At 40.1% G+C, this 72,089-nt stretch overlaps 3 protein-coding genes across 4 annotated transcripts; 2 read left to right on the forward strand and 1 right to left on the reverse strand.

Moving 5' to 3' along the window:
• The first annotated feature begins 4,991 nt into the window (after positions 1 to 4,991).
• Positions 4,992 to 9,151, forward strand: clul1 (clusterin-like 1 (retinal)). The gene is made up of 8 exons (XM_085440335.1): positions 4,992 to 5,095; positions 5,278 to 5,426; positions 5,517 to 5,687; positions 6,172 to 6,607; positions 6,937 to 7,059; positions 7,143 to 7,357; positions 7,967 to 8,145; positions 8,354 to 9,151. The coding sequence occupies exons 1-8, from the start codon at positions 4,993 to 4,995 to the stop codon at positions 8,367 to 8,369; spliced, it is 1,392 nt and encodes a 463-aa protein (XP_085296461.1). The 5' UTR covers position 4,992; the 3' UTR covers positions 8,370 to 9,151.
• On the reverse strand, positions 8,607 to 42,075 carry yes1 (YES proto-oncogene 1, Src family tyrosine kinase). Its single transcript, XM_085440334.1, has 12 exons — positions 41,685 to 42,075; positions 28,316 to 28,606; positions 27,258 to 27,357; positions 23,810 to 23,908; positions 21,978 to 22,081; positions 21,215 to 21,364; positions 19,723 to 19,878; positions 15,834 to 16,013; positions 14,083 to 14,159; positions 13,132 to 13,285; positions 12,516 to 12,647; positions 8,607 to 10,533 (listed from the first exon to the last, which is right to left on the reverse strand). The coding sequence occupies exons 2-12, from the start codon at positions 28,596 to 28,598 to the stop codon at positions 10,325 to 10,327; spliced, it is 1,644 nt and encodes a 547-aa protein (XP_085296460.1). The 5' UTR covers positions 28,599 to 28,606; positions 41,685 to 42,075; the 3' UTR covers positions 8,607 to 10,324.
• A 6,115-nt stretch (positions 42,076 to 48,190) lies between these two features.
• Positions 48,191 to 51,392, forward strand: adcyap1b (adenylate cyclase activating polypeptide 1b). 2 transcript variants are annotated; one of them, XM_085438842.1, is made up of 5 exons: positions 48,191 to 48,363; positions 48,616 to 48,720; positions 49,686 to 49,820; positions 50,311 to 50,415; positions 51,049 to 51,392. In XM_085438842.1, exons 1-5 carry the CDS (start codon positions 48,359 to 48,361, stop codon positions 51,230 to 51,232), a joined length of 534 nt encoding a protein of 177 aa, XP_085294968.1. In that variant the 5' UTR covers positions 48,191 to 48,358; the 3' UTR covers positions 51,233 to 51,392. The 2 variants fall into 2 exon arrangements, with proteins under 2 accessions (XP_085294968.1, XP_085294969.1); XM_085438843.1 differs by lacking the exon at positions 50,311 to 50,415 and having other exon boundaries at positions 48,193 to 48,363.
• The last annotated feature ends 20,697 nt before the right edge of the window (positions 51,393 to 72,089 follow it).

Here is a 72,089-nt window from a genome sequence, read left to right on the forward strand (position 1 = left end):
TTTTATGTCCGAAAACACAAAACCGAAGAAGAACTCAGAGTGGACTGAAATGTTTGTCTCATGGCAAACTAACTAAATAAATACATAAATAAATAAAATAAAAGGTAGAAGACTTCTATTTTATTTTCAGATTTTCCATATTATAGTTTTATTTTTACGTCATCATTCTTATTATTATTACTTTTTTAAGAGGAGCTCCAGTTGTTTAAATATGCGCAGTTAAAAATGTGAAGAAATTGGAGAAGATTTTTTTTCTCTTTTGGTCGCTTGGGGAGCTAATTATCACGAGGTGTTAGGGCGTCCAGAATACATGAGGAGCTCTGGTATTCATTTGAGGATCTGAGTACAATAGTGCTCCACACTTCTTTTGATTCTCTTTTGGTCTGTATAAATAACTGCTCAATAAAATGGAAAAAGATGCAAATATTGAATAAAGGGGTTATCAGATGAATAAATACAGTCACACACATTTTATTAGGTGCATGCTGCTAATGCAGGTGTCATGCCAAAAAGTCACTTCCAATGTTTGTATCTGTTTTCATGTCTAATATCCCTGCTCCTCTTTGTAAACAGGCTGTAATCAAGAGAATTTATCAATGGGTTTTACCTGTTTTGCAAGGATCCTTATGAGTTCCTAGTGTGAATTGTAGCCTCAGTTTTCTGTTCTTAGCTGACAGGAGTGGCACAGTTTTTAACAGTTTTTAACAGTTTCATTCATTATAATTCAGTTCTCTGCTTATGTCTTCAACCCAGGACTTCAGACTTTGATCAGTGCCACAATATTAAACATGACACACACACCCAGCACTATTTGTGTAATTGATTATTATCAGGATGTCCAAAAACCTCCCAGAAAAACCTTCAGTTAATCCAAAATGCTGCAGCAAGAATACTGACAGGAACTAGAAAGAGAGAGCATATTTCTCCTGTTTTGGCTTCCCTTCATTGGCTCCCTGTTAAATCCAAAATTGAATTCAAAATCCTGCTCCTCACATACAAGGTCTTAAATAATCAGGTCCCATCTTACCTTAATGACCTTGTAGTACCATATTACCCTATTAAAGCACTTCACTTTCACACTACAGGCCTACTTGTTGTTCCTAGAGTATTTAAAAAATAGAGTGGGAAGCAGAGCCTTCAGTTTTCAGGCCTTCTTTTTCTGTGGAACCAGCTTCCAGTTTGGATTCGGGAGACAGACACTATCTCTACTTTCAAGATTAGGCTTAAAACTTTCCTTTTTGCTAAAGCATATAGTTAGGGCTGGACCAGGTGACCCTGAATCCTCCCTTAGTTATGCTGCAATAGGTGTAGGTTGCTACGTGATTCCCATGATGCATTAAGTATTTCTTCTTCAGCCACCTTTCTCACTCACTATGTGTTAATAGACCTCTCTGCATTGAATCATACCTGTTATTAATCTCTGTCTGTCTTCCACAGCATGTCTTCCTTCTCCCACCCCTCCCTGAGCCTGGTTCTGCCGGAGGTTTCTTCCTGTTAAAAGGGAGTTTTTCCTTCCCACTGTCGCCACAGTGCTTGCTCATAGGGGGTCATATGATTGTTGGGTTTTTATCTGTATGTATTATTGTAAAGTCTACCTTACAATATAAAGAGCCTTGAGGCAACTGTTGTTGTGATTTGGCGCTATATAAATAAAATTGACCTGAATTTCTCAATGAGTAATTGTGTGCTTGAAATCTTACACAGCCAAGTGCCATTTTATACATTCAACTGTTTTATGTTGAGCTGAGCCATGGAAGGACATGGGAGGAACGGGTTTGCCCTGCAGTGTTATAGGAACCAGGTGCAGAAGGTGTCAGTGAGGCTGAAGCACTGGCTGTTTTTGATTATTATCCATAAGGACTCTATTATCTGGGTCACACCATGCAAAGAGGGCACATTTTTGAGAATGATGGGAGCAGCAGTGAGAGAGTCCCTCGCATTTGACCAAGAATGAAAACTTTTAATGGAAACAGCTTTCTGCTGAGAGGAATGTGTCCCTTTACTAAAAAATAGGCTGGACTGGCTTCTATTCATATAATATATAACAGAGTGTACTATTCACCTCTTTCACCTGTGCCAGTATAGGTTATGAGATCAGTCCGGCTCAGGTTAAAAAAAACCCAAAACAAGCTTAACAACAGAAAGAATAACGTGTAAAGCTCAGCTCACTGTGTGTGTGTGTGTGTGTGTGTGTGTGTGTGTGTGTGTGTGTGTGTGTGAGTGAGTGAGTGAGTGAGTGAACAGGACTGAGACAACCATGTGTGCTTGGTTGACTGGTTAATGGTTAATTTAACATTAATATTTGTGTGTGCAGCAAACATTTCCAAAAGCCTTTACACAGATGTACAGCTGCTGGCAGATGTAATCAGAATTTGCTGTTGATTCTGAGACATTTTGACTCTTTTGTGGTTATTTAACTTGAATCCCTTCAGGGACATCTTCTCTACACCTCATATAAAAGCCAGCCACAGAGTAAACCTCGCTCAAACCTTTCAGCCTCTAATGTGCACGTACAAGACTTCTGGCCTCTGATGTCTTGTCTGACATGTGCCGATACCCCATTACAACATTTGAAATAAATACATTTTTCTGGTTGTCAACAGTACGTTTGATGTGACTAAGCAGTCTCTTGTCCAAAACAAACCACTCAGTCAGTGTGACGACTGCTGGATTAACGGGCATCAACCTCAAGCAAGGACAGTAATAGGATAAAGCTGAAGTGGAAAGATTACCAACAGATCTCGTCAGGTCAAGATATCCTGACGAGATCTGTCCACACCGAGCACTTTGTTTATTTCGGTCGACAGAGAAGCACCTTCAGTCTGCTGCTGGTGAGTTGTGCCTCATGTAATCGCTCTGTTGTTGTTATGTTTGTCTTTTAGTTAATCAACACTTCTTCAGCTAACTTTTATCATTAACGCTTTTTCTAAGTGAAGTCGGAAATTTTCCATGAGCTGTGATAGCACAGCAACAGTTGTAGATAGATAGATACTTTAATTATTGCCATAAATAAAATTCAAATATTCAGCAGCTGTATTTAAAAATTAACCTAAATTCATAACCATAACCATAAATAATGAAATCATGTTAAAAAAAATTACACCATTCTTCCCCCTTTTTTTACCCACTCATCCTGGATGTCAGCTGGCAAAGGGCAAAAAGTGAGATACGCCAAGGAAAAGACAGGAGTCTGTTATTGAGTTATAGTTGAATCAGTTTAAACATATTTTAATAAAAACTGGAGACAGTAAAATAGAATAGAGAAGCTGTTTTTAGCACATCCCTAAAAAGTTCATCCCTGTTTACTGTAAATCCCTGCTGCATGCCAAATTGTAACTCACGAGGCTTATAATTGAGGCACAGGCTCTAGAAAATTCAGGCAGATGATTTAATTGTTACCAAACTGGCAACCCAACTCAAAACAATTCAAAAATGTATTTTTAAAGTTTCCTCTTTTGTGTATCCTTGTGATTTTATGGAGCTTAACCTCCTGACACAACAGATGTCCCTGTCGGAAACACAGCTTGCAAAATTTTTGAGCTGAATTTGACCCTACGGTGCCTTTTGCTTGGTGATCACCGCCTGCTGCTGACCTCACACTGGTGCTGCTTAAAGTAAAAACTAAACTCAGTCAGCCAAACGAATAAAAAGATAAGAAAAGAAAAAGGGCAAAGCCTCCTCATAGAGTCATAACAGGCTACACCATTGCTCTAAACAATATAAGTTAAATTTGTTTAAATGCAGTAAAGTATAGTGATCACTATTCTGTGCAGGAAACTATTGGTGAAATGTTAACAAATATGGTAACTGAGAAGTAAGTATGAGAGAGGTGGGATTTTTCGCACGATCTGACCCTGACCCTAACCCCAACCCTTTAATAAACGCTAAGCAGAATTGATATTGTCCTTGCAACACTGGAATTTCATAAATGCACGAATGGCTTGGTGCGCCAAAGAATAAAGTCAGAAGAATGTGATTGGTCACTTGCAATGTTGATCCTGGAACAACATTTACTATGTTGTTCCAGGATCAACACCAACACGACGATATAAGATCATCCGGATTTTTCAGCGCCTAGTGGCTGTGTAGCGCCACCAAGTGGGAGACTTCTATATGACCACGTTAAATCAGGCTCACGCTCACCCTTAAATCCTGTCGCCTTTGTGGCTGACTAGATAGCACTTATTGTTTTCTTGAAAATGGATAAAGATGGATTTGTGTATGCAAGCACAAATAAGTCAAATTGTTAGATTTGAAAGCAAAGAAAAGAAAGCCTAAGAAAAAAACTCCAGAGAGCACAAACCTCCGCCTCGGCAGCTCACTCTCTGGGGAGTAGTTACATTTAAAGGGAAATAAGTATATTCTTTATATATTCATGTTATTTTCATCGTCCTTTTTAGAAGTTTGTAGTGCAGTAAAGCCAAGTGCAAAGTGCAGGTGTTCACCATCTTAATATACTTGACATAATTTTGAGTATAATTGTTATTTTGAGTATTTTTTTATTTTTGTGCATATAGTTCACATGTGGCATTCATTTCATTGACTATTAAAACAATGGAATGTTTAAATGTTTAGGGATAAATATCAAGTTAAAAAGGTTTTAAAATACTCATGAACATGCTATATGTATTAAAGTTGTTATCAATTTAAAGTATTATAACTTGTAATTGTAATGTACATAAAAAATAAGATTTAGCTGTACTCAAAAAGTTCTTGTCAGTCTCAAAACTGACATTTGAAGTAACTATGTGTAGCATTATTTGCATATTAATCTAGTGACCTTAAATGAGAGGTCACCATGATGCCATGATTTGCTTACTCATCTTTGCAAAACGATCTCTTTGATAACAATCTTAAAGTTTATGCACAGATAGGCTCTAATTGTGTTTAAATCTCAGTGTCTAAATGTGAGTCGGTTTCATACGTAACCCCTAAATCACACTTGGTATATCCTGTCAGACTTTTTATTAGTCGCTGTGACAGAGCTCCAAAATGAACTTCCTGCTGGGTTTAACACTTTTGTTGGTGACGCTGGGTCTCCTCGATTCTGTACCTACGGATCAAGGTGAAGGCATCTCAGAGGACACTTTAAAACGTGAGTTTGCAGAACAGACACTTCCAAGTAGATTTGGTTCATCTAATTATTCTTTTGTTCAGAAATATTTGTAAGTGACTTTGAAGGAAATGTGTTTCTTGTTCTTAATATTAAACTTTTAGGGTTTAATAGTGTGTTTATGTGTAGACTAAAATGCACTCAGTTTCCTTTTGTTTTCTCAGAGTTGTCACTGGGTGGTGAGAAGCTTGTGGATGAGGAGGTAAGGAGAGCTTTGTATGGGGTGAAGCAGATGAAGGAGGTGATGTGGAGGAATGAGCAGAAGCATGAACACCTGATGAGGTCTTTGAGAAACAGCAGCGAAAAGAAGAAGGTTGGATCCACGTTTGATTTCCTGCAAAAGAAAATAAAAGATTCAAGTCAATGATGAAAACATATTAAAGAATCCTATTTTGACCACCAGGGGGCAGCAGAACTAGCCAAGGAGGTGACTGAGAAGCTAAAAGAGGCAGAGGAGCAGTGCAAAGACTCCCTGCAGACTGAGTGGGAGGACTGCAGACCCTGTCTGGAGGATGCATGTAAAAACTTCTATACCTCCACCTGCCGCAGGGGCTTTGCTTCTTTCCATACTAAGGTATGCAGACTTTCATGCCCTTCAAATAATGCTGCTAGAAATAAAGTTACATGTTCTCAGTTGAAAAATGACAGTTGTACAGCTGGCGCAATCTTCTCCCACTGACAGACTGTTGTATTTTCATAACAATGCATTGAATAACTTTGTCTGAAGTCGCTTGAATAAATTAGTCAGTAATGGGAGTCATAAAAATTGAGTGCAAATCCATTTTAAAAATAGATACATACTGAGACAAAAACTGAAATATTATTTTATTAATTTATTATCATTAATTAATTTTTTTCATTGTGTATTTGTTATAATAGCGTTTTTGTTTTGTATATTAACAATAAAACAATACCTCAAAATAAATCCTGATGTTTGAGTAGTAGATGCTAAATTCAGCTAAAACGGGATGTTTTTGAATTATCTCCCAATCCTGAAATCACAGTTGTTCTATTCTATTCTGTGAAATGCATCAATTTCCATCACTTCTGTTTTGTAGGTAGAAAACTTTTTTAAAAGAGTTTCCCGGCGCTTTGGTCCCCGTGAGACCAACTTGGAAGCAGGGGACATTCTGGTAAACCAGGATAACAACACAGACACAGAGATCGTCCAGATGGAAGACTCCTTCAACCGACTGGTCAATAAAGTGGGAATGCTGGTGAACCGTAGCGTCACCCTGGTCTCTAAGCTGAGCAGCAGGCTTGACAAAGCTCTTCAGAGAGCCTTTCTGAACAACACCGATATCCTGATGGAAGAAACCACCTCTGATCCCTACGACCCTGCCCGGGACTCGGGCTTCCTGCAGGGTGTGGGACTAGAGGAAGTACTGGAATCCTTCTTTGACTTTGCTAAAAGTGTGGTGGATGAGTTTGGAGCTGTGGTGACCCAGGTGTTTGATGATATCCACAAGACAGTGGAGGAGGAGAAGAAGAAAGGTAATGATTAAGCCGAGCAGTTTGCCTCACGTGTGCCAGTGAGCGTGTGCCAAATATACAAAAAATGATAACAGCTGCAGATTTCTCTGGTTCCATCTGTAAATTTATAGAGCTGCTGCTGGAATTGGTTGGAATTAAAATATGCAGATTCCTTGCTCCCAGTGTCACATGGTTTGGAACTACTGAGTTGAAATCATTTTAAATGTAATTGAACAAATTTCAGTGCATTTTCTTATTTGTAAGTTAACTGTACAGACTGAGTTTTATTATTCTTAGCTGTTCCATAAAGTGTTAGCAAACTAAAAAATAAATAAAAAATTCTGTTGTAGAGAGGGAAAGTCTTCCTCGCTTCCTGCAGAACAGGAAGCTGTGCAGAGCCCTCCGCAGACAGACATCAGAGTGCTGGCAGCTACAGAGCGAGTGTGAGAACTGCCAGGGAGCTCTGCTCACAGGTGAGCAACCACCAGCCTCAACCTGGACGTTTATTCGAGCTGACATTTTGAAACTTAAAACTTTATCTTCTTCTTGGCTCCAGAGTGTCCCAGTGTTCGGGAACTGCACGTGGAGTTGGATGACGTTTCTCAGCTGCTGGAAATCTCCAAAGAGCAGTTTGATGAGATCTTGTCTATTGTCCAGCACCACACTGATGAAACAGTCAGTTGGCTCAGCAACATGTCGGCTGTATACAGCTGGGTGGCTCAGGCTGTGAGCAACAGCAGCGCTTCACAAAATATCTTCCACATCACCAAGGTGAGGAGGGATGGTGGAAGAGGTGGCAAAGCTATGATGAAATATGAAATAAAAACAGCAGATATGTTTTCTTAAAGAGAAATTTAAATGGAGGCATATCCACAGAGCTTTTGTCATGGAACTCTTAAATCTTCAATAAACCGAATTTAAATCGCAAACATTTATAAAATAGTAGAAATACTTGGTGACAATGGGGGAAAAAAAAACCTCCCTTTCAACAGGAAGAGACCTTTGGCACAACCAGACTCAGGGAGGAGCGACCATCTGCTATGCCTGGTTGGGTGAGGGAAGGAAAATAGGACAAAAGATAAAATATAGAAGAGAGCCAGAGTTTAATTGCTAATGATTAAACACAGCAGTGGAGAATAAATGCACAGAGTGAAAAGAGACGAGTGAAGAAGAAATGCTCAGTGCATCACGGGAAGCCCCTCCCCAGCAGCACTCACCTATAGCAGTGTAACATAGGAATGGTTCAGTCATCTGATCCAGCCCGAACTTTAAGCTTTAGCAAAAAGGAAAATTTTAAATCTGATCGTAAAAGTGGAATATTTATTGTATATGCCACTGCAAAGGAGTGCTTGATGTAAAATGACTTCTTCCACTCTCCAGGTGGCGCCAGAGAGCCACAATGAACAGAATGAGGCTGTTCGTGAGACCAAGGTGGAGGTAAGCATCCTAAACTCTCCTCCGCTTACCCTCACCGTTCCCAGCGAGCTGGAGCTGCAGGACCCAGCCTTCATTCAGTATGTGGCTCGAGAGGCTCTGGAGAAGTACAAGGAGATGGTCAGGTGAGAGCCAGAATGACTGAACCCTTCACCCATGCTTTTGTCAGTATCACTTGTCCTTTTTTTTTTTTTTTTTTTTTTTTTTAAAGAAAAAGGCAGAAATGTCATTAGATAGCAAGGCTGAATCTTTCTGAAATATTGATGCAATATTCATCAGTTTTACAACGACGGTGGAGATCATTTAGGTATTGCTTTCTCTGCTTCTTTACAGGTTTGAAGATGAGTAATACTGCAGTGTGCAACAGTGAATACAACTCGAGCATGTTTGTATTGTAGCCATCATCTTGTTGAAATCTACAAATGTCAAATCAAAGTCAGAAAGCATCAGTATTCAGTAAAGTAAAAAGAAGCATAAATTTAAATGAATTTTTAAAAATAGCCACGTTTAAGAAAACATCTGGACGTCTTGGGTCCGACTCTTCAAGAAGATCACTGCAACTCGTCAAGAACACAAGTAGTAAAAGTAACCTTTGAGTAAACCTTTTATTTTTTTTCCTGTACAAAAATCATTATTAGTAACTTTTCTCATTCATTTCATTATTCATGTCCCTACTAGTTCAAGTCCCCATGTCTTTATGTTTAAGAACAATCACACATGTTCTTTGAGTGATGAACAGAAAGAATTACAACAACAACAACAAAAAGTTCACATCTTTGTAGCTTTCATACTCCCAAATTTCCCCATCACACACACCTGGACAGAGAATGGAAGCATTTCTAAGAATTTCTTATTAGATTTTGATCTGTAAAAGCACTAAAGCCCTGTCTGGAACACAGTGTGTGCCAGGTGTTTGTTTTGTCTGTCTGTTTCTATTTAACTCGCACACGAAGTGATATCATCTGTACCGCCGGGAACTGAACTATGAAAATCATAGGAGAGCGGAGCTGCTCACATGCAAATACCACTGGAGATGCTTCATTAAACATCACCACACGCACGGCTTTGCATAGTTGCATTTCAAACCTATGAGAATACTTGATTGAGGTTGTAGCTTTGGATAAAGCTTTTCCCTCCAGCAAAATCTGAAATGAGGACAGTGTCGATCTGCACACAGTCCCACGTATGGCGACTCCTGCACCGTCAGTCACGGCGCTGCAAAATTCGACTGTGTAGATGTGTGCAATAATGAAGAGAAATCTACAAGAATCTTCTGTAGCAATCAGAGCTGTACAACAGGGAAAGAAAGACAAGAAGCAAATCTTATAGAAAGATGAAGACAATCTTAATTAAATTTCACAGCTGAACTGTCTAATCTTTTCTTTTCTTATACAAAACGTTAATCAGGAAAAACTGTTTGCACTTGTAAATTAGCAAAATACCTCTTTATGATTTCAAGTCCCAGATTAAATGACAAAAAAAGAAGAAAATTTCATTTTGAGATTCAAACAACCCTGTTAAAAAACACTTGTTATTCCTGCTTCTTCCACCTCGTCACACCTGCTCAAATACACTTTTTATACATACTGTATGTACATCTGCGGTCATCTCTCAGTACATTCTTGCATCCATACGATACCACCGTTTTTCCTCCTCCATTTATTCCACCTCATAATGCTCCACACTTTACAGTCAGAGCACATACGTAACATCTCACACAGTAATTGGGCGCCCACTACATACATATGGCTGACAAATGAAAGGAAATACTCGAATCCTTTGCTCCTTTTGTGCCCACTGAGTCGCCGTTTGTTTTTCCTTTGATTTGTCAGCAGTCTGTTCTTATCAACCTACATATTCATACCAAACTCATATACATATAAAAGCTCTCACTCGAATATCAAAGACTTTTTGTTGTTAAATTTAATTTAAAAAAAGATGGTGGATTGGAGGAAGGGTAGGGGAACTTCTCATTTAAAAAAACGTTCATTAAAAAAATGCATCCGCGAGTAACCATTCATTTGAAAATTTGGATCACAGTGTTGTGGCCAGCCTATATGGATTATTGTGATATGCACAGTTCTCAGAGTTCAACCCGCTTGGACATTTCCCCACATATTTGGCCCCCCAGGTACATAAGGGACAAACCTCTACTTCCTCTACATCGGGTATGTCAGTTTGGAAAAGTTTGTAAAAAAAAAAAAAAAGTATTTTCTGCAGCTTCAGCAGAAACGTTGGTTTTCCTGGATTTTGATCTCTGCCGATGTACCGCGGTTTGCCAGAGTTAGTCCCAGATCCTCCCGACTAGAGGTTGTCTCCTGGCTGATACTGTGGCTCTGTGGCTGTGAAGTAGTCTTCTAAAAAGGACTGGATGTACTCGAAGGTCGGCCTTTCATCTGGCTCCTTCTTCCAGCACTGCTTCATCATCTCGTGCAGTGAATCGGGGCAGCCCTGTGGGCAGGGCATGCGGTAACCTCGCTCTACCTGCTCGAGTACCTCTCGATTCACCATGCCTTAAAGGAAAAAAAAGGACAAGAAATACAATATAAATGGACAGCCATTATATAGTCAGGTTATCCAAACATTCATTACAAAGGTACTTCATACATCTATTCATTTATTTGATCTAAGTAAGGCAGTGGGATTGTAATCGTGGAAATTTACACTATAGACACACAAAAAGGGAGATTATCGCACCATCTAACCTATGTGCCGAGTGAAGCTGTGCACTCTGATGGATGGGAATAAAATTTCATAAATTGGTGGTTTAATATAACTCTAGACGTTTTTTATATAATTTATTTTATTTATTATGGTCATGAGAAATACATCTTCAGAATTTCTGAAGATCTCTCAAAGTTTTTCTTTGGACATTAGCAGCTTTTCCACTAATTTTCACTCTAGTCCTTGTACGGATGTATTCATTTATTTTTGCCTTTGAAGCATTCAAGCACACACACACACACACACACACACACACACACACACACACACACACACACACACACACACCTAATATAGTTTGACTTCCACATTAATATGACTTCTCTCTGTGGTTATTTGAAAAACCATATAACAGAAGGAGTCTTCCAAAGTTTTCTGGTCAAGAAAACTAGTACAACTTTTGATTAGGAAATAGCTCAGTGTGCAGCCTGACTGTAGAAAGCGCTGCTGTCATACAGCTGACAGCAGGATTAAATGCCCACGCAGACCACTGTGGTACGGGGGGAAAAAAAAACCTCAATGACCCAGTTGGAAGTTCACTCATTATTTCCTGTTAAGACTTTTAGTCAATTTTAAAACACATACAGGGAGATAAGACTGTTAGCAGAAATAAACCGATACAGGTGCTCCAGCGCTCTCACAGAGAAGTCTGCGTAGCTTCCTCCAGTTTACTGGTTTACTCGTAAAACTGAACAACAAGAAAACAAACAGAACTGCTCCAGCTCCGCGTCCCAGTGTCACAGATTTCTTCCCAAGACAGGAAGATCGTGATCATGAACTCTGTGACACAGCACAGAAACAGCTCCGTGGGGAGCTCAACTGCAGCTAAAAGAGGTTATGACACAGAGTCAGCGGCATGGTCACAGCATAGCCGCATCCTCCCCCCTCCATCTCTCTGTGGGAGAGTGGGGATCAGATTATCTCACAGTCGGAGAGGAGAGGAAAAGCCCCGAGCAGCTGCTGAGACCAGGATGTGGTGGCAGCAATATGTCGGCTGCTGAGGTGGTAGAATGATTTACATCTCGCATGTTAAAACCTCAGCTCTAACATCATGTCTGCCTATTTGGGTAACAGTAGATACCTATACACACACACTTGATATAAAATGGAAAAGAAATGACACATCACGGTCCAGACACTTGGTCTAACTGCATCCAAATACATCTGCACTGTCTAGCATCGAATTCAAATAAGAAGAGCAGACCATACATGTACAGTTAGACACTTTATGGTTTAAAAAAATGCAAATAAGTGGGTTCAACCCCCTGAATCTGCAGCTCTGGGGTGAAATAATTAGAGGAATGATTTGCACTGAAACCAAGAAGGCCACTGGAGCCAGATGGACCTCTACAAGACATCGTTAAGTCGTCCATATGGCATGCTCTGTAATCACTGTCAGTTTAACACAGTTCAAGGCACACACTGCAGTACTGATCTCATACAGCAGGGGGCAGAAACGAGGTGGAAGAAAGGGATAAGAAGGGGGATCACACATGCAAGGGTACTTTGCCAGTGACTGACAAGTCACTAAACACCTGAGATGACTCATATCAGATCACATGTGTGGATTTCTATTCTAATTCACAGGGTGAAAAAGCCCCAGATGACTGAGGATGACAATAGCGTGCTGGAAAATAATCATGACGCAAAACTGTCTCCTGGGGCAAACCATCACGAGAACTCCATTCAGCTGAACAAAGGAGGAGGGGCCAAAAGCATCTACAGCAAAAATTAAAAGTGCATTACATGTATCTGCGTGTGCTGTCTTTACCTGGATATGGTACTCTGCCCTTGGTCACAAGTTCAGTCAGCAGGATACCGAACGACCAGACGTCTGATTTAATGGTAAAGCGTCCATACAAGGCAGCTTCAGGTGCCGTCCACTTGATGGGGAATTTAGCACCTGGCAAAAAAGAAAAGGAAACAGCGAGGCGAGTCAAGCATGGGCAAAGAAAACATCAATAAGACTGCTGAATATTCCTCAGTTGGTAAATCAATAATTTAAACTTTTCAAATGTTAGAAATTGTGAAAAAGCAGCACATCCTCACATCAGGATGCCAAATCGGTCAACTGATTAGAAACGTTAACTGATTTTTTGAACCACCCTTCAGCTCAAAAAAATGTAAGCATGTGTAGCCTAAATGAACAAAATCATGGTTCATGTAGCGGGCCTGCAAATTGCATTTTTAATTATAGCTAATATCAAAATCTGCTGTGACATTTTCAGGTTCAACTCAATTTATTTAAGCTCCAAGTCCTGTATTAAGCAGCAGTCATAACTAAATAGATCAGAGCAGGCACTGAGAGGCCCAGTATCAACATGTTCTCTATTTATAGTCAGTGCAGACAAACATGCGTCCAACTGCATCCGCTCCCTGTCACACACCTTGTCTGGCGGTGTACTCGTTGTCCTCGATGAGCCGAGCCAGGCCGAAGTCAGCGATCTTACACACCAGGTTATCAGCGACCAGAATGTTGGCAGCTCTCAGGTCCCTGTGGATGTAGTTCATCCTCTCAATGAAGGCCATGCCGTCTGCAATCTGGGATTAAGTTGGATTGGACAGGACGTAATGGTGTTATTCTAACAGCTTCAGAAAGCAAAAGTGCGAGCATGAAAAAAGGACGTTTTATTTTCAATTATAGATCAAATCAACATAGCTGCATTTAGGTGTCAAGAATACACGAAGACAAAACTCAAACAAGGCACTCTACACCTGTAACAATGACACCAACAGCATCTGGATAAACATCCTGAACACAGCCATTCGACACCATTCTCACACTTGTTGTAAACTCCCTCTGAGGCGTCTCTGTTTCAGTTTTAACTCCCCCCCAAAAAAAGGAAAAGAAAAATTACTACTCTGCAGAGTGGAGAGGGAGCCTGTGAGCGTGAAGAGGCAAATTAAGAGCAGATCACAGTAGGTGACTGAACCAGCGAGCTTAAATGGCCTCTGGTGAGCAGCGTTTAAGTGCTACAGGCAGTTAAGTGGGGGACAACGAGGGGAGGCACACGCAGCGGTGAAGAGCTGTCGGAGGGGGAGAGGAGGCGCACATTGTTGCACAGGAAGCGGCAGAGAGGGGAAGGGTAGATTTTAAATAAATTATGCCAGCCAGATGGAGAACAAACCGAAACCAGTATTCACAGGGCGTGAATATTTGACTCATGCACACCTACACACACGGCTGGAAAGAAGCCCGCGTGGGGCTTTCTCCGCTGCATTGCTGATGTATGATAATCTTTCCCCTCAGTCAGAGTTAAAAGAGCAGCCGGGCAAGGAAGAGACACGGGGAGCTGCTGCACCTGTGTTAGCATTTAAACACTGAGTTTTTATCCTACCTGTGAAGCCATGTCCACTAGCTGGGGAAGCTTCAGATACTTTCCATCTCCCTCCTTCAGAAAGTCCAGTAAACTACCTGCCAGAGTTTAGAAGACTACTGTCAAGAGAATCAATACATCCGTCTGCAACGTGTATAAAGACAACACCAAAATAAACAGAAACAGAAATAACCTGGAGGCACCGCGACTGTTAAAAAGTGAATACAACCCTTCAAATGAACTGTGATGTGTTTTTAAAGGCTGCTGGACTGCGGGGGATCCAGTGGTGCAGGGGTGAGCAAGTTGTTGACTGGAAGGTTTGTGTGTGTTTAATGGGGTCAGATTAAGAATGAAATACTTATTAAATGTTGATGGAACTATCTGGCTGTTCTAATCACAGTTCTGTACCAGTTAATGAGTTCAAATTTTACCTTTTTGCTGCTCTTGTTTAACATCTGCTCAAAAAATAAATCAATCAATCAGAGTGAAAGGAGTGGCTATTGATCGCTTGGCTTAAGTATAATCTGTGTGACAGCTCTAAAAAGAGCTCTGAGGCCAGGGATAACATTATATAAGCTCTGAAATAATTTGCATTTACTTTTCTGAGGTTAAAAGATAAACAGAAGATCTTTTATAGAAACACTCTAATAGAAAAATTGACAGACACAAATTATTATTCCAAGAGGACGTCAGTTTTTTTTTTATTCTTTGAAAGGTCTGTCGATATTTTCACTTCTAAGGTTTACACAAGATATGTCAGACTTCCTGCCTCACTCTTGGAGTGGAAAAAAAATGTATTTATCTCAAAGCTGCACTCAAACAAGCTCTGCATAAACATACATTTTCTTGCCGCTCTGACTCTCTATGCCACCACAGTGGATTTAAATCCAAATAAACAAATCAATTTGTGCTTGAAGGGAAGATTTTTCAGCTTTAATTCAGAGGTTTTACAAAAATGAATGCATGAAGTGTTTGGGTATTATAGCCATTTTTTATACACAGTCTCCATTTTCAGACAACTGACTGAGGAGCAGTTTCGTGGCCAGGTGAGGCGAGCTCTCCTGTTATTTCATGCCAAATGAAGCACACATCTGAAGTTGATTCAAAGTGATTGTCTTTTGATTTTTAGTGTTATTTTAACTACAAGCCCCAAAGAGACGTCACTGCAAACAGTATGGGCACGTTTGGCTGGCTGTTCCTAAACAGTTTATGGATGAAAAAAAAAATGAGTCACAGCACGACTCTTTTATAATATACTTGAATGTTTTAGATCATATTATATTATCACTAACAGAAAATTCATCATCATCTACGGAGATCAACCACTCATGACTTCTATGGCGTTCCACAGGGCAGTTGTCTTGATCCATTATTTTTCTCCTTATACATGCTGCCACTTGGAAACGTCACCAAACAGCAAAACATTTGTTAGCATAGTTGTGCAGTCGATACACAGCTATCTGTAGAGCCAGGCGACACTGATTTAATGAGCTTTTTAGCACTGTGTTTAACATATGAATGACTGCAAATGCTTTAAGACTAAATTTCATTTCTTCATTTCTTGGCTCTAAAACCAAACACGATTTGTGTGTTTATTTCTGATGGACTGTTTGTTTATTTAAATGTCTGTTTTCATATGGGTTCATATGCTTTAGTTCCTGTGAATCTCTTTGGAACCTCTGTGTTATACTGGGCTATACAAATAAATTTAAGATATACATTCTTTGTGTGCATCGTCATAACTTCTGGTTTGGAAACTGAACAGTTCTTACCTTTGCCCATAAACTCAGTAACAATGTATATGGGCTCCTCAGACACCACGGCATAGAGAGGTACCAGTTTGTCATGCCTCAGTTTCTTCATGATCTGAGCCTCCTGCAGGAAAGCCTCTGGAGACATGGTGCCCGGCTTCAGGGTCTTGATCGCCACCTTAGTCGTACCGTTCCATGTGCCTGAATATATATGAAACAAAATGTGAATGATCACTTATTTACTTTGCAAAAGTAAATACTTTGCTTGAAAGATACAGAGGAAATACACTTCCAATTCATTAAAAGACTAAAAGGCCCATTTTCTAACCCTTTGACGTGATTAAAAAGTCAATCCTAAAATCACTTGGACCTCTGGCAGGGCTCCCATGTATGGAGAGAACATGGCAGCTGAAATAATCGGCCACTTCCTGATTGAGAGCCACTTACTCACGCCCTGCTTACATACAATAAGCCAAGGCAGGAGATCTACTGCTTTCGTTAGAGGGCTGAGCTTCATGAATGAATCATAGCGAACAAACTCTGCGTGCACGCACGCACGCTGAAGGACAAAGTAAGACAATGATAATATCTATAAGTAATAACGTGAGGTGGGGAGTGCATAGAGAACATCATCTAAAAAAACAAAAACACACGAGCAGCACGAACTGCAGCTGAGCAGAAAACCATCACGAAACCACGAAACAGTGAGTGACAGAGAGGGATTCCTGGGATTGCTCAGTGGAGGCTTGCAGGTCGAGGCTTGCTGCAGGGCAGGCTTAATTAAAGACTCAACGATGAAAGAAGAGAGTCGTGTTCACTCAGAGGCCCCGTCTCACAAGCAGGCCAGTGAAAAGAAGCGTAGGAAGTGACCTGTGATTACTGGAGCTGTGTGTGTGTGTGTGTGTGTGTGTGTCTATGAAAACCCACAGGAATCTGTAATCAGCTCTGACATCAGTACGTGTGCCGGTGAGGCAGCAAAACAGGCCCACTCCTGACGTTAAAACACTAACATAAATCAGTGTCATTTGTTTTTCACATTAACTCTACATAAGTTTCATATTCATGCGCATATAAATCATGCACATTGGGCATGTTTGTAGGCCCTAATGACTGTGTGTGTTTACGTCCACAAAGTTGTTCCTGTTCTTCACTAATTCATAAGTGTTTGTGTCAAACACCTGGACTACAGCGGGGATTTATGTCTGCAAGTTGTTAACATCGGAAGTACTGCTCGAACGCACGGAGGCCACTGGTTTATCGCAATGTATCCCTTAACATCGCCATCTACAACCCTGTTAATAATTTCATTAATATGAAAGTGCAGAAAACAGAATGCAATGACCCACAAATCAAATCCCATATTTAATTGAAAAGGACACAAAGACAACATATCAAATTTTTAAGACTTTTTCGAAACGCCGCGGCTCATCGTGGTCATGTTTACAGCTCTGCTTCATCACCTCGTCCTCAAACAGCAAATTCTTTGGAAACATGGCTCTGAGTAAAGTTCCTGTTTCTGGCAGCCTTTCCAAGTATTTCTGACATATTTCACACAATAACTATTCAGCTACTAACACATTTACGTAGGCGTTTACTGTGTCGGGAGTACTTTTGCAGGGAAACATCCTCTTTTTCTGTCTCTTTGTGGTTTGAATAAACTGAGTAAATTTGAATCGACAAAAAGGGAGGGGAAAAAAACAGCATCTGTTTTATATTTTCAAATGTTATCTTGCTCTGTTAGAGCAGAAATGGATCCAGACAGATGCAAGACAGCATCTTGTTTATTCAATTTGTACACGCATAATAACAAAACAATAAAACCCCAAACAAACAAAAACAAAGTTGCTCCTCCTTGGCAAGAATTCCCCTTCACAGTCAGGGTGCTTCTATACTACTACTTCCTGTATACAGGGAGTGCAGAATTATTAGGCAAGTTGTATTTTTGAGGAATAATTTTATTATTGAACAACAACCATGTTCTCAATGAACCCAAAAAACTCATTAATATCAAAGCTGAATGTTTTTGGAAGTAGTTTTTAGTTTGTTTTTAGTTTTAGCTATTTTATGGGGATATCTGTGTGTGCAGGTGACTATTACTGTGCATAATTATTAGGCAACTTAACAAAAAACAAATATATACCCATTTCAATTATTTATTTTTACCAGTGAAACCAATATAACATCTCCACATTCACAAATATACATTTCTGACATTCAAAAACAAAACAAAAACAAATCAGCGACCAATATAGCCACCTTTCTTTGCAAGGACACTCAAAAGCCTGCCATCCATGGATTCTGTCAGTGTTTTGATCTGTTCACCATCAACATTGCGTGCAGCAGCAACCACAGCCTCCCAGACACTGTTCAGAGAGGTGTACTGTTTTCCCTCCTTGTAAATCTCACATTTGATGATGGACCACAGGTTCTCAATGGGGTTCAGATCAGGTGAACAAGGAGGCCATGTCATTAGTTTTTCTTCTTTTATACCCCTTCTTGCCAGCCACGCTGTGGAGTACTTGGACGCGTGTGATGGAGCATTGTCCTGCATGAAAATCATGTTTTTCTTGAAGGATGCAGACTTCTTCCTGTACCACTGCTTGAAGAAGGTGTCTTCCAGAAACTGGCTGCAGGACTGGGAGTTGAGCTTGACTCCATCCTCAACCCGAAAAGGCCCCACAAGCTCATCTTTGATGATACCAGCCCAAACCAGTACTCCACCTCCACCTTGTTGAGTCGGACTGGGGCTCTCTGCCCTTTACCAATCCAGCCACAGGCCCATCCATCTGGCCCATCAAGACTCACTCTCATTTCATCAGTCCATAAAACCTTAGAAAAATCAGTCTTGAGATATTTCTTGGCCCAGTCTTGACGTTTCAGCTTGTGTGTCTTGTTCAGTGGTGGTCGTCTTTCAGCCTTTCTTACCTTGGCCATGTCTCTGAGTATTGCACACCTTGTGCTTTTGGGCACTCCAGTGATGTTGCAGCTCTGAAATATGGCCAAACTGGTGGCAAGTGGCATCTTGGCAGCTGCACGCTTGACTTTTCTCAGTTCATGGGCAGTTATTTTGCGCCTTGGTTTTTCCACACGCTTCTTGCGACCCTGTTGACTATTTTGAATGAAACGCTTGATTGTTTGATGATCACGCTTCAGAAGCTTTGCAATTTTGAGACTGCTGCATCCCTCTGCAAGATATCTCACTATTTTTGACTTTTCTGAGCCTGTCAAGTCCTTCTTTTGGCCCATTTTGCCAAAGGAAAGGACGTTGCCTAATAATTATGCACGCCTGATATAGGGTGTTGATGTCATTAGACCACACCCCTTCTCATTACAGAGATGCACATCACCTAATATGCTTAATTGGTAGTAGGCTTTCAAGCCTATACAGCTTGGAGTAAGACAACATGCATGAAGAGGATGATGTGGACAAAATACTCATTTGCCTAATAATTCTGCACTCCCTGTACTGTTTACTGTAGTCCTTCTAGAAGCAAGCGTTGCCACACAGCAGCCATCTTGAAATGCCTCCAGGCACTTATTCAAGCACTTGTGCATCAATAAGGATTATAATAAGGGTTTATACTCCTACCAACAGCTTCCATTCAGGATTCTTTCAGTAGCATGTCTCTTTATTATGAAATCTCTGCTGTTTTCAATCCCCATCTCCATATTTAACAAAGACATAAAAGTAGCGTCCTTGCTGTCAACCAATTGTGCAGGAATCAAAAACTACAGCCATCATTGTCACATAACATCTGGAGGGCATGTAGATGAATTTTGCTTTGTCACTCTTTAGTGTGAGTGAGCACAATGAAAGATTGAAGCATTGGTTTCTGTGCCTGCAGGGCTGATTTCAATAAATAATATCATTCATACTGTGTGCTTGAGTATGGCTCTAGTGGCCTCTTACCCATCCAAACTTCTCCAAAGCAGCCCTGTCCCAGTTTGACCTCCAGCCGGAGTGACTCTCGTGGGATTTCCCAGGCATCCTTAGCTAGTCCCTGAGTTTGCGGCTTTACTGTGGGACACACAGTCGTCAGCCTGTAGCACAGACCATCCGCATGTTCTACACAGGAAGAAGTACATAAAAAAAAAAAAGAAGGGGAATGAGTGAGTGAGTGAGTGAGTGAGTGAATGAGCTTTGATGCGGAGTGCTTTATCCACGTGCAGTCCTGGCCACCAGCAGGTAGCAAACTAGAATCAAATCACAACAGATTTGATCCCCGTCCCCACACCTCACAGAAAAACTTTATTTCCAACATGCACTCCAGAAATAATCTGATTTTCACCATAATAGTATCCCGTGTTTTATTTTGATTTCAACTACACTAAAAGGCAAGAAGATCAAGGTTCTGGGTTTTTGTTTTTTGTTTGGCAGCAGCAGCAATCGCTACATCATGTCCTGCTGGAATTCTGCACACAAAATAGGGGAAAACAGAGGAATGAGTGGAAATCCAGCCTGTATTCAAACACTGAGCAGTTAAGATCCAGTGAAGATTTTCTCACTTGTTCCTGACTTTCTGTCTCCAGATCAAAGGCTACACTGCTGCAGAGCTTTGAGCCGTAACAGTTCTTTAAAAAAAAAAAAAAAAAAAAAAAAAAAAAAAAAAAACACCCCACACAGCAGCGAGTGATTTCTATCAGTTATGTGGAAAAATGCGGTCAACACAACCAGAAACGCAGTCTCTTTTAACAAACACTCGCTTTTAAAATAGATTTTCTTACAAGTTTAACAGGATTTGTGCAGTTCGCAAAAACAGTTTGTACTGAATGTGTTTACACACCATGCGCTGCAGTCGCTTTCTTTTAAGATACCAAAGGAGACCTTTAGAATGACTGTTTATCAATACTGTGCAGATTTCAGCTACATGAGACAGTTTTTTTTAAAAAGTGAAACATTTTTTGTATTCATGGCCTCCTCTGGCTTAAGTCCCAGTGGGTTAAACTTTTTTTTTTTTTAGAACCTCGTTACTGAGTTACTGAGCTGTGACCGCGTCGGTGAAAGCGCTGCTTGTGACTAGTTCAGAATCACCATAGCAAAAAAGCCTCTGTAACACGCATACATATTCAACACATAGATCTGCAGCTGAATAATACATTTCCCACTGTGAGCACTGAATCTGCTGGTCTACACACTGTATGGAGCCAGAGTAGGAGGCAGGGGACTACTTGCAATGCTAAAACCCTTCAAAAGAATAAGTCTCTATGGTCTCAGTGACTTTTACATCACATCTGCCCAAATAACACCACTAGGCTTCATAAAACATGCATCTGAAAAAAGGAAAGAACAAAAAAAATAAATAAATAAATAAATAAATCTGTCCAGTTATAAACAGCACTTTGTCTAAATGCGTTCCACACGTAAATAAGACGCCCGAGTGTGCAGAAGATGGGCAGCGTACCTGTGTAGTGTTTCACCAGCTTCTGTAATGACTCAAACTGCGCTCGTGTCGTGATGTAATAACCGCCGTTGTCCAGCTTGCGGATCTTGTAGTGTTTGACGTTGTCTCCCTTTACATCGTCCCAGTCACGGATGGACAGAGAGTACGCACCTTAACAATCCACAGAAATGAACTTAGATGTGTTGCTCGGGAAAATAAACACTCTAAAATAACTAAACCGATAAGAAATAAAAAAAATATTTAGCCACAGTCACAGATGAGCCTACAAATCTCATGAAGTCGGAAGGTGAACAAAGACATACAGATAGATCTATGGTTCTATTTTACAGTAAACTACACAGTAAAGTGATAATGGTGGGTCAAGTGACAAAGCATTACAGCCATTGGTATAGCTACGCTGCTAGTGTGTCCAGTTAGAGAAGGAAAATGAAACACAAAAGTGCCAAAAATTTCAATCCACCAAATGAGAACTTGAAGCACCGGATCTCAATATCATCCAGTATTTAAAAATGCTACACTCATTCCACGAATCAGCAGGTATCTGTGTTCCTGTGATGCCCCCAGCACTCTATAGAAACATCTTTCTAAATAAATTGTTAGAAAATGTGACGGGGCAAGCTAACACTTTGCTCTTGTGTCCAAATAGAGTCACTTATTGGTCCAAAAGAAGAAAATCGTCATGATGCTAAAGTTCAAGTTTAAAGGGAAAGGGTGACGTCTCTATACCCACGCCCATCTTTATGTCTGTTATAAATCATCCTACCTTTAGTCGTCTCACTCTCTCGTGCCAAGAAAGTTCCCCGCTGGTTTCCTGGAACCAATAAATGGCGTTCTGCATCTTTGCGGCCCATTTTACCAAAGTACCATCTGCCAAAAGAAATAAAGTCAAACAATCAGTCACAAGAGGAGAGCCCACTGTGATGTACTGCACACAATTTACATTTTCTCCTTCATATAGTAGGGATATGTTTTGTAGTGATGTGACAATATATTTGACATCAACCAGTTGACAGGTATTTATATGTGGAGTTAACATTATTGCATTGAAAATAAGACAGGGGAAAAAATATAAAATATAATTTAAGGTAAAATAATAATCACTTGTTTAAAACTTTGCTTCAACAAGCGTTTTGCATGTTTCAATTTATAGTCATGTGAACATAAAGTTATAAAAGATTTTGCAATCCTTTTAAAAACATATACCATGCTTTAATAGGTCAAAAGGTACAACCACCTTTAGCAGCAATAACTCGAAGGACTCATTTTCTGTACGACTTTATCAGCCTCTCACCTCATTGTGGAGGAATTTTGCCCCACTCTTCTTTACAGCGTTCCTTCAGGTTTGCATCTCAATCAGCTTGAAGTCTGGACTTTGACTGGGCCATTACAAACCTGATTCTTTTTTTTTTTCAGACATTCAGTTGTAGATTTGTTACTGTGCTTGGGATCACTGTTCTGTTGCACGACCCAATTTCAGCCAAGCTTTAGCTGTCGGACAGATGGCTTCTGACTCTAGAATATTTAGGTATATAAAGACGAATTCATGGTTGACTCAGTGACCAAAAGATGAACTGAGGGGTCTACTACAGAGGAGGTTCAAGAAAGCGAGGCTTTTTTTGAATTAGCTGGCTCGGCAAAATAAAAGGCTCCAGTCAGAGGACATGCACAGTGTGGTTAATCTTGTGTTATAATAAAACCCTTCAGGTCCTGTGACCGCAAAAAAAGCTCAAATCATCACGCCTCCACCACCGTGCTTGCAGCTGGTATGATGTGTGTTTGTTCTGATATGGTGTGTTTGGTTTTCACCAAACGTGACGCTTTAGCCAAATATCTCTACTTTAGCTCACTGCTCTAAAGAACATTGGTACAGAAGTCATGTGGTTTGTTCAGATGCAACTTTGCAAACCTAAACAGTGCCGCCATTTTTTTCCTTCACCTGGCATCCCTTCTAAACAAGCTATACTTGTTCTGTTTGTGTATACAGTGTCTGGGCTTTGTTTGCAATTTCTCTGAACATCGCACGGTCTGACCCTGGGATGAATTTGCTGGAACAGCCATTCCATGGTATATTTTCTATTTTCCACTTGTCTCCCAGATGTAAATAACAAAAATCTAAATTTTCTTGTTTGTAAGGCTTACTTTGCGAAGTTCAATCAAAGAAATGAGTTTTTTTTTCTTTTTCTTTTTTTTGCTTCATATACTAAAATCCTGCAAACTCAGTCACAGTAAGTTATTTTTCATGCTAAAGGCAAAGTTGGGCAGGTTTACCCAGTTTTTTTTTTATTTAAATGAGCAGTTTAAACCTCAAACATAAGTGAAAATGTGAAAATGGCCAACAGCTAAAAGAGAAACTAGGCCACAACTGTGTAAAAGCAGCACAATGTTTCTGTCACACAAGAAGAACAGAAAAGAGAACGCCATTGGCTCCTGTGACAATACATGGCTTCATTGTTTAGACTCTCTGTTGGGTGAGGAACGGGAAAATAACAAGAAGGGACAAGAAAAAAAAAAAAAGAGACGTGGAAATAAAAGTTGTTGGATGACAGAGAGAGGCAAAGATACTATGTTTGGAAAGGCAATTGTGTGAGTTCTTACTCTTCAGCCTGTATGGAGTCTGCTGGAGCCACATAGTTACTGGGGATATAACCTTTCTGCCCTGTGTTGATGGAGCGCGCCTCCCACCAGTCGCCTTCCCTGAAGAGAGAAGTAAATTAGAAATCAGAACCACATAATACAAACACAAAAGTGTGACTTAAAAAAAACTATCCTATTCCAAAAGAAAGGGAGCTGGTATGAAAGCATACAAAGGGGGAAAAAAGACAGAGAGAGGTAGGATTATACATCATCCAAAGACGTCAGCAGTCTGAGTCATCAAAATGTGGGTGGAGTTCAGATGCTGAATGTTGTTGGTGTTTTTTTAGTTTTTTTTTTTTTTTTTTTTAAATCAACTGAAACTAAATAACTGATATATTATATATAGTATTAAATGAACAGATCAAGAATACAAAATTATTTAATAAATGATGACTAAAATTAGCTTTTTTGTAAAAAAAAGAAAAAAATTACTTGTACAGATGATAAAAACATGTTTAAAATAAATTTCAAGGGTTTGAGTTTCTTTATTTTAATTGCAAACAACTGACAAAGACTTGTGATGTGACACAAAGACCACATATTAAGCATTTAGTCAAAACAGGAAGTCAAGCTCAGCTTGCGATCAGCTGATAACAGCTAACCTCAGCAGGAAGCAATATTTAAATAACTCAAGATCACCTACAGTTACTGCTGTTGATGCAAACCCATTTGGAACCCACCCTTAACCCAGCTCTTCCTTTGCATGCATTACTTAATTAAAACCCCAGTTACACAGACCAGATTGGTCGGCAACCAACTGCTAACCATAAGCTGCAAATGTATTCCTGACCGGCTGATGGCGGCTGGTAGTGTGAAAATGTTCGCAAAGAGATAATGTGGTGCTGCACCAAAAATTTTCTAGCAATTGCTCTGGTCGCTAGTAGTTTTCATGGAAGACTGCAACTTGTCTGCAAACACTCAAACTACTCGGCAAGTGATAGTGAAACTGAAACGTGAGGCATAAAGCAGGAACAGAGGCCGTTTGACTTCAAAGTTTCAGAAGGGAGGCACAGCTTTTACTTTGATGGTGAGCGTTTATCTTTTCCAGTTTGCATTGTTCTTTTTGAAATTGCACTATCACCACAAGTTTCCTTAGCAACCAGAGGTTGCCGTGGGAGGCGATGGACTGGTTTCCAGGTCTGTGTGACCTGTGAGTCCTAACAGAAGTGGTCCTGACTGAACTACTTTTTGAGGGAAGTCACTGGCAGAAAATGGGAAAGTAATTTGTTAAGGAAAAGTTAAATTACGCCTCAATAACATTATAAGGCTTTGGAGCATGACATTGTGGGAGGGGGCGTGGCCAGGATTTTTGGTTGAGGCGCCATATTTGCAGGCCAAACAAAAAGCTAACAATTGAGCGGAGCGAAAGCACACGGATAACATCAGCTATGGGTCGTACTTGCTGTGTGGTCGGTTGTAATGTTAGATTGCATGACCGGCAAGGGAATAAGCTTGAAAATGGTCTACCTTTTCATTCTTTCCCCTCCTGGAAGCAACATGTGGGATCTCAAGTATCGGATGTTACCAAACGAAGGCGTCAAGCCTGGATAGCAGCAGTGAGACAACCTGATATCCAGTTCTCTATTATCCCCAGATATCTGTTGGTGTGCTCCATCATTTCATTCCAGTAAGTTCATATAAGTTCATATTGCTCTTTATAGCCTATTAGTTTTATTTTCAATGTGCTCTGAGGTCATAGCGTAATAGAACAAACATCCTAATGAGTGATTTTGAGGATCTATGTTTTGCTAATTATTTGGCGTTATTGCAGGCAAACCAGCCTATGAAATGGATGAAACAAATCCTGACTTTAAGTGACAATAATTGCACACACACAATATGATATGGAGATTGTGCAGTTCATTAATAAATGTCTAATCTACGGAGGGAGGGGGGAAATCAATCGCGTTTTACTCGCAGTACTCAAGTTGACTTACCTTTGTTTGAATGACAACGTACTCACAACGCGGAGGCTTAAAAACAGCCAAATCTTGAACCCTGAAATCTTGTAAATTGGATGTGTGCCTCCAGAGATTTATAATTCCGAAACTGGTTCGCCATGTATGCACCGACTCCACATACAACAGGGGTGGGCAATTCCAGGCCCCGAGGACCAGTGTCCTGCAGGTTTTAGATCTCACCTTGGGTCAACACACCTGAATCACATGATTAGTTCGTTTCCAGGCCTCTGGAGAACTGCATGAGCTAATTTAGCCATTTAAATCAGCTGTGTTGGTTCAAGGACACATCCAAAGCCTGCAGGGACACCGGCCCTCGAGGCCTGGAGTTGCCCACCCCTGACATACAAGGTACGAGAAGGTATCAGGGTAGGGCAATGGCGGTAGGTCATCAGGGTTTCTACTCCACAGCCATATTTCATACGTGTCCACATTACCAACGCACTCTATTTTTTCCAAGTATCGTCTCTTCGCATCCGGACGCAATCAGTCTCTATCCCATCCCTTTTCTTTTGAGCTGCTTTTAAGCATGGTTCTAGCAATCGTCCACCACAGTGTGCTTGTTTTGATTCGTGACCTGCAAATATGGCGCCGCAGTCCCACAATACATTGGGCCGTTATATCAACTCCAAAGCCCTATATAATGTTATATATGCTTTTTCTATTATTTAAAAAAAAACAAAAAAAAAAAACAAGTAAAACTGATTGGAAAAGAATCAAAATTTTCTAGAACGCTAAAATAAGCAAGTAGCCACAATTACTAGTGTGTTTAACAGCAGATGTGGAGCTTAAATTAAAAGTGAAGGAAGAGAGAATCTGTCTGAAAACCTTTAGCCAATCTGTACTCGTCCCACCTCTTCTCTAGAAGCAGATGGCATTTTCATCACCGCAAAAGCAATGTGGACACACACAGTGGTAGGATGGGACGTGGAACGTGACAAACAAGAAAAGCAGAGCACTTGGCACGCCGCCTATTTTCACACCTGAGCACATGTGGGGTACAAGGTAAAGCTGCTGCGGCAGGTATTGAGTGACATATTTCTCCTTCCAAATCATGATATCCTTACAAAGCACTATGAGAACTAACATGACTGATACTGAATTGTCAAATTCAAGACTTGAGTAATCCACAAAATAAAATCAAAAGAAGTAAATGAGCATTGGTTTACAAAGCTAATTGGTTTGTCAATACTCTAATGAGCTTGACCTTCAGTGATCATCAAAGCGCCAATAATAAGCATCCTTTTTTTGGTATAATGTCATAAATTTAACTGCATGTTTTTCTTTGGCAAGAGAAAAATCAATGGACAGTAAACAGATGGCCCATTAAAGGAACCCATTAACCCAGACAGATCTCGGCCTTAATATCAGACCTGAATACACTGAAGGATTAAACACACACACACAAATCCGCCTAGCATTTTGTCAGTGTAAAAAGCAAATATACTCACGTGTTGTTGATAATCTGAAAGCGATCCCCTTTTTTGAAAGACAGATCGTCTGCCGTCCTCGCTTCGTAGTCGTACAACGCTACAAAAAACGTTACACCACCTGAAAGTGAGAGAAATTTAAACGCCTGATTCCTCTAAACACACACTCATTTTGATCGCTCTTTGTTACAGCCTTAAATTACAGATTAATACAAAGGTAAGATGGAAATATGGCAGAACACGGTGAAATATTGTTTCAGATATTTATTTTCCTTGCTATACCACCAGAGGTGGTCTGCATATACACCTGGCTCTCTCAGCTCTGATTTATTTTTAAGAATTCATCAGGGAAGCAGAATATTCCTCCTAGCGTTCTCAAACTGAGTGGCATCACCTCAAATTAAAGGGAGGTCATTTAATTTTTTTATTCACAATAAAAAGAACTGACAAATGATGGAGTGCAGAGAGACAACGGGACTCAGATATGTTTATCTTGGAGAGAAAATTAAAAGGGCTGTATTAGATGCATAGGAGCCCCTCAGGCCACAGCATCGTGAAAGAGCCATGAAGGGAATGAGGGATGTGTGCGTGCTTTAGGAGGCAACATTATGCTTTGTTGCATACATTTCCTGCATAATTTAAATATAAATCCACTCAGAGTCATTCTATGACCGACACACCCTTAATTCTAAAGTCATTCTAAGTCTAACTAGTGTAGGAAATAAAAACGTTCAATATGCAATTTGCATTTACTAAAGCCACTCAATCCAGTCCATGTTATTGTTTTTCTTGGCTCAGGAGAGGCCATGCCTCTGCATTGCTTCCCATAATACAGACCTATTTTGGGTTTCTGTTCAGCAATGATGTTTTGGCTGACTCGTTTCAAATGTCTCATTTGCATAACATCTGCTGCTTATAACGTCCTCTGCATAACAAATGATCAACTGAGTTTATTCTAAAGTTGTACAACAGTTTGTGCATCACACAATAGAAAGGAAAGCTGTTCAAGTCATTCATTTATAGCTTCTCTAATACATAAATCTATGAATACAGAATATGTTGATTCACCACAAACTAACCTGAGATGACACTGGGAAAGGGACTGTTCACAGCCACTGAAGTAAAGGAGGTGGAGGCACCGCCAAAGGGTGTCATGACTGAAGACGTCCCGCCAAAGGGTGTGAGGCCAGCAGCATGACTGTTGTAGCTGTTGTTGTGAGCATTCATAGCAGGTGAATGACCCATCATTGTAGGCTCGGGCCCATAGTGGCCCAGGAGCGAGCTGGCCGGAGTGGCATTTGAGTTGTCTGGTCGGTACTTCAGAGCCGGGCCCTTGTCCTCTTTACTCCTGACACAACCCATCGTCAAGCCTGCGAGGAAGAGGAAGATTTGACGATCAAATACCAGGATACCAGTAGCCCAAGAAAGATGCTTTGGGTTAAAGATGCTTTTGTCACCCTTGTGGTGTAAATGCAATGCTGTTAACTATAAAATATGAAACACAAATGATATAATTTCCAAAAAATGTGTCCAAATTAGGCAAATTTTAAAAAACAAAAACAAAGTACAAATCTGTGAAAAATATCTGTAACATGAGCCACCATCCTTCTCGCTGGATAAAAGAAATTTATGCTAAACACCATAAATGTTGACTTGATAATAAGCTTTGTCATGAGGGCTGAACTTGAATGACACAAATGAACAGAAACTACTATGTTGTTCATCATTAGCCTAAAGCATTTTGGAGGGTTTCAGCCTGACTCTAGCATACAGAAAACAAGGAGTGACCTCACGTGACTTTACAAGTCCCGACAAAACCTGTCAAGGCTGCACAGCAAGAAACGATTCCAGCCTACGGGCATCTCTTCCCTGTGTTCACACTACACTGACACAGATTTGAAAGGGAGAAAAAGCCCTTTGGCATTCAGAGCTGGTGCTCTTCCCTCCCAGGCTTACTGATACACATGACTCAGTGAGTTAGTAATGTGTGTGTGTGGTCCAGGGATTACTCAAATTGTGAGGCCCTGTATCTGTTTATACAGTCACATTATGGGATATTTGAAAAAAGTAATATTTTGGCTCATATCTTCAGAATAAGTTCCCAATAAGCCCCAAAAAGGAACTTTTAAATGACTGTACTCAGTGCAAGCATACCAACCACACCTGCCCTGGAGCAGTAAACTGGATGCTCGCATTGTGCATGAAATGCATGCTGGGATAAAGATATATAAAAGCATGTACATGGCAGTTTAGCAGTCTAGTCTGCACAGCGTATGATCTGGGCTCAAATTAGGAGAGTGTGTGATCGCAAAGAAACGTATTCGGTGTCTGAGTATGAGAGCTCGTGTGCGTTGTCAAGGGTTGACAGCATCCTCTACAGTGCCTGCTCTGTTTACTCATTTTTCTCACCTTTGACCTCTATGTCAAACTACTTGTGTGTGTGCAGGTCGAGTGCATGTGCGCGCGCACATGCGCGTGGCAGCAGAGTGAAACAAGCTGCCACTACACAGCAGATGGATGCTCAACTCCAAGATTGCTCCAGTTTCAGTGACTCATATCCTGGCATTTGTAAAATGTTACAACATAGTTTCAAGTGCCCGTAAGTGAAGGGTCACATTGGTATTTGTAACAGAATAGCTGAAGTGTGCACTCATCCCTTATGATACCGTTAATGCTGAAAGGATTTGCATACAACTGTTACGGGTTTAATCAATCAGCACTTGGTGGAGATAAAATTACTTGGGGAAAAACTACATTTTCAATCAGTCAAATCTTCAATTCACACATAAATAATATGTGATAACACACAAAAAAAATCATAAATCCATCATATTCACAAAAACATAATCTAATCACTACCCTCTCCAAGTTAATCAATTAATTCCAAATTAATTCCAAACACTATCCATCTCATTTTATATAACTGTTTTGATTATGCAACCTATAATATATTTATATGGTATAAATAAATATGCCAATCTAATACACAGATTCAGCTTCATAAAAAGATGTTATATTTATTTATACATCATTATAAGTTGTTCTAACCACATGTATCCAAAAGTACTGTTTTTTTATAATATGTCATTATAAATGGATAATCGTTTGTAGAATCTACTGTATAATCGCATATACTCTCTGATAATACTAACAATAATTATGTTAGGGATCAGTGGTAAACGGCAGAGCTGTGGCCAAAGTGAGTTGGCATGAATGAAGATATCAGATCATGGTTGTTTTTCCCGTCACACTTTGCGCTCATTACACTCGGTCAGAGAGACTGAGGGAGAAGGGAGGAGGACGCTGGTTCAGTGCACGTCCTAAAAGAATGAGTCACAGTCCCTTCCTCACAGTGAGAACTACAGTTCATCAATTTAAAACCATCACGTCACATTCTCAGATACTAAAAGCCAATGTAACTGGTACTGGGTGGGAAACTGAAAAAAAGCTGGATCGAAGCATCTTTAGCTTTAGTCGCTGATTTTACTTTTAACTTGTCATTCAAATGTCAAAGAAAAAAAGATAATGTGTGTTCAAATGCTGGATTATGGTTGAGTGTTTGCCTTGTTTTCTGTTTTGGTTGGCTTAAATCACATGGGTAAACTTTTTCATTGGTGTGTGACCTACGGCTGCACGGGCTGTAAATGTTTTAATAGTGTGTTTATCAGATCTGTAACATTAACATAATGGGTTCATTGTTTATACCGTATCTGAAGCCAAAAAAATTCACAAAAGTTTTCAGTGTCTCAGATATTAGGATTTCCAGTTGTTCTCTACCACAACGCTATCTTTGTATTCCAGACCACATGACGCGGTTTGAAGACACTTGAAATCTGATAACTATGTGCAAATTGCTGTTCTTTCACTCAACTTCACAAAGTGTTCTTCAGTCATTAAAATGGAACAAAAGTGGTACTTCTGACTAAAGAAACTTTCGCAAGCTTGCAGCGTTTCAGTTAATTAGCTACAGTTGACTACATTTGCGAGGAACATGACTGGTTGACTAAACTTTAAGTGAACTTTTTTTCTCCTCCAGCTTGTTAAGACATTAGCTGTGCGAGTTATCATTAAAAGTGTGAATCTTGTAATTTGGAAATTGCAGACTTTCAAAAGCCTGAATAAACTTCAGTATTTCTGTAAGCGAAAATAATAATAATAACCCTAAACATACCACAATTTAAGCCTAATTAAGGGTTATATAAGTACATCAAATCTCTTTTAATGTTCCAATTTGAATTAGTATCTTTGTTCTGAAGCTAGTTAAGGATTATAGCACTTAATATGTGAGCGGCTGAGTCAGGTGAAGTTATTCTTCTGTGCTAAGAGGTTGGGCTGTAGCTTTGGTGGCTCTGAGCTTTGGCTCCAAGGTTAAGTGGCCTTGAAGCTAAAGAAACACTGTTCAGCAGTCACCTCCCATTAAGTAACAAAACACCCGACAAAGAAACTGCAGCACAAATCCCCTGCTCGGCCCGTTTGTTGTTCTCTATGAATAAATTAGCCCTAACACAACGACTGCACATTTCTCTTTGTGTGTAGCTCAGTGCAGCTCTGCACCACAGAGTAAATAAAAGATTGAAAACATGCCGACTGTTGGGAATAGCGCCAAAGGAGCCCAACACAGCCTGATCGCAATCGCAATGTGCAAGCAGCAAGGCAGCAATTATATCAGCAACAAAATCAAAAGCTACACAGCACTGAGACCTAGAGCGTTACTGCTGTTAACCCTTTGATCCTTTCTACTTAAAATCCAGCTAAAGGTCGACAGCGACAATAAACAACAAAGCAAGCAAAAGACATTAGACGCCCAATTTGTTTCATCAAACTGGGACCAACTGACTTTCTCGGAACAAATAAACAGGACTCACGGAAAGCTAATGCTGAGCCAGAAGAATCAGACCTGAAACAATCAATATTTATATTTATACTGTACTGTACAGTTAAATTCTATTTATGTGTCTGGAGCAACAATGTTAGAAGAAATCAAATGCAAATATGACAATTATAATGACATATATTACTAGAAATCACGAGGATGAGTCAGCTGCTTCTCAGAATCCAGACATCCACTGCAGAAGGAGGTCTAGCTAACAGAAGTTTTAGCACAGACGAGATAACCAGCTGGTGACAGCAGCATGTGAGCTGTGTGGGCACGGCAGCACTACGACTGGCAGTTAGTTAAAGTCGGTTATTATCAAATACAAAAAATAAAAAATAAAAACTAGATTAGAAAACTGTTTTGGAAAACCAAATATGCTGGGATAGAAAATAATATTCTCCAGATTCATTTTTTAAAATTTGTCTACTAAATTACTAGTATAACAAAATACTTACGCAGATATTTCAATGCAGAAACTCTATACTGCTAGCAAGCTGACCAAAAAAAAACAGGTCCAAGTGGATTTTATGGGAACAATGATTTTTATTTTGATGCCACCAAAATGTACATTTGCCGTTTAGGCCTCCCCTTTAATGCTCTTAACGTTCCTAATGTGTGATGGATCTGAGCTGTGTCCAGGTCAGTTCAGCACTCAGCCTGCTCCGCAATGGAGTTGTGTTTTTGTAATGAATGACATCATCTTTCTAGGCCTTTCCTGAAAAAGAAACCACACAATTGGCAGAATAAGCTGCTCGGAAAACCTATATTGTTGAAGTCCTTCAAGTGCAAGCCTCACAGTTTGGCAAATATCTCGAACCAGCTCTGGGCACTTCATTGGTTACCAAGACATATTCACCCAAAATAGACTATAAAAAACAAAACAAAACAAAAAAACCCAAACACTTGATACTTTTACTGACTTTCTACCAACAAAAACATAACTCACATTTAAAGTCACATGCCTCTCTTTTATGATGTCCATGATTTTGTTTAGCAATAATGGAGCCTCCACAGATGTATAAAGATGCCATGTGCACTAATGCACCTCCATAACTTATCAATACTGACTTTTGAACATTGATGACGCGCTTGCATATACTCCCCACTTCTGTGTTTTTTCTCTGGAAGCTCTGGGTTCCTTCTCATTCATAAAACAACACACAACATCAAACTGTTGCACAACTCTTAATCACAAGATCAAGTAAAGAAGTAAAAGTCAGATTTTTACCAGTCAGATTTGCTAAATACTAGGAATCTTATTTTCGTTGGCATTTTGTCACATTTTCATGAGAAACGGGAAGTGTTACTTCTGATTGGATCCATTCCAAACTCGTCCCGCCTTTCTACAACACTTAATTAGTTCTGTTTGGATCTCATCTCTCCAGAACATGTTGGCCTTGACAAGTCTTGATACATTACATTATATTTTTTGTCCTTGTGCATTAGTTTTTATTTAGTTATCCTCTTGTTTGAGTTAGGAAAAAAAATGGTTGTTGACAGAAACTATGACTAACATATCATTATCTAATTTGTTATACTTTTTTCCCCATTGCACAACCTTTTTGGTCTATTGTTTCACTTCCCCACCTTTTTTCAAAACGTGCTGCTTCATCTGTCCGATACACAAAGTGCAGAACCTTAGAGCTGACCTGGAACAAATTTGTGAAAACATTTCTGAAAAAACATCCAAAATTCTGTTTGTTTTGGAAGCAGCACTTTAGCCTGCCGCTAATAGCATAAAAACTGATGAAGAAGAATGCAAGTGGCATGTCTACTTTAAGATGAAGGGTCAATAACTGGAAAGATGAAGACCAAATCAATTTAAATCAGTATGGATCACTGTATCAACATAAAAACAGATTTAAAAAAATCTAGACAAAAACATGGCTTTCTCTTGTGAAGACTACCGTTTTGTTCCCAAAGTCACAGATATGTTTAAACAACCTTTGCTGTTTATACCATTATGATTTCATATTATTTGCTCTCTAAGACAGTAATGGATGGATAACAAGCCTGAGCAAGCCCGAATGTCAAACTGGCTCAACAGCCACAAGTTTCACTTTAGATCTCAAGAATTGGCTTGAAGCAGAATCTAGACATAACACAGCAGCAACTTATCAAATACAAATCTTCAACGATGCCTTAAAAACATGTGGAATGTGATTCCTTTAGAACTGGAACTGGCTTTTCTACTGTCCGTGTCAAAATATGCCCCAACATCATTGGAGTTGTCCATCATATTCTGGTTCAGTTCTTTCTTGGGGGGGTGTCACATAACAAATGAACCACCCAGTTTTTCTTTAAAACTTAAAACTGGGAAATGTGCGCTGAGAAAAGGCAGAAACTTCACCTTTCCCTCTGGCTTTCTCTTTTGTCTGCCCCCACCTTTTGTTATGGACAAAGAGAAAGGATTTTGTGGTGCTCCCCCACAGATCACATCAGAATCCCCCGAACTATACGATCCCATGCATATTCCTACAACACCAACAGCACAAAAGCTTATAAGGGCCCGGAACTGTTCTTACAGTGGCACCCAACAGCCAACTATCAATCAAATGCTCCAATTAAATATTCAAAACAACCAGATGGCCTCATAGACAAACATTTACAAGTACAGCTGGCATGAATAGAAAATGGTATCATTACAACAGCTTAGCCAAATCATTGTACTATACATCAATTGCAGTTTTGTAAAAGGAAAAAAAAAGCCCGATAATGCATGTCACAAAGATAAATATTACTACCAGTGTTTTCTCTAGTGTGACAAATCTGCCAACAGCAATGACAGCTTAAATCGCCTTCACAGCAAATCAAATTACAGGCAGATTACTGTATCTTCTCTCAGATGGCTTCCTAAATGAGGCTGTTACACACACAATGAGTTTAGCTGAAAGAAATGTGCCATTTTTCTGGTGGTTCCAAGGGGCACGGTAAATGGTGCTTCAAGCCCATACAGTGATTTGGGTCATGATCTGATTTAAGATGGATAATGTATAGTGCATGCTACCATTGTGTTATTGCCCTGTGCAAACTATACATTCTAAAAAACTCAATTTTTCGTGAAGCTGAGCTATAATTATTTTTTTTTATTTAAGAAATGGGAGTATTTTGTCAGCTCACAAAGGACGTCTTAGTCCCATAGTTTCTCAAAAACATAACATAACAGCGATTTTGACAAAACTGGGCATGCTGATCTGGCATCGGCCTGATCCTGTCTCAAAAAGTTTTACTAGATAATCAGCAACACTGCAGTGCTTTACAGGCAGAACTATTTGTTCTACAGTTTAACAACAGGAGCAGCTAGCAAAAGAGCTATGCTCAAGTTTTGCTACAGCGTGAAACCTACGTTGTGACCTATGACATAACCACAAAACCCTCTGAACTCTATGCTGTAACCTGACGCGCTCCTATAGAGAACCGTGATTACACGTCAGGTCAGCACAGCCCTCAACTATTGTGATTAGCCTGTTCAGCACCGTCGATTCTTCCTATTCAATTCTGGCTAGTTTTTTGCCAGTTTTTTTTTAATTATCAATAAGAGAATAACAATCATCACCTCAGTATAAAGAACAATAATCGTAGTATCAATATAAGGGCTTACAAATGTTAGCAGATTCCTGCAGGCAGATTACTAAAACTATCGGAATAGAAGAGATCGTAAAAAAAATAAGTACAACAGGAATAGACAAATACAAATAGACACAAGAATGAAAAAACATATTAATCTTGGCATTAAAAAAAAAAGTCTATCGACTGGCACCACTTGGAACATCCACAGTAATTAAACAAGCTGTGCACTACACATCAGCATAGGTGTGGGCAACATCATATCATGTAACGAGCCTATGATCTATGGCATTATGAGTTAGAATATTCAACTGGAACAATCCCCAAAAACTTCCAACTTGAAAATTCAAAGACACCCTACCAACACGGACATCACCATCCAAGATGGAAGCAGTGCTTGCAAACAGCAGTAATACTGCTAAACCTGTAATCTGAACTATATTTTTTATTGTGTACTGATTAGTCGTTAAAGAGAATGCAATCATAGTACAATTAGAATTAAGCATGTCCTATTGAGAAATGTTACAATTACATTAGATTATTTTTAAATTTTCAAATTCAAATGTTCGTGAGTCATTATTTTAATTTGCTGTGGGACGAGACAACAGGGTGACATTCACAGGTGAGCAGACTTGAGGAGGTGAGGTAGTGGAGCCTGGTGCAAGAGGTTTGCCCACAAGAAGTGGAGATAAGAGTTATTGAAACAATCGTTGGCACACTAGTCGACTACCAAAATAATCATTAGTTGCAGTCCTAGTTTGCATTAGCAAAAGCTGTTGTGATTACTTGCCAAACTTCCTGTAGATTTGTAACCTATAAATTCCTTTTAGGTAAGAACTGGAAATAATTCCAGTTGGACCAGGAAGGGCATCAAGCGTAAAGAAAAAAAAAAAAATTGCCAAATCAAACATACAGAGTTGCCTGCTGCGGTGATCCTTTGTGAATAAGCGAGCAGTTAAAAGTAGCTTCTGACAAGTGTCACTTGTTGGCAGATGATAGCTGTGGTGGTCTCGCCTATCATTAAATGTTGTCTGAAATAAACTACCCACTAATGTTGCCAAACAGTGCCACAAAGGGTGGCCCCACATCCGCTGGTGCGTGCCAGGCTTTGTTGTTGTTCCAGCTGGTCGTGTTGTTTTTAAACCACCACCTCAGCGATAGCGCAGAACCTCTGATTTCCAGAGAAGATCAGACTTTCCGGAGAATTCTTTAAAGGAAAAAAAAAAACAAATTCTGATTTTCTTTGCTTGTCTTTTTTGACATTTTCTTCTCCTAGACCAGCACTTATGCTGTATAGAAGTCTGAGTGGCGACACCCATCACTCAGAAGAACACTACAGTGAGTATGGCACACCCTCAGCGGCTGTATACGTGGTGACTGAGCTGTGGTGTCATCACAGCTTGCGTCAAACATGATCAATAAAGTGACCTTAATAATGTTGATGCATTATAAATCATGTTCGAGGATTTTTTGTGAGTTCTTTTGTGGTCTCTTTGATTTCTTTAGTAAAGTACATATATTAAAAAAAACCCAAAAAAACTGAAGCACTGATTTGGACATTGATTACCATGGCAGTGCTTGAAGTTTTGATGCACTTAGGTCAACAACATTAATTGAATGGTATTTTTTTTTAATATTTACCATAACCCTTCACGTTCATTCAATTTTATTGATCTTCCTTCAGATCAAACGGACCATTTACAGGAATGAAAAATATGTTAATTTAGAAAACAAATGGTGCAATAATAAAGAACGACAATACTGATTAGTTGCATTGCACTTCAAACAACCACCACTGTGTGGAATAACAGAAGAAAGGGAAATATACTTATCCAGATACTCCCACGCATATTTATGAATAACTTTACTCCCAGCGACTGGTATGTGTTCAAACAAATGCTGGCAATAGACTGTATCCAGGGACATGCGACATGCAATGCTATGTGCCAGACTACCAGTGATGCTGATGCAGATTAAGGAGACACAGGCTGCTGCTTCCCAGAGGGGAAAATACAACAATGAAGCTGCACTACAGGCGGGAAGCTATTTGCTGCGGCTGGCATGCATCAACATTCAAATTAAGAAAAATTCCAGCATTACAAACTGTTAGCCTTATACTTGTTATAATGGCACGAGTCAGCGAGCTACCACACAAGAGATAACCAGTTATACAGTCAGTACAGCAATTTGATGAAAATATCAGGCAGAAACTGTAAGCAGAGTAACTAAGCAAAAACAGGGAAAAGAAAACGTCATGCTAAATCTCAGATCTGTCAAACGAAAAGAAAACAAACTCAATCCTAATGGACAAACTGGTTTTAATTATTTGAGGGCTTTTTTTTTTTTTAAAGAAACAAAACAAATTCCAGCATGTCTGCTCTCAGAAAAATGGTTCAGTACAGCTCTGTATAAATGCGATATTCATGCATTATGTCCTGTGAGATGAAGCTCCTTACTCTGGCTACTGAGGTGACAGATCGCGAATGACGCAACTTTGGAGAAGACTTTGACCCTTACACAACTGCCTTTCGCAAACTTTGCAGTCACTTGGGACATTTCTGTGACGCAGACTGGGCTTGTAGGGTGTATACCAGAGACCGGAGCTCAACAGAGGATGTGTTTTTTCAGAGTGTAAGACTTTGTATATTAAGTCAGAATATGTAAGCCAGAATAGAGTGTAAGTCTATATAAAAAAAAAACACTCAAGTACGGAAAGCTATCAGCAAAGGTTTTCATCGTTCAGTCTCTGTTTCTGACAGCTTTTAAGGCAAAGTATTCTGGTAGCTTACAGGCTTATCAACATTGTATAAACCAGGTTTCTTCTAACTGGTTCCAATCTGGTTGGACCACAACTGCTTGCATTGGTAGTGATTGAGATTGCTATAATGGGTAACTATAAAATGACTGCAGTGTAATCCCACTAGACAACTGTCCATGTCAGACTAAAAGTGCTGTGTTTGTCACTGAAAGGCTCAGATGGTAGCTGTAAATGCCTGAATAATACTTGATGTTATCTTGCAGTGATAACATATGTACTGCTTCCAGGTCAGCACACTCATTTCAGCTATAACATAACTTTTGTCTGTGAAATTGTAGGCAGATTATTTAATTTAATGGTCCGTCAAAGACAAGACATGTAATGTGTGGAGTAACCAAGGTAGCTGTTTGGGACCATTATTATTTTGTCTTTTTATTAATGATCTTATTAAAATAGGCTCAGATTGCTATATATGCTGATGACTCAAGAGTTATTTATAGCGTCAACCGATAAGTTAAAGGAAACACGTAATGAGGAGTTGAAGGCTGTAGAAGATTGTGTGACAGATAATAAACTGGTGTTAAATGTTACCACCTGAGTGTTAAGAATGTTCCTATCGAAGAAAACTAAACTATTTGATATAATGGTGGATTGTAAATTAACATAGTCTGATAATAATGTAAGTAAAACAGGTGGAGGTTTGTCAGTCATTAGAAGAGCTTTAAAATGAATGACACGAGGTTATAAAATGCATTAGTGTGATCTGTTCCAGTGCTTCAACAAAAGGAATAAATAAGTTACAAACAGCTCAAAATGAATCTGCATGATGTGCACGGCAATGTTCTCACAAGTTAAATCAGTTTAAATATCTGTTAAAGCAGTATTAACAAATGGATAATGAAGACAGCTGATGGACACAGGATGTAAATATACTGTGTGAATATGAACGCAAACTTAAAGCCCTGATCTTGGAACCAAAGCAATAGATATAAGTTAGTTGTTTAAATTAAAATGTTCTTTTTATACAAAGAACCTGCTTGTTTTGTTTGCATGTTGCGATTGTTGGATTATGTGTGTAGGGACCCCAGGATAAATAGCTAAGCTAAAAATAGCTAACCTGAGGCTGATCTAATGGATCTAATGCTGCTAATGGAGATCGTGGTTAAACAAACTGGTCATAACTCAGGAAGGACACTTATTTATTCATTTTAAATAAAAGAAAGGCATTAATGTTTGCAAATGTCATCTGACAACAATAACGTGGAAGTGACCAGAGAGTGAAACTTGGCACAGAGCAGTACTGACCACTATTTCACAACTTATTGAGACAAATATAGACTGAAGCCCTATTTGGAACATTGCATAAAGAAAAACCTTTGTATTGAAATACTCAAATACCTGGAGGGCCAGATTATTAGAGCAGGTACAATTACAGAGAGAAGCATGTTTATACTCTATATCCAAGAATAGATGAAAACGTGCACCAATTTCCTTATGGTTATGTGATCCAGGTAGTGGATTAACCCGATCAGCTGGAAATCCTTAAACATGAGTTGTTTTTGAACTTTTTGGACACTGAAAACAAAAATCGAAAAAACTGAGTCATAGTGGTGTAAATGAGACAAATGCAGAAAAAAACCTCACATCTGAAAAGTTTGAAAACCAGCAATCGTTCAGTATTTTTTTATAGATTCTTCAGATGAATTCATCAATCACTCCAGCCTTGCTTATTTGTTTTTCATTGATCTTTTCAGCACCATAAAAAAGTTATTAATGAGCATGTGCAATATGCATAAGTAAACATTATTTCTACAGCCAAACTGCTCATTCTGATAAAGATAAAGCCATTGCATAATATTAAAGTTAATCGCCTTGGTTTTTAACGCCAGCCACAAGCACTGAGCAATGAAAATATACAAGGGCCTGAAAACCCATTACTAAAGCATAACGCAGTAATTGCCCTGGCACACTCTCTGAGGCCCAGCTCGGTCTTATCTTCAGGGCAGCCTGCCATCTCTGCCAATCACAGCGAGAGGAGGGGACTGTCGGGGAGCTAGGAGATGAACTTCCTTCCGAATCCATTCATGCCGTCGAGGCCACCTGCTGTGCCCGTCAAAGGCTAGAGTGAGGCTGGGAAAGAGAAAGAGCCATCTTCAAGCTATTAAAAAGAAGAGCTCTTCTTGTTCCCTCTGCCCACGGTGAATTCTCCTCTTTTATTTTTTTATTTTTCACCAAAAATCCAAACATTTGTTCAGATTGCCAACATGTGTGGAGCTGCCTTACGACTTCAGCCTTTCCACTTGTGGCACAAAAGACTGGAGGCTTCTAATCAGCAAACTTTAATGACAGTGTAGAGTCTCATTCGTGCCATGAGGACACTCAAAGAGTATGCAAGGATCCTTCAACCCAGTTAAAATTCAAGCTCCTGGACCGCAGCCAACACCACCTGTTAGTGCTCCTCACTCCTCTACCAACTGCCCTCTCCATTCCAGCTGTGTGTGTATGTGTGTGTGTTTGTGTCTGTGTGAGAAGGAGACACAACTGTCCAGCCAACTGGGGCTGTATTAACAGAGGGATTACCGTGGCACCAGAGTATATAAGCACACCGACAGACACATGCAGAGTCAGGGGCAGTAAATGTTAGGATACATACACAATCTAACACAGCAGCATGCCTGAAAATCTTACACACGTGTGTATAAGTCTGAGGAACAGAGCTGCACTATCACAATAAAAGCACGCAAGAGCAAAGTTGGCATCAAAACACTGGCCATTTAGAAAAATCTGATGAGTGCCTTGCATTAAAAGGCCTATCACAGATGAGGCCTAAAACAGCTGATTCATGTGTGGAGAGGGAGACTGGGTGAGGCACAGAGATAGGGACAGGGTGGTAAACTTTTATTGTATGAAAAGAACCAAAATATGTAGTTGAAATAAAGATTTCCAAGATGTAAATGAATAAATAATACCTCTCATCATAGCTACAACTCTGCTCTCGTCTTGTCCCAGGACGGTTTTGGAGCCTTTCCAAACAGCTGTCCTCTCCAACACAGGACCGACCCCCCACCCCCACCCCACCGGGGTCTTAAACGCGGATTAATAATGAAACATGCTTTTACGACAATGTAACACAGCGAGGAAACTCCTCTGGTCCCTTCCCAACTTTCTCCAAGTGTCACAAACACAACGAGGCCCTGCTGAATCGACTTCCAACGTAAAATGTCAGTTGTTGGCGAGCGTTTCTTACCTCAAAAGCGACCGTAGCAGTGTGGTGGGTCGGCTACATGCGTCCTGTGAGCCTTTTCCCCCCCAGCGTTTTCAATTTCACGTCGACAACCTTAAGTGGAAACGGGCGACACGAGCAGACTCTACTAACGTGGAATCTCAGTCTTCCGTCTGTCCCATACCGATTAACTACTTCACGAGCACTGAGCCCTTCACTGGGATCCTTTTTTTAAATTAAAATTCCCTCAAAGCGAGGACACGCCGCCAGCTGACAAATACTACTTAATATGGCGGTGGAGGCGCTGAGCAAAGCAGTTTAAAATATCAGAAATCACCGCCTGCCGATAGGTCAGGGTTGCCACGAAAGACACACAACAATAGCCGGACTAGGACCGAGGAACAGACGAGGCCAAAGAAGGAATCATGCTGCCTTCACTTGCTCAGATTAGACTCGAACATCGGCAAATCCCAACTTCAAACGCCAATCCGACCTCCAGTTTGAGAGGCAGCATAATATAAATATCCATTCTTATCCAGTGTTACTATATATATATAATAGCGCGGTTTGTTTGTGTGTGTATACTATAATGAGGATTGAAGACGCTTATGTTATAATAATAATAATAATTATTATTATTATTATTAATCTGACCATTATTTTTCTGAATGTTTGGCCTTTGTTTCTTTAAAAATGCGATATCACCAAATTGCTTCTTCTAATTGTCAAACTGTACGAAACCCAAAGAATTTTAGCTTGCTCACAGAAGTACAGCAAATAACCACACCGAGGATAACTTCAAAGTAATTACTTTTGTCTGTCAGTGAACTACTCATGTGTAACGGATATCTTACTCCGTGGTATATTTTGTACTGCAACAAGATAAAGAGTCTTTTAATCTGAATAATTCAATTATTTGGTCATTAAAAAAGACAAATCAAACTTTTATCTAGCCCACGCCTGGTCATGTCGACGTTTTGTTATTTCCGATAGAACTTGAAGGTATCATTGTGTCCTATTGAACGGTTTTCCCGTGTGCCCAATATGGCCGACATCCCTGTAAAGGAGAAAGCCCACCATCTGCCCGGACAGCTAAAGCGTTTTCAGTTATGCTCTCCAACAATCTCCATTCATTCTTTTTCTTTTTTTTAAGATGTATTATTTGGCCATAAAAATAAAGCGCAGTCGCGTCGTGGTGTTCACCTCTGAACTTTGTTCATATTGCGCAGGCATTTAGCGCCATCTGGGTTTTACAAACGGTTAAAAGAGGTGTGTTCACGCAGATACTTGAGTTAACAATAGGTGTAAAAGACTGCGTGTTTCAGCGAGGCTGTCTGCGAAGCACAGACTGGAAAATCATAGTGTGTAAAACACTTATTAAAATATTCATTGTTTCCATAAGATTTCTAAACTTACACAGAGGCGGTAGTTTAAAAAAAGTCATATTTAAAATAATTTCAAAATATTTAATGAGAAAAGGAAGGAGAGCGGGAGGCTAATGTTGGGCTTTCATCTTGAACACCTAACCAAAAGCTGACTACAGACACAGCGGGAGTGTGTCTGTAAAGGGATGAAACAATTTTCAAGTGATTTGCTGACCCCTACTGACTCTAACTACACAGTGCGCAGGCGCCACAGCATGTCCCCCAGATGCTTTTTTCCTAGAAAGTGGCTCCCTCTGCAAAACACTTCGGATGCATACGAGCAAGGATTCTCAGAGTTTGCACGGTCACTGTTTGTCATCATGCAATGATTTCCACTGCTCGATATCTACATTTTGTTTTTTTCATCGGTTAGATTTAATATTATATTTTATTATCGGTTAGCCTTTAAAGTTAAATAATTCAATTCCATTTAATTCAATTTGATCTATATAGCATCAAATCACGACAACGGTCATTTCAAAGCACGTTATATTTTAAGGTAAAGACCTTACAGCAATACAGAGAAAACTCCACTACCCACCAATCAGACCCCCCCCCCCAAATGGAGCAAGCGCTTAGCGACAGTGGGAGGGAAAAACTCCCTTTTAACAGGGAGAAAGCTCGGGCAGAACCAGGTTCCGAAAGGGGCAGCCATCTGTCGTCACCAGCTGTGGGTGAGGGGACAGACAGGACTAAAAAGAACAATATTTACAGTAAACATCCATGCTCAGATTAAATATCATGCGAACCAGTTATTGGGGTGGAAATAAACACAACTGTTGCTCAAACACGTTGGTTAAATTCCATTCAGGGCAGCGGATGTGCAATTAATTTTCCCTAAGGGTCACATAAGAAACTGGGACTGTGGAGGAGGGCTGCAGCAATAAGCTACACTCAGTTCTGCTCAGTCTTAATTTGATCTCTTTATGAGCTTATTGGTGGTGCCCTCCATTAATTGCTGACCTCCTGATTCAGGGGTATCAGCCAATGGGCCGTGCATGGCTTGCAAGGAGATGCAAGATTAATAGCATTTCAAAATGTCCTTAAGAAAGCCTTCCTCTTATTTTTGTAATAAGGTCATTATATGGGGGAGTAGCATTTGCACTAGTGGCAGCTATAGTCCAAATAACCTGATTAGGAAGTTTGAAGCTGTTGTGGAGAGGCCACTGAGCAATATACCATTATCCATCATAGATAATCCTGACCACCCCACCTCACCCTTCTTCTTCTTCTTCTTCTTTTGATTATTATTATTATTATTATTATTATTATTATTATTATTATTATTATTATTATTATAGCAGTAGTATTGTAGTAGTAGTTCAGTACTGCCCCAATTCCAAAAAAGGTGGATATTGTGAATAAAACGAGAATGCAATCATTTGCAAATCATTTGCAAATCTCATATACCTATATTTTATTGACCATAGAAAACTGAGCTGAGATGTTTTACTACTTCATGATAAATATTAGCTCATTTTTATTTCATGGCAGAAACACTATTTAAAACAGTTGGGACAGGGCAACAAAAAGTGGAACTAAAAAGAAACACGTGGAGCAACATTTTGCTACTAATTAGGTTGATTTACAAGAGGTTGGCAGTATGATCGGATATGAGCCGTGATTGGACAGGAAACGTGACCGGGTATAAAAAGAACCTCTTAGAAACAGAGTTTCTCAGAAGAAAGGACAGATGGAAGATCACCAGTTTTCAACAAAACTGTGTCTACAAATTGTGGAGCAATTTCAAGATAATGTTCTTCAATGTAAAAATTTGAAGATTGTGAATATCTATATATCTACAACAAATAACATAATCAAAACATGAGAATTTGAAGAAATCTCTGTGTGCAAGGGGTTGAGAATCAATACTAAATACCTGTTATTTTCAGAGAGACATAAAACCTTTTGGGATTGGGTTAGGAAGGTAATCTAGTGCAAGAATCTATGAAATCAAACAAGCAAAGCTACCTGTGACCCCTTGTGAGTGAGGGAGCAGTCGAAAGTAGCATTTCTATGCAAAAAAGAAGCCGTATGCCGATGAAAATTAGCCTAAATCTGGCATATTTACATGATGAATTTAAGTCCTCATGTTAATTAATAGACATGATCTCTTTAAATAAACATAAACATAAGCTTGTGCTACCGTCTTGTCCTTTGGACCAAAGCTAATTTAAAATGGACTGAGGCAAAAGTGGAAATCTGTTCTGTGTTCAGATGAACTGAAATGTAAAATTTGAACCTGTGTCTCTGATAGTATGGGGGTCCATTGTAATTGGCAGCTTTCACAGCTGGAAAGACCAGATGTGTGCTGCACATCAATGCTGAAAGGTATATGCAACTTTTAGAGCAACATGTGCATCCAGATTACATGTTTTCCAGGGAAAGCCTTCAGTAAGAGAATGCTAAACCTGGCTCTATTAGAAAAGAATCCCGTGGAGACCCTTTCACCAACCGAAGAAATTAATGAAACAAATATGACAAAGACTGTTGAGTAACTAGAATCCTATAGCAGACAAGAATGGAACATTTCTCTCCCCAAAGACCAGCAACTGGTCTCCTCAGTTCACACTTGTCTACAAACTTTAAAAAAAAAAGAAAAAAAGAAGACGTGTTGCCATAGGGTGGTCTGTTTTCTATGGTCTTTTGCAAAATATGGCTTTTGAGATCACTGAATCATTGAATTCGGTTTTATTTACATTTGATAAAGCACATAAACTGTTATTATTACTGCATTGTATTATGTAATAGATAAACATGGACTGAAGGGAAATCTGAATTTGGGCACTTTAAATCTTCCACGGATAACAAATCGGACAGAAATCTGTAGAAAAGCTGTTGAACACATATCCCTTTTCCTTATCTATGATCTCTCTGTGGTGTTGTGTGTTTCTGATTCTGATGGCCGATGTTTAGCAACTCACAGAGGTTCCAGCTCGAAAAAAAGAGTACTTCAATTATGGGTCAGCCATATAGGGAAACTGGCCTTTATGAGCCTTCACTAAACTGTAGGTGCAGTGACATTCAAAGCCACGCTGGAGTAGCTCCATTTTACGCGTCTGTGTTTTAAATGCAAAATAACCCTCTCAGTTGTAATGTCATGCCGAAATCACACGAATTTTAAATGAAGCTCTCAGTTAAGCTGTTTCACTAACAAGGTGACACTTTATGAAGAGGAATTACTGGTGTGAGGATTTGCTCCACTTCTCCCTTCTTTCTTTCCTTCTGTGTGCTTCTGTGATGATGACTAAACTTCGGTAGACTGGCTCAGCGTGTTTGTCCTCTGTCCTCATGATGGCGCCGTTTGCTCAGGCTACGGAGCTGCATGCTACCTGCTGTACCCGGCCTAATATTAGCAGTCTGCTCCAGTTGAAACGCATGGGCTTTAAGTTGTTGTCTTCATATGAATCAAGGAGAGGTTCTAGATAGCCCCCCTCCCGCAGTGACTGGCTCTTTTCGTCATATTGCGTCAGCGTAAACAAAACGCTGACGTGAATGTCTCCGTCTCCCCTCTTTGGCAAACTCTTCAATTGGTTGGTGAGCTATATATCTGATTCAGTGGGGGTGCATAGTTAAACCTAAGCGTCTCCTGACCTCTCCATTTGGCGAATATTACCAGTCCCCACGAAAAATATTCAAGTTTGCTAGACCGGCCTCCGAACCTCCAAGATGAAAAGTCTCATGTATGGAGTAAAAAAGAATGCCAAGTTTTGCTCCAATCACCTGACTGCGGCATTAGAACAAACAATAAAGAGAAAATTGCTCAGAAGCTGCAGATACAGAGAGGTTCGACTTACTCTCCACGAGCTCGAAATTAGACGTCACCAGTCCACTATGGGTGGAGAGGATTAGGCCTTCTTCTTGGTTATTTGACACATGTTCTATATAAAAAGCATTGCATCGTCGTTTTTCGTTTAAACACATCAATCAGCAGATTGTAATGACATAGATAATTTGAGAACAATGCTGGGAAAACGTGAATCGTTTATTCGGCCACGCAGACTCTCCGAACCAGCATCCTGCGTCACCAGCCGTTGTTCAAATCCGATTATGTGCCTCGTTTATTTCAACAATCCAGAGGTTAGGTTTAGACCTTAGCGTTCTCATTGCACGGCCATTAAAGCCACCCCTCTACATCCAGTGAGCAATTATTGTAAACGATTAGAACAAAAAGAAAAGTGAATATAAAGTCTGAAAGCCGCAATTTGAGACGAGTCGTTTCAGCACTGGACAGCTCCCGACTCCCCAGGGGCCTTGGACTTGGTCATCGGAAGCCTGATCACCCTCCATCAAAACCATCAAGTCATTTGAAACCACCAGCACCACTTCCCAGATCAGAGATAATCACTAAAGCGTAATTAACCTATTGGTGACGTGAAAGTTTTATTTATTTATTTTATATTTTAAAAAAAGAAGAAAAAAAAACAAGAAAAGCAGTAGTGGTTAAGGCGTTGACGAACTGATCTGTATTGGGCGTCACATCAAAACTTGATGATTTCATGTATGCATTCACAAGCGTCTCTCTCTCTTTCTCTCTCTCTCTCTTTTTTTTTTTTTTAAAAAAAAGAAGAAAGTTTGAAAGTAAACTTCCATCTTCGGAGGGAGGTGGGGGTGAGTCTGACGGATGCATCGATGAGGAAGGAACTGTACTATTATATTCCGGGAGGAAGACTTGATGACGTCTATAGCATCCTTAATGTGACTTATTGGAGGGAGGTGGAGGACGAGGAGGAGGAGGAGAAGGAGGGGGGCAAGGCTTGCGATACATGGATAAAAATCCAAGGCAATCACAGCACAGGACAAAAGTTTAGAGCAACGATATGTAGACGCACAGACAGCGCGCTCTCCCACCGAGTTTTTGTTTGGCTTTGCGACCGGTTGAGTCCTATTAATTGGGTATAAAAGTGAGATAGGCAGCACTGAGGGGAACATAAGGAGACGACGGAGGCGCTTCAGCCAGGGAAGAAGTGCCGTGAGAAAGATACCGTCTCTCTCTTTCTTTCTCTCTCACTCTCACACACACGCAGACACGCACTGCCACAACCGCGCCCGGTTCACAACCTACAGCACAGCCTCCTCTCTGCGTTCCTGCTATAGGTATGTGCTTTATCTGCGGACTGTCTTACAACTCGGAGAAATTTATGCTCCAGAGCGAGATAAAGTAATGGAAATTTTTCCCTTTTTGTGAACTGCGTGGAGATCTGCAATTTTTTAGCTACTTTGACGCTGAACATAGAGGATTTGGTGTCATTACCGCAGTGTAACTTTTACAAGATGAGGTGAATAAAACACAAAATATCCAGTTTTTTCTTCCCACCCCTCGTTTTTAATGATCCTTTTTTGGTATAAGCCAGTGGACGCTATCTTTATCCAGTTAATTCAAACAGGTTCATGTTCGAACCAGCTTTTTAGTTTTATTAGTGGTGATAAAGTAGCACCGCCTTGTGATTTTGATACAACAAAGAAAAAGCCGCTTTATTGTCAGGTAACTGCTCTGTTTAATGTTGTGTCTGTTTCTCATTTCCTAACAGCATGGCCAGTTCGAGTAAAGCGACTTTAATCTTGCTCATCTACGGGATCTTTATGCACTACAGCGTCTTCTGCACACCTCTTGGACTAAGTTACCCCAAGATTAGGTAGGTTTCTGGTTTCTGGGTTGTTATCGTTGTCCTTTATGTTCTATTTGAAATGCTCCTCAGCAACACGTTTCATTTAATGTTGCTGTTACGTTTGCTGCAATCAACGAAAAAGAGGTTTGTTCACTTTATTTCAAATAAATGCGCGCAATTGCGCAGAAACTCCGCGCGCAAGTTTTAGAATCTCCCAGTTAAGCATGATAACAGAAGGACATGCAGGCTTTTAAACAATCAAATGCAAGGCTGGTGTGGAAAATGAGTATGGAAATTGCACAGGAGTATCTGTCCGGTGGGACGGTTCACGGAACTCCCCTTATTAAAAATGAGAATGCAGTCGATGCAATGGATAGCCCTCGGGATGACGGTGGACTGGCGTCACCAAGGAGAGGCGAGGCAAAACGAATAGGGGAGCTTTATCCATTTAAGATTTAGTCTTCTTCTTCTTTTTTTCCTTCTTCGGGAAAAGCATATCCATTATTTGGGCGTGGTTCTCGTTGATCAAATTATAAATAAATAAATACATAAAAAAGGTATTTTCTGAATTCTTTTTAATATTTTTGAGCTCCACGCCTACACTAAATGTGATCATTTTCACACCCATTGTTTCGAGTTTTAAATAATTAATAAGGTTGGAGCCGGCAGCATCAAGTGGAATATATATATATTAAAAAAACCCGATTTCTTCCAGAAAGAAAAACATATTCAAAGAAAGAAAACAATACAGCAGGACGCATTTAATAAAATTCAAGTCATTATTTTCGCCAAATTTAAATTATTCGTTTTCTGGCTTATTTTTCTTTATTTATTTACTCTAAAAAGCCTCTTTCCCCCGTTTTTACCCTTTTTCATTGCATTTAACCGCCCGCTGTTTTTAAAGGCAGATGCAGACATTTGGCATCCTTTCACTCCTGCGTCCACACGTGTGCATTGATCAAAATTGTGATGAATGTTCTTTCTTTATGCAGACTTGAAAACGACGCATTCGATGAGGACGGGAATTCGTTATCCGACATGGGTTTTGATAGTGATCAGATTGCTATACGAAGCCCGCCATCCTTAAACGACGACGCATACACCCTATACTACCCACAGGAGAAGAGGTAAATGCGCCTTCGTTTCACAGCCAAAGCCTTGGGCTGGATTCCAATTTAATGACTTTGTTGCTGTTTGCTATAATGTTTGCTTGCTTTATTTTTCCCAGAGTTTCTCATGTTATTTGTCCTGTCTTATTTTCATACCGAGTAGCCTAAAATGTTGATTCCCTGCAGTTGATAATCAAGATTAAAAAAAAAGAAAAAAAAGAAGGTCGGCAGATTCGTAAAGGATAGCCTTTAATCTCTTTCTTTCTTTCTTTCTTTCTTTCTTTCTTTCTTTCTTTCTTTCTTTCTTTCTTTCTTTCTTTCTTTCTTTCTTTCTTATTTATTTATTGCACTTGACGTGATATTGGACATGCGAGTGGGCGGGAACATTTTAGGCTACTTTTGATCATTTTGTCCGCGCTTTTTAATCTATTTTTTTATTTTGTTTTAATTTATTTATTTTTATTTTAGTCACTGACGATCTATGTGTTTTGGCGTTTTATCATCTCAGACCAGAAAGGCATGCTGAGGAAGAATTAGATAGAGCCTTGAGGGAGATCCTGGGTCAGTTAACAGCGAGACATTATCTGCATTCTCTGATGACAATTCGTGCAGGGTAAGGGCATTTCTTATTAGCGTTCACCTGCAGTCATCATTTTTATTTTATTTTTTTTATGTTTCTGCGCTGCTCAAGTTCAGGCTGCTGTGTCACTGTCTGTCATTTTACGTGCGTGTGTGGTTTATTTCTTCTTCTTAAAAAAATGCTACCCCTCTATATAACGTCTGGACATTTTCATTCCACCGTTTTGCTCCTATTTTGATGTGGCGTGACATTGCATCCACGATTTATGTTCTTTAAGAATAAGATACTGAAATACAGCGCTATTTGTAGCCCTTGTCTTACCTATCAATTGATTTTGCTTTTACAAACATTAATGGGTGGTGGTGGGAAAAAAAGCAAGCGTCAGAATATGTAATGGGATGTAAATTAATATTTGATAACCTTTCCAAAACGCTTAAATCACCAAATCTTTCCTCACATATATATATATTTTAACGTAAAAAACAAAAAAACAAAAAAAATAAAAAAAATAAAATAAAGGCCCATAAATGCATTATTAATGACTACTGGCCAGATGAAGAGATGATCAAAGTTGAAATGCCACATCAAAAAGAGCACAAACCAGTCAAGACCTCGCAGCTTTAACTAATGTCACTGTTGTTTTATTTATCTTCTGTATTTTTTCAGTGACGACAACAGCATGGAGGAAGAATCAGAGCCCTTATCCAAAAGACACTCAGATGGGATCTTCACTGACAGCTACAGTCGCTATAGAAAGCAGATGGCCGTGCAGAAATACCTGGCAGCGGTTCTGGGTAGAAGGTACAGACAGAGAGTTAGGAACAAAGGACGCCGGCTTGCCTATTTGTAGCGCTGTTAAGGCGCTCAAACTGCCCTCCTGTGTATATACATCCAGTCGTTAAATCGAAGTCATTCAGATATATCTGACCAACCAGTGGATTGCGCCTGTGTTCTTTCAACATGTATTTATGTATGAAGTAAAGCCATTAAAATGAATATTTTAATAATAATATCGTTTTTTTTCTTTTTGTACAAAAGCACTTGATACCGCACAGTTATACTTTGTGGACCAATATTTTATTTTCATGTTTACGATGTTGAAAACAAAACAAAATGATAAAAAAAAGAAGAAGAAGAAGAAACCAGTAAAAAAAGAGATAATTGTGCACCTTCAACATTATGCGCTTGAAATCTTTAAAAGTCATCTACATATGCAGAAAATAAATAGATTTTAAAAAGACAATCAAAGTATTGAATGTTATACTTATTTTTGTAACCAACGTTCTATTTTTTTAGTGTTGTTTGTTTTCCAAACAGGCCCAAAGAAGCAGTGAGCATGCTATGTGAGGCATATCCGGCTTATCCTAAATGATAGATGTTGCCCTTGTCCACGCTTCTCCACGCTCCCTTAATGGGAGCTCTGTGGGTTTGTATAGCTTGCTGCCCCTCCAAGGGGAATTCAGACGGCTTTTGTTCCACAGCCTCTCATTTGATGGTTAACCGATTGACTTACACATTCAGTCAATGTAAGTGCTGGTAAAAATTCAACCTTCTTTCCAATTTCATTGCAGGCTTTTGCAAGGGCACTGATGCCTTTACTAAATCGAAAGGAAGCACTCGAGTTGCTGTTAACAGTATGCAGAAAACACTGCTTGCTCACTCGCCTCGAGAGTCATTTACAGTGGGAGATAAATTATGCTCGATACGACTGTCTAAGGAATGTTTCACATATGTGTATTGTGTACAGTATAAAAATTACACAGAGCACATAGTCATCTCAGTGTTGTCTCTGTTCAGTCAACAGGATTAAATGGAGAAGAGAAAGGAAAAAAAATGCTTAAACTGTTGATTGTATTTTGGCAGAGCTCCGAAATATTTAGAAAGGACTCAGAAGGAGCAGAAAGTGATGCAGTTTGACAAAAGAGGAGGAGAGGGAAGGTAGCGTCTGAGTTGGGGTTAGAGATACTGGACTCTTATTTCTGATTTAATGGTGCATGTGAAAACTGACACCGTGCTAATTTTCCCTTACAAACTGCATGCGATTGTGCTTTTGTTGCTGTGTAGGAGATGAGCTGTGCTAAGCCTCTTTCAGCCCCCCCCCCCCCTTTTCAGATGTTTTGTGACAGAAATGTGAAGAAAGAGGGCTAGAAGTGATAGAAACTGGTACTGCACTGACTTGTTGATTTTATTTTTACCTGTCCTGCTGCTGTCATTGTGGATATCATAGAACAAGACACTGGACCCCCCTCACCTCCCTTATATGCTGATTGCCTTTATCTTGGTTGTAGTAGTAGTTCAAGTTCTTTTGCTTCTAGATTGCCATGCCAAGTTTCTGGTTTGATGTTAATGCTCTAGTTTCACTGTAAAGCTGATCTGTGTTAGAGTATGTGAGGAAGCAGGTGAAGAGTGTTAGCTGATAAAGAGATGTGTGTGTGGAGTCGAAGAAAAGGCAGTGGAAAAAGAGACGGTGTGTGTTTGTGTGTGTGTGTGTGAAAGAGAGAGCGCGAGAGAGGAAAGGCAAGCAAAGTAGCCTGTTGCATAAGACACAGGTTACAGCACCCACGAGCCAGAGGAGGTTTGTCGCACGTCAATACAGAACCAAACAAACAAACAAAACAAGTGATGGCACCACTGCCTCTGCTCACCTGTTGAAGTGAGATCAGGGTCAATGAGTCTGATAAAAAAAAATGTCAGACGTTGAATTCCCTTCACTTTGGTTTCATAAGAAGGTTTAAGAGTATGTGAGTCAAGGTGGATCAGACCAGCAGAACAGAGGTGTATGAAATTCAGCCCTCCAGCAGAGGGATATTCCCTATGACTTTTATTAGAGAGATATCTCATGTATTTATTCAACATTATGCAAATGCAGCTTTATGCACCCCTGCAATCTAATCAGTGGCCTGTGTTCCCCCATAGAAACTATCAACACACTCCTTCTTCAATTTGGCTCCATCGTACAGGCTTTGCGTGAGTGCGTATGTGCATATTGCGTTTATCTGTGAGCGTGTGTGCATTTAATGTTTGTTTGTGTGGACGAGTGACTGAACATGCATGCGGAGGTGGAAACAGCTTTTGGCTTTTGGTGCCTTGCTTCGACGTGAGAAAAACATAAAAAATACTAAAAAAAAAAAATACTAAAAAGAATATTCACCACAAGTGACAGATGGCAATTTTAGTGGCCCTACAATGCTGCAGTCCATTAGCTTACATTAAAACTTCCTTTTCCTCTGTTTAATCGCTCGGCTTAGTCTGCCCCAAGAGTAGTAGAATTAGGCTTTCTTTTAAAGCATGGCAATGATTTGTTGAGTATAAAGTATATTAAAAAAGTGAATAGAATGTGTATGTCGGTGAAGCAGGCGATGTATGTGTGTGTGTCTGACTGTTTGTGTGTGTGTGTGTGTGCATGGGGTGTTCAGTGTCTGTGAGAACAGTAGACAATGACCAGTGTTCCTTGCTGTTGATTATGACGTGTTGTCGATTATTTTGGGTCAGTAATTTATCAATGAGAAAATATCCCCTACATATTAGAACTTTGTGCATCACTATCTAGATTTAAAAGGGTTTGAGAATATAATAGAGATGTTGTTCAGATCATAGAAAATGCCTGTTGTTGATATTTCTGAAAGCGCCGAACGCCTTACTTCAATGTTTAATCTCTTATCTATCTGAAAACAATGTGTTTTAAAAGTGAACCTTAGTACAAGTGACATCGTTATACACACAGGAGTCCTTATATGGGGTTTTACGTTTGTCATTGTTATGAAAGTGTTGTAAGATTTGTATGAATAAATTTTTGTAAACAACAACATTTTCTAATCAATGTCTAATCTTTGAAATACATCACTTTGTTTTTCGAGGAGACGTGTCTTTTGAACAAAGAAAGTGCAGCGGAGCCACAGTTACATCACACACGCTGACTAGAATATATATTTTGTTTGCAGTTTACTGCCCGCATATGAATGTTGAGCTTACATGAAGAACCACCTATTTCCATGAGCACAGATCTCCTCCTGTAACAAACATAAAGTTGCACAGCAGAAAATAAAGCAGCAAATGCATTGTGTGAAGTTGGTCTAACTTTTAAAAGACACGTTTGCAATGCGTCAAAAGGGAAATCACAGATGTGTTTTTGCATTTCAAGTTGAGGAAATAAATAAATGAACCTGCAATTCAAACTGAAGAACCATCAAACATCTCTGAGGAGCTCATCAAGAGAAGCTACGGCTGAGCTGCAGAGCCCCACACAGGGCTTCTCTCCTCCTGGACTGCCTTGTGTTTCTCCTCACTCCATCCTTGGCCTTGGTAGTGCAGCTGTGTCCTGTGGGAGACGAGGAGGATGGGTGTGGCAAAGGATTATGTGTGTGATCTGATACTCATAAGCCAGCAGGAGTATGTGTGTGTGTGTGTGTGTATGTGTCTGTGAGTGCACATGCACCAGAGCTCAACTAACCCAATCAGAGAAATGTTGCATGGCAACGGTCCACAAAGGGACACGGTTATGTATACGCATGTGTCAAGTGTGTTTGTATGTGTGGAAAAAAGGAGCGAGACAAAGACGGAGACTGTGTGCATTTGTGTGCATGTCTGAGTGTTTTGGGCTATTTGTGTGCACTGCACAGGCAGACCTTGAGCGGGCTCTGCATTGGAATGGGGTTCTGCATCACACCTTACAGTTTTTGTGCACACGCTGCCTGTTGAACAGAAGAAACAGATGCACAGTGTGTGTCTATCAGAGACACAGTAATAACACCAACAGCTACTGCCACAGAGGAGCACAGGTATTAAATATGATTAATGAAATTCAACAAAGTGAGTTAGCCATGAGAAACTGCCACACACTCATTCGACGTGCATCCCTGTTTCTTCCCTGAAGACACCAATTCATGGGAGTTGCCCTGTTGCTAAGAAAAGGCTGACAGATTGTTGGTTGTCAGGGGCCTTTTTTTTGTGCTAAACCTACCTGTGTGATATAAATGCTGTCTCCGGTCTTTATTTATACCCCCTCTACCCCTTTGCTCTTCTGCTGTCAAAGTGAAAAGCAGCTTCGGTCCACCTGACAAGCAGAGACTGCAAGACTTGTTCTGTATGGAGCAAATGAGGCAGGTGAAACGAACAAAAAAATGTATTCAAAAATAAATTGGATTTGATATTCACCCCCACAAGTGGATATTGAGACAAATGCATCAATTTGTTTGCACAGCTTCCACATAAGGGGCCACCCTTGACCAATTTGTACATACTGTAATGTACATTAATGCCTGAATCCATAAAAGATGGCTCCTCCCTCTTCATAGTGCCGCATCATCTCTCCTCTCTGCACTCTACGTCTTAAATCTGTATTAGCATCTTTGAGCGATTCCACAACTGATTTTTTCGCAGGAGTTGTCTCTCTGGGTTGTCTGTGAAGGTTCTCAGTCTCTCTGGGTTTTTTGTTTTGTTTCGTTCTCTTGGGGGAAAATGGAAAGAGCTCCTAAATTTAGAGTCTAACTCCCTCAATAAACAGTTTGGAATCAAACACGGCTTTTAATAATCAGCTCTCTGCCTCCAGACACGTCTTAATCACGTATGGAGTGTTAGAGGGGGAAGGAGAGGTTTTGTTCAGGGCTTTTTCAGTGGGGATACCCACACCTCTCCCAGTCCCGCATGGCCACACCCATCTTTCTTTGTCACCATGTTTTGATGAGCATGTGAAGCCAGAAGTGTGTATGTGTGTGTGAATGAGCACTACTGCTCTATTGTGTGTATGATTAACATTTCCTTCCCTTCACAATACTTTTGTGTGTGTGTGTGTGTGTGTGTGTGTGTGTGTGTGTGTGTGTGTTTGTGTATTTATTTATCTCAAGTGCAAACACTGCCCCCTCCTTCTTCCATAACATCTCTCTTGCATGTCAGGGTTAGGAGTACAAGAAAGGCCCAGACACCGCAGTGATGCAATCACCATCCCACCCACTCCACCCCCTCGCATTTTACCCCATGAATCATTCAGTGGTCAGGTTTGAGCGGGGTGGGGGGTGGTGGGGGGGCAGTCTAGTCATGCCTGCTATGAAACTCTTGATTGTGGCAGCCACGAATCCCTCAATCCTCCTCTCCCTTAAATCCCTTCTTGTGGCGGGCTCTGTCACATCTACCATTGAGCAGGCGGCACACTGTGGTGAACATCAACCCCTCTGGGAGCAACGTGTTAGAGAGAGAGAGACAGCAAAGACAGGGAGGGAGAAAATAGGAGATGTGGGCGAGGGTTTGCAGACATGGACCACTGATCAAGAGTTGCTTCTGGCTTAGAGGGAAACACTTTACCTGTGCTGCTTGAGTAATCATGGGTGACCAGAACTATCCATCATTTATTATGAGGCTATTTGGCCTGGAAAGAAAATCACCTCAACCATCATTTTCTCAGCTACTTTACTAAATGTACACGTCTCCAAGCTAAGCTTGAACATGAGTGCACCTTGAAAAAACAACAACCCGACTTTACAAAAATAAGCTCAAAATATCACGTGTAGTGGTTATTCCAACAGTCTTTGGACGTAGGTCAACTGAAGTTTCGTCTTGGATGTGAAGCCCATGAAACGTCTTCACAAACTTGAAGAAGTCCAATTGATTTCTATTTTTCAAGGTCTTAAGAGGTTACATTGTTGCTGATGACTACTAATAAACTGACTAAAGAATGGTGCATTTAGCAATACGCCTGCTATAAACAAAAAGAAAAGAATTAAAAGTCATGAATAAAAATTACACATTCTAACCTATTTAGAGAACAGAGAGCACATCTGTGAAAAAATGAATCATCTCTAGACACCTTGAGGCTAGCACGAAAGGCTAGAAAAACAAGATATTATAAACTTATACAGCTTCTATGCTAGCAAACAGTTGCCTATTTGCATATCCTGTAGATATGCAGCAGATCTCAGATGTGTAGTTATGTCTCCATCCACCTCTCCAAATGTAGTTCAGACCCTTTCAGCTTCTGATTTTTTCTTTCTTTTTTTGTTTTCTTTCTTTGTTTGTCTACATCTTTGTCTTAAGCGCTCTGGTTGCCCATTCCTCTGAAAAACATCTTGCTTTTGTGGCAAGGCTGATGTTGCTGCACTCGAACTAAAAATCTGAACAATAAGCAGTAAAACTTTAAAACCCTCTACGGAGCGGCAGGAAACGGATGAACCGTCTGTACAAGTATGTCCTTTCATATCAGACAGTAATTTGATCCAGTCAATATAAACATGTTGACTGGAGCAGTTCTGAAGAAGAAATCAAACAGCCATATCAAGTCTTCCATTTGTAGATGCTTCAGGTGTTATAAAGCTGGGCGTTTATTATGCTTGGGTCTACATAGATGTGGATTTACTTAATAAGACAAAGCGTTTGCCAGAAGGTCTGGGACTGTGCAGACAATAATCTTGTCTGTGGAGGCCAATACATACACCCATTGATCTAAGTGTAGGCTCAAACATAATAAATAGAAAATAATGAATAGTTTGCAAATTGGACCCTCAGTTAAAGACTATTTGCACACTGTCTCTCACATGCGAGTCCAACATGCCAGTGAAAACCCTAATTTGTTAACACACATTTTAATAGGCCTATTCCCAGAACCCCCTATATTCCCGTTAGTCGCTGCTATTTAACTGTAAAAAAAATTCCCCAAACCCCATGGCTCTGCGTTGTTCAACATCAAACAATTTTCTTTAAAGCTGTCTGATCCCAGCTTGGTTCTCCAAAAGACTTGTTCTGAGAGCTGTTTTGTCCCATGTGCTTCTCAACATTTCTGCTGGTAGCAGTGGTAGTGGCAGGGTGGGTTGCATTTCAACTTCCTGGGGAGTGGGAGCGGTACTGGGACGTTTTGTTATGCTAATACGTCAAACTCAAAGAACATTTTTGGCTCTTGAAGAGAAGAAACAGGGTCACGAACGACAATATCTAAACCTTACGCACGCAGACCTTAAAGGTTCAGCGGGATGCAAACAAACCAGCATCTTGCAGCCTGACCGTCTTTTTCGCCTTCAATTTTTCTTGCAGCTCGTACATTCGCTGTGCCCATTCTGGTTTAGGGCGAGGCTGTGCAAACACTGAATAATGTATCACTGCTGGTGAAGTTAGGTGCAAAGACTCAGTGTGAGATTTGCGAGAAGAAATATGTTCATGCTCTTTTAATTCTCCTCCCCATCTCTTTCACCTGCCTCTAAAATGAAGGAGGAAGACAGCCTATTACTCCTTCCCCCTACAGACACCCACTGCTGCACCCCTTTCCACATCATTCACCCTCACGTCTCTAAAGTTGTGAGAGATTTCCTGAATGAGATGAGTGTTAATGAATGAAGAACAGTGGAGAACAGAGAGAGACGCTTGTCAGGCTCAGGCTTCATGGGTTATGTGCTCATGAGAGTCAAATTTTCACGCTGACACGCAGCTTGTGGTTATGTTATCTTTCTTCTTTCCTTTTAATGAACGCAATATGAGCGTGTGTGTCTGTGAGGGTTGGGAAATGCTTTAATAAATAGGCAAAATATTTGAGGAGACTGTAGAATACAGACAGATGGAACAGTACTGCTTTTGAATGCATGACTCCTGACAAAAACAAGTTTTGTGGACAAAGAAAACAACAAATGTTTGAAGAAAAAGTTGCTGGAGAAAAGAGAAATTGCAAAGTCCCCTTTCTTCAGTTTACATCACAAAAGATTCAAGAAACCTGTGTTATTTCAACATCTTTTGATTATAATAGGAAGAGTTTCCTTTTCTGCCTTTCTAAAATGCATCTTCTCCTTTTCTTCCAGTCTTACAAACTTCTCATGCTTCCAAGGGTTCACATATAGAGATCCTAGAGATTGCTTTACCCCAATCCTCACACGCACACCAAAAAGGTAAGTGTTCGCTTGGGCAAAGCAGGCTTTTCCCATCTTTTTCACACATATTCAAAACAAAAGGAAATGCCTGTCACAGAGAAACACACAACTCTTTGGGAATTGTCTGTGGCAGCTCTATAAAAAGTGAAGCTGTGTTATAAGGAGAGAAGTGTAAGTGGGAAACATAGGGAGGCGAGGCAACCAACCAGGTTCTTCATTCACACCTGTGAACAGCATCCTGTGCTCCCCGGGGTAAAGCATCCAAATCGTGTAGTAGAAAAACAGACTGTGCTTGCGCATCCCACCATTTCTCGCTTCTTCTTTTTTTTTTCCTCTTCCGTTTGTTGGAAGGGTTGCCCTCCTACGCAGCTCTTCCCATCAGGGAACATTTGTTGCAATGATTGACACACTGCTGAAACATTAATGTTCCTAAGGCAGATATCCATGTCATTTGCATTTCATACTTTGTTACACAATCGCAGACCTACAAACGACAACAATGCCTGTTCCGATATTTAAAAACTGTTACTGTGGTGGCAAGGTTTGGCAACACTGTCTACAGCAGCACGGATAACTTGATAGCTGGACTGATGACATTAGACAGTGGGCCAAATTTTTAAACACAGCCTGAACTTTTTTAGATGAGCGGACTTTAAGTAGTCTTCAGGAATAGTTCTTCAGGCTTCTTGAAGGACACTCAAAGCTCTTCTTTGGATCTTGGCTGCCTTTTGGTCCATTCTCTGTAAAGATAATTCCACACTGCTTCAATAATGTTGAGGTCTGGGCTCTGGGGAGGCCAATCCATGCCTGATAGTGCCGCATTGTGTGTTTTTCTATCCAGTTATGGTTCTACTGCATTGGCAGTGTGTTTGGGATCATTGTCATGCTGAAAAATTAAGCTGTTGCCTATTACAAGGTTTCCAGATGGTATTGTGTGTGACTCAAAAATGACCGTACTTTTCTGCAATTATAATGCCATCTATCTGACAAGATCTCCAACACCACTGGCTGAAATGCTGCCCAAATCATGACAGAACCTGTTTCTCTCCCTTACATATTGATGAACATATACACTAAAAATGACAAATTTGTGTCCATTAGACCTGTTCCATTTGATTTTAACACGAGTTCTTGGGTAGTATGGCATAACTCAGCCTTTTCTCCTTGAAGAATGGCTTCTTGAAGCATGAATCTACTATATGGCCAGATATAGTTGGATAATTCTTTTTGTAGATTCAGCTAAAGAAAGTGTCCTGTTCAAAAAAAATACAAATTAAAATGAGTTCTTTGCTAAGCTCTCTGCTGTGTGCATCCATAGATTGACAGATCACTGCATTACTTTTGCATTACTCCATAAAATGACCTGAGACTACAGTCCCACACAACAAAATGAATCCCTATCCTGATGAGGACACACACAACTTATGAACGTATGAACACAAAACTAACAACACAAAGCAAAGTTAAAAACAGATTTCCAAGCATCACCAAAGTAGTTATACAGTACAAACATGTACAGGTGGAAAAATTAGGCTATAGTCCCGCAAGCCTTACTGCTCACTCTCATTGCTTTCACTATCCACTGAAGTAGAGGCTGTGGCTGCTGGGCTGGGGTCAGCATACAGCTTTAACATCACTTCGCTATGCAGATGCTTGCAGAGAGCTGAAGTTGTGTATCAGCTGTTGCAGTTGTTTTTGTCCTGGACACAGTTTGCATTTCACCATTGTAATCTTCTTCTTTTGTGCAATAAAAATAAAAGTGACGTCTGTATCTCCACTCCTAAGAAGCTGTGGACTTCTCCACCATTTCCACAAACTGTTGTTAAACCCAACACGGGTTCATTCTGTAAGTTTGGTGCCATATTTATGCTTGAAGGATTCATTGGTTAGTGTTAACTGGCTTAACAGACAAACAACTGTTCCTCTGAAAATGGTCAGGTACTGTCAAGGTACCTGGGTTGTTGACCTAGTGTTTTCAGTATGGACACTGTTTAGTTTCCTATGTATGTTTCCTGCTTTATTGTGATAACCTGTTGTTTATATGCATTATGTTTAGTTTTACTTCCTCTGTTCCATTAGTTAGATTCATTCCAGCTGTGTTCTCAGCTGTTTCCAATTCTCATTTACCAGTCCAGTTTCTATCAACTCCTTGTGTGCGTTTCCCGTCATTTCTGTTCAGTCTTTCTGTTCAGTCAACAAACACTCCTTGGAGGCAAAACACTAAGAAATGAGGTGTGCACAGTATTGCACATGGATGCCAATCTTATCTTATTATACCTGCTTTGGTTTCATGTTAAATTTGTGATGGTTAGTTTGCTGCAGTTGGTGCAACTTGTTAAATTTTACAATAATGCCAAAGTTAGCTGGCTGAGAAAATTTGTTGTTTGTTCGAGCAGTAGTGGTGACTTATTTCTGGAACTTTCCCCCAAAACTTTTTTAATGGAAACAGGGAACACTGACATTGGAGCATTTCCACCTGGTGAAACTTAATCTAAAGGAAGACTGACATTGAATCTTAATGCTGCCTCTTGGAATGAACTGCAGAATTTCCAAGGTAAATCTTTTCAGATTTTCTGCTGAAAACACAAAGTCTTTTGTCTTCTCTGACAGAATATAAGAAGTTGTATCAACAGCTTTTCAGTTCACTTCAGTTTAGGTTTATTTATATTGTGCAAATCACAACAACAGTCGCCTCAGGGCACTTTACAGAGTAAAGATATTACAGTATTCTTAAAGAAACCTGGAAAATCAAGCCACGCCCTATGAACAAGAGCTTTGTGATGGTGCAAAGGAAATATTCCCATTCAACAGAAAGAAACCTCCAGCAGAGCCAGGTTGAAGGAGGGGCAGTCATATGGGGGAAAGAGAAAAGGAATAAAGAGAGAATAGACAGACAGGACAAAACACCGAATAAGAGAGAGAAAAGCCAAAAATCTAATGACACACTGCTGTGGTAAATTAACATGTGTGAAATGAAAAGAGATGAGACTTGGTGCAAAATAATAACAATGTAAAAGGTTTGGAAAATTGTCCAGCTGCCTGCTCCAAACTCAAATCAATGGAAAGCAGCATTTTTGACATGGAATCATTCTTCCTTAACATGTCGCAGATATTTTTGTCTCTTCAGACATGGTCACTGAGGCACTGTGTTAATTTCATCCCTTCTGTTATTTGTAGTTGCAGTAGGACAGCTCATGCCTGTTTGTTTGGAGGTTTGGCAGCTGCTGCAAGTCCAGTGACATCATCATGCTGGCACAGTGATTACTGAGAAATGCAGTGAAAACAACATGGCAATGACTGCTAAGCACCAAAGACGTCTCCAAATACAAACAAACAGACTGCAGATAATCACTTAGAAATAATTTCATTGACTGGTCTTAAGAAGAGTGGAAACATAAGACACAAAGATGAAATAAAGGCATTTTCAGGTTTTCTTTCACCGCAAAAAATAAGTAGCCGGATTAAACTTGGGTCAGGGCTGCTTAAGTCCACCAATAATCGACCGAGTCAAGGTCAACAACCCAGTCAGTCCTGCATAAGCCCTGTGTGGATTGGTCAAATATTTCTCAGCAATGATCACACCACGCTTTCAGATGCTTTTCTTCCAGTGAGAGCTTGTGAGTGTTTATTTCATGTGAAAATGATGCTATTTGTGCTTGATGAAAATGGAAAATCAGCATCAATATTTAGTGAAGCCATTCAGCAAATATTAGATGCTCACCAAACCTTGGAGGTTAACATCACAGTTTTCAACAAAGTTGGAAAAATCAGGTAAAAAAAAACAACTTAAAAATGAGAAGCTACATAATGACCGGATCTACGATGTTACATCTTTGTCCAAATTAAGTGTTGAACAGATTCAAATAATCACACACATTTTGCTAGTGTATGATATACTTAAATAACTGTGTGATAAGTGTTAAATGACAACAGCTAAAATAATAAAGTCTTCCGAAACAGGAAAATAATGTAAAAAACAAAAATAAAACAGTAAACAAAGGATATTGTTACGTGTCTGCAGGCTGCATGTTTTCTTTCTCTCCCCTTTTGTTTGCCATTCCCTTAGGTCGCAGACTGCAGGCTGATGTCAATCTGGGCACGTCCAATTAATTAGAGGAGGGAGGCCCTGATTGGACAAACCAGGAGTGAAGCCCTTGATAAGGAGACTCACCTGTGGCTGGGCGTGGCTCTCTTCCCTCCTTGAATTGTTTGACACATGTGTGATGGTTTCCTGCTGTCGTTCTTTTGTTTGATGATTGTGGTGGGAGTAAAGTGGACTAGGTGAGTTTGGGGACCCCAGACACTTACTCACGTAGAGTCTTTGTGTTAGAAACACTAGGTAAGTAGGTTGGTGCCACCCATGTAATTTTGAGCTTGTTTTAAGTTGAGGTTTGGATCTATCTCTCCTGTTTGTTGCTTTTCTAGGATAGTAGCTCAGCTCAGCTAAGTTTTGGTTTTGTCTTTTTGGTGTTTTTTTTTTTTTTTTTTCTTTTTTTTTTTTGTTTTTTTTTTTGGCACAACCTAACTGTCCCTTTTTCCCCCACATTTGTTGTTTGAGTCTGGGTTGTTTATTTTGTGAGAGCGCTGCCATTAAACCTTTTTTCATAACACCTGTACTGAGTTTCCGGAGTTGTTGTGTTATCCCCTCCTGCCCTCGGGGAGACGTAACACTATAAATATTGAAAATGAGGCAGTAAAATGTTTAAATCTCTTAATGACCCATTAGCTTCCCAATTTTAAGGTTTTCCCACGGTGTGAAGCAATGAGTGTAATAAACAGCTGCTTTACAAATGTGGTGTTTAGATGGTTTAGATACATAATATCTCAAACCGGAGATACTTGCAGCTGTCTTTTATTATTAGTATACACTTAAATAATATTTTTCTTTATTATTATTATTACAGTGTATAGAAATACTGCGGAACCAGAGTGAATCTGTTAACTCATTCCAGATCAATTTAAGGTTCCTTTGTTCATCTATAGTAAGAAATCAAATCACGAGGATGCCTTTGCATCTGTGACTACAAGCTGAGTTCAGACTGTTTTGAAATACCTCATTCTAAATGAGCAGATACTGGACACAATCATGGATTACTGAACACAAAATTTATGTAGTATATTACAGCAAAGCAAACATATATTCAGACTTTAGACCCCATTTATAACCATGTATAGGCATAACCACATGTCTATATATGTTTTATATGTGTATACAAATAAATAATCAATATAATATCATCAGTTTTGTTTTAACTCTCCACAACTGGGATCAGTGAAGTCGCTAAAATCAAGGCTCTATTACAGTACCCATCTATTTTCAGAAACCATTATAATTCAGTGTTCAGTGAGCTACAGAAAAACAACGCAGCTTAATGAGTTTATTTTTAGAGGCTGTGTTTTGAATATTTATGAATTTCTTTAAAGAATGAAAAAGTTGCTTTTATAATCAAAAAAGGATTTTTTTTTTTTAAAAGAATGACATTTTATGCAGTTCTTTAAAAAGTCTATCCTGTGCCGATTCTTCCTACATCATTAGTTAATGATACACCGAAGGGCACATGCTCATGACATCACATCTGTGATTAAGCTTTTTGTGCCAACCCCCCCGGGCAGCTGATTGCACAGTAAACAGACACGTACTGAGAAACAGCTGTCACTCACTCGAGTCTCAGAGGTGTCCATCACAAAGGCTCGCAGATCTAGAATTCTCACCATCTGCTGCTGTTTTGCTGGACGTGCAGTGCAGGCCCAGATCACTTCCACTGTTTGGTGTAGGAGGAATCGTCACTGACCGACGGCAGCTTGCAAGCATGTTCGGAGCCATATGGGGAAAGATTGACTAGCGCATGTTTCACAAGGCAAAATCATTATTGTTTGACTCACAGTTTCAAATTTCGCACCCTCCCGGACACACGCCATCTAGCTGCTCGTTTAGGACATTAATTTACAGCTTATAATCACCATAGAGGCCAGGACATAAATACTCGACTCAGCACCCAGTGTCACATGACTGTCTGTCATAAATAAATTACTTTATTCACACAAATGTACGACCAGATAACTTCGTTAAGGACAGCCCATGCCTACAGTTAGGCAAACGTGGCCTAATCATTAGGTAATGCTGTTCAAACAGCACCACAGGACATAAATTTCAGTGTTATGCAAAAAAGAAAGATAAGAAAAAAGAAAGTTAGACAAAAAAAGTCTAAGTTCGTGGTTTTTAGGCAGATTTATTGAAAAACAGCAACAACAAAAAAACAACCTTTGAGCACTAATGCTAAACATTTAAAACTAATGTTTCCTAAGTGGCTAAACTTCAGTCTGCATAATTCTGAGGCTAGCTGACTCTGCAGGCGCAAGAGTCTTTCAGAGGTAAACTTTATTACAATCAAAACCACCGTCTCTTCAGTCAGTGCATGGCCAGACCGGAAAAGGGAAAACAAAATGCAGCGCTCAGACAAAATGCCTAAGGTTTAAAGCGGGGAGGGAGCGAGAGAGAGCGTATCGATCTTTGGTCCCAACTGCTTCCTCTGTCAGCAAAATTCTATTTCTAGATCCAGCATATCTCATGAAGCCAATCAGACCCTGATTTGCGCTGAATGGCACTATATTACCTTGTTGTTCCTCAATTTGCAGTGATCTATTTATATACGAGCTTGCTAAACTAGACTGTCATTTAAGCTAAATTTAGGTGAGATGGAGAGACTGACAGAGGCAAAACTCCTTGTCATACTGTTGTGAAGCTTGCACTGCATCCCAGTTAATTGCCTCATCCCATGAGTAAATTCCCACTCCGAGCGGTGCTATCAACCCGTGCGACACATTACCTAGCTAGCATGAATGAAACCCGAAGGTAGTGAGCAATCCCCCTTCCTCGTGTCAGCAGACGTTCATGAACAGTGTGGTAATGCAGAAACTCGAAGTCTACACGGAGACTGCTTTTGCAAACAAAACTGCAAAAGTGTCAGAATCTTCCCCGCAAAAGGAGGGGTGTGGAGATTTTTTCCTATCAAGCTGCATTGGAGACTCTTGTGGGGCTTGTGAGCGGTGCCAGTGACAGGAAAGTCTCCTGAGAGGAAGGGTCTCATGTTCATGATCTCAAGCACTTGGATGTCGCACTTGGTGACAATATAATGTGGAGAGCAAAACTAACAAAGTCCTGCTTTACTGCTTTAACAAAGATGCTCTAACTGAACACAGCTGACATCGAGCAGAGTATTTATTTATTTTATTACTTAGCCAGAAAAAAAAGCCTCTGGAGAAATGTTTGGAGCAATCAATGAATTCCGATTAAATCAACAACTGCAACGGTGGGGCTGTTGTAGATGAGAGGCATCTGTGGGTGATGCAGCATGATTCATGACGATCTCAAGAGTCATTCATCCACTATCAGCCAGTCATCTTCCCAAACCTCTGGGTCAGCCCCGTAATAAATATAGATGTTGACACACAGATTCTACCAGTCACGGGAGCAGACAATCCATGTTGTGGGTGGACTGAATCTGGCCCCATGTCCACACCTGACACCCTCCAATTATACGTGACAGATGCTTGGCGTGTGCACACGCACATTAATACTCTACAGCATGGAATGAAATCTCCATATCTGACACTGCCCCCCACCTCCTCCACTTCTCCTTTTGTTCTCTGGGTGTATGTGACCAGATGTGGCCCTACTACAAATTTAATAAAGGGTGCTGCACTGCTACTGTGTGTGTCTGGCTGCAGTGTGTGATAGACTTTGACACTTTTTTAAGTGTATAAGCCATATTGTTGTTGTAGCATGCATGTAGGTGTATGGATATGTGCGCCTGGTGTCTGTTACACATGTAAATACTGATCCTATGGATGGGTTTTACCAAACCACCTTATTAGCAGGCTCCATGTGTCAGTGGTTAATCCCCTGGTCTCTCAGGGGATGCCCCCTCCCTCTTTTCCTCCTCCTCCTGTCACCCCCTCATCACCACCTCCACAGATGGGTCCTTTTATTTCCCCACAGAATACTAATGATGGCAAAGAAGGATTCCAAAGGGGCTGGTGTCCCCCCCCCCCCCCCCTTTAATGCCAGCAGCGGGGAAGAATGGCAAGCAGTGGATGAGGGAGGGGAGAGGGAGGGGAGAGGGAGGGTCCTACAAGCAAACAGACAACAGCTAATACAAACAAAGATGGATGTTTAAGTGCTTTCCTTTGAATGAATGAAGTGTTTCTATGTCAGCCCTGTCTTTAAGAAGATGTGTCTATATATTTTCTGATGAAGAAAATGAGTAAATGCTGATACTTTAGATGTCAGTTTCCCAAATGTTCTGACTGTATGTAGTACTGAGCTAAAATCTGGTTTCAAACCTGATTTCTTTATGTTTCGCTTCAAAGGAGCCAGACTTAAACCATTCCTGTAACTAACATGTGAACAGTTCCTGGTGTGAGTCTGTGAGGAGAGAAAAATACCCCTGAGGTTGACTCAAGACTTTTGCACAGTACTCTATGTTTGCAGTGTAAACATGCAGAACATCTGGCTAAAACTTGGTTAACAAGCAAGTTCAGAAAATGTCATTCCTATTAATTAACCTAAGTGTACAACAACACAGAATCAGGAAACGTTCTTCCCCCAATAAGAATAAATTAGTAAAGGTTCAGCAACTCAGCGAATACTGTTTATTACAGACACATACACAGAATCAGGAGGGAAATTAATGTGCTGTAACAAAACTGTGGATATTACAAAGTTACTTATATTGCAGGTAGCCATATGGTGGCAAAGTATAGCTCATATACTCAAACAAGGGATGAAGGCAACAGCAGGCTGAAATGAAAAAAAAAAATAATAGAAGAAGTGACACTAGAGTTTCTAATTATAGACGAACATTACTGAGTGTTTCAGTGATGTGACAGTGGATTCTAAACATAGCCCTGGAGTAAATCACTTTGTCTCTGAGGCTGGTAGAGGAGAGGAGAAGGAGGGTTAGCGTTAGAGAGGACGACAGAGAGATTTTAAACTGCTTAGGTGTCCCACTGCCAAATTGATTGCTACTGAATCCCAGTTGGACAAAACGGTTTTCATGACTGGTATAGCATCCAACACCGCAAGCAAAATTAAAGACAAGCTGTTTCATAAGGACATAAAAGAAACAAACAAAAAAATCAAGTTACTTGGGCTGCTAGATCTCCAGCTGGCAGGACTGCAAACAGCTGCATGAAGCTTTTGTCAAATTTGGACCAATTGTGTGGTCGGCAAAAATAACGTGAGCTTATCTTCCTCCACCACAAATATTTAGTTTGGACAGGTAAAAAGAAAATGATGATCAAACCTTTTCTTTCCTTCTCCACGATAGATTACAGCTATTGATATACACTTGGAGAGATACGGGTAACTGAGGTTTCACTTAAAGCCATGGGATAAGAAGATATAGGTTTAAAGCAAATCTATTCGGGTGTGTCACAATGTACCACAGTCCTTGTGTAGATACTGCTTGCTTAGGAATTGATTTAAAGCTACAGATCACCCATTAATAGGACACTAGATGGATGTGCTTCTCATCACTAAGCTGTATCACTGCTTTAAATACATCAAAGCACGTTTCCATCTGGTCACTGCATTAAATATAAAGTTCATAAAAGTATTTCTCTCCCTTTTTTGTGAAATGTTGTTTGTTATTGAAAACTGTGATAAAAAAGTAGACAAACTATTTGATCACAAAAAGCTATTTGAATGCAAGAACCATGAAACAAATAATGCTAACAATAACTTTCATTTGTAGACCTTTTTTTCTCTCTCAGTATATCTATTAACCCAACGTCTTATTGGATCTTGACTTTTTGTATTAGAGCTTAAAGTGATTTCCTTTATAAGGTGATTAAATTGTCCTAGGTAATATTTTGCACAAACCTTGGATGTTTTACTACTGCAAGAAAATCGCCAGCACATTTTTTTTAGATGCCCTAAAAGCATGTTTCTCTTTGGAGTATAGTAGACAATCTGTTGCAAATGTAGAAAATTATCAATTGTTTATGCTCCATATAATATAATTAGCTGTTGGCAACCTTTTTATGTGGGCAGTTCCCAAATAAACAACAAGAATGTTCAATGACTAGTTGGAATTTGCTTTGTATGTTTTACTAGCAGGACCTGCCAATACTATTACAAATTAACACACGGACAGAGCTGAACCCCAATGTCAGCACACAATGTCAAAAATGCTTTACTGACTGAATTGGAGCAAACAAATCCTTGAGGGCTCAGCCTGACAGTGGAACAGGATTATGCACCTGAGGTCCCTTCAACATCCTCATCAAAACCCTGCTCCTGGTCCTTGTCCAGGCACTTCATCAAACCTTCCTCCCAACCTTTGATAAATATAAATTAAACTGTCCAGTAATTATTCATGCTAGTCTTGTAAACTCAATGACAACATTTGCTGAACTAGTCACTCATGTGTTTAAAAATACCTGTAAGGTCAGTTTATACGACCCTCAAATAGACACAAATAAGTAGAAACTTCAGTAATACAAAAATGTATCTTAAGTTGGGCTAATGTATTTATTAGGGCAGGAAATCTTCCATAATTGAGATATTTTGATAAGTAGTGTGTTGGGGTTATTACTCAAAAGACTTAATGCACTGCACATTACTCATTACTTTTTCTTTTTTTTAAACTAATGCATTCATTGCTTACTCACTTTCAGGAGAAAGTAATCTGTTACTCTTTGTATTGCTTACTCTGTAACTTATATAGTCAGGACTGATGTATATATACACATGGCCACAACAGCCTGGCACCTCCTCCTCATGCTAGTCAACAACTTGGTCATACAATGTCGTGGGAGGGGATCTCGTTCTTCAACCAGCAGTTGCCCTGGTGTCCCTGTGAGATAGGAGGCTGCCTGTGTGCGGTCTGTTCTGGATTGTCTGGGTAGAGAGCAGACAGCCACATTGTCCTGCAGATCTGTAGAAGACTGCCTACGCTTCTTAAGTGCTGACATGTTGAGGAAACAGCTTCCTGTCGTGTTGTCTTATTGGGGCCCCACTGGTCTGTCTCTGACATCTCCCGTGTTATGGAACTTGCCCTGTAATTTGGAGATGGCACTAGCAATCACTCCAAATAATGCTGCAACTTGTCTTTGTTAAACAGCAGTTTGATATTACCCTATGGATAGGGCTCTATCAAGAATGTGACATGCTGGGAGTAGAGAATCAACTGGCTGCTGTAGCAAGGTCCATGCTCATCAGGTACCAACCAGAGACCTGATTTTCAGAATCTGGGGTACAAGAAGCTCAAAGTCAGTAGCAGAATAAATTGTTTGGCACTGGCAAAGATTTAGCAAGTTTTTCTGGGTCTAACCCACATACTCAACTCTGCTGCTCAAACCACAAATGTATTTGCCACACAAATGTGGCACCATTTAAGGGGAAATAAACAGGCTTTCCAACTTTATAAGATTTATTAACAAGAACCATTGTTACAAGTAAGAAATAATCCACCAAGCAAAACTTCCTTTCTTTTAGTTCTGTTTATCCATCCATCCATTCGCTTCCGCTTATCCTTTTCAGGGTCGCGGGGGGCGCTGGAGCCTATCCCAGCTGTCATAAGGCGAGAGGCAGGGTACGCCCTGGACAGGTCGCCAGTCTGTCACAGGGCCAACACACAGGGACAGACAACCATTCACACTCACATTCACTCGCACATTCACACCTAATGGCAATTTGGATTTTCCAATTAACCTATCCCCACAAGCTGCATGTCTTTGGACGGTGGGAGGAAGCCGGAGTACCCGGAGGGAACCCACGCAAACACGGGGAGAACATGCAAACTCCACACAGAAAGACCCCGGCCTGATGGTGGAATTGAACTCAAGACCTTCTTGCTGTGCGGCAACAGTGCTAACCACCGTGCCACCGTGCTGCCTTGGTTCTGTTTATATCCATCAATTTTCTTCCACTTATCCTGTTCAGGGTCAAACTGGAGCCTATCCCAGCTTTGATCCTTAACCTCTCAAAGGTATATGTCAATTGATGCTGGCTCTAAAGCACCAGTCTTTCCTTACAGAACTACAATTACACAATCCCCCACCTACACTGCACATTCAAATTGTTCTTTTAGTTTCAGAAGAAAGGTTTCATATTTCCTCCTACTCACTCCAACACCAACAGCATCTAGACTCTGAGGAAATTCAGTCCTATTTCTGTTTTTATGGCTCTATATTGAGCCTCTCTCAGTATCAGCAAATATTTCTGAATCCTAGTGTGACCTTTAATTTACATTTTGAGTTTGAGCCTTTAGGAAAAAAACTGCTTTGGATTAGATTCAAAGTTATTAGACATGTTCTGTAGAATCTAAAGGAATATTAATTTGCTGAGAGGAAACATCTTTTCTCAGAGGGACAGACTGAGTTAAAGTGCTTACAGCAAGTGAAGGGCCACAAATTGAACAACCAAATGGAAACATGACACAAAGTGCTGAAAATGAATAAATTGTCTTCTTTGACTTGGATAAGGTCAGTAAAAACTGTGGCTTCTGAAATTGCCAATATGTGTAGGTTATTGGGACATGGAGCGATTTGTTGTTGGTGGGAGCTTGGATTCCAAATAAAGTGCAGATTCACATGGAACATACAGTTCGTTTCCACAGTAATGCTAGGGGATAACACTTGGTAATCAAGCAGCGGTTTGCAGGGAACCACTAACTGACTTTTGAAAATCAGTGCAAGTGAGTAAACCATTTCCCCCATTTTTCATTTATGTAGCTTATGTTTTATGATTGAAGACAGTTTGCACCTTTTCCTCAGCTCTAGTGGGAGCATCTCACTGCCTTAGTGAATGTTTAATAATCCCACTGAGGGAGTTAAAACAATCCACAACTTTCTTGCTGTGAG

The sequence above is a fragment of the Copadichromis virginalis genome, linkage group LG18, assembly GCF_057382275.1.
Source record: "Copadichromis virginalis isolate Kocher_CV1m ecotype Utaka linkage group LG18, C_Virginalis_male_GT1.1, whole genome shotgun sequence".
NCBI classification, from domain to species: domain Eukaryota; kingdom Metazoa; phylum Chordata; class Actinopteri; order Cichliformes; family Cichlidae; genus Copadichromis; species Copadichromis virginalis.

Excerpts from the sequence above, each read along its gene's own strand:
- yes1 (XM_085440334.1), bottom strand. The coding sequence starts at position 28,598 with ATGGGTTGTGTCAGGAGTAAAGAGGACAAGGGCCCGGCTCTGAAGTAC. Across the intron at positions 19,879-21,214 it reads GCTGGTGAAACACTACACAG|AACATGCGGATGGTCTGTGC; the intron begins GTACGCTGCCCA and ends CTTCCTGTGTAG. Across the intron at positions 13,286-14,082 it reads TAGTGGACATGGCTTCACAG|ATTGCAGACGGCATGGCCTT; the intron begins GTAGGATAAAAA and ends ACTTAATCCCAG.
- adcyap1b (XM_085438842.1), top strand. Across the intron at positions 49,821-50,310 it reads TACTACCCACAGGAGAAGAG|ACCAGAAAGGCATGCTGAGG; the intron begins GTAAATGCGCCT and ends TTATCATCTCAG. Across the intron at positions 50,416-51,048 it reads CTGATGACAATTCGTGCAGG|TGACGACAACAGCATGGAGG; the intron begins GTAAGGGCATTT and ends GTATTTTTTCAG.
- clul1 (XM_085440335.1), top strand. The coding sequence starts at position 4,993 with ATGAACTTCCTGCTGGGTTTAACACTTTTGTTGGTGACGCTGGGTCTC. Across the intron at positions 5,688-6,171 it reads TTGCTTCTTTCCATACTAAG|GTAGAAAACTTTTTTAAAAG; the intron begins GTATGCAGACTT and ends TCTGTTTTGTAG. Across the intron at positions 6,608-6,936 it reads GGAGGAGGAGAAGAAGAAAG|AGAGGGAAAGTCTTCCTCGC; the intron begins GTAATGATTAAG and ends ATTCTGTTGTAG.